Raw genomic sequence first — 72089 nt, 5'->3', positions numbered from 1 at the left:
TAGCTGGCATCCCAAGCGCCTGTATTCTCATCCGATTTTCCACCAGACTATAGCAGACCACGCTGGGCCTTGATGAAACAGGCACTCACTCCTTCTCCTGGTACTGGCTCAGAACCCCGTCATTTCAAACAACTACTATAGCAATGACCTGCTAACCTCAGCTTCTTGTTGTCCCAGTTCTTCACTCATGTATTTATCTCTTTGGTCAATAAATATTGACAGAATGATTTGCTTCCATGTCAATTTCCCCATCACAACACTTGTGATTTTGCAGGAAAAATCAACTGTTTATCTGAATGACTAGATACTACCAGAACATATGAATTCCTTGAGCCCAGTGACATTGCCCCATCTACATTTATTCACATTAATAAACTAGAGTCTAACACAGAGCTTATTATAGAGCAGTACTCTGAATATATGTTTGCTGAATGAATAAAGGACTGACTCTTGTCCAACTCTCTTGTCTCAAACCCGAATTATTTCATTTCCACAGATGTGATCTTATTCTTCGGCTTCGAATCTCTAATCCTCGTGTCCTCACTCTTCACCTGTAGGGTAATACTGAAGTACCTTGGCATGGAATGAAAATGTCTTCTCAGGTTGGCTTCTCATCAATCTGTAGACTCTTTCATTCTGATTCTATTCCCATGATTCACTTGATTCCCGTAAGGGGATACACAGAATTTCTGGCCTTGTGCTATTTCTCTCTGCATCTCTATCTCCTACTGTATTGCCTGCCACAGACCCATGATGAGAGCAAAAATGTTAGCAATAATAATAACAGTGGTCATTTCTTCAGTATGTGATCTCTTTCAGTCACTTCTTAGGAGTTTATATGTGACATCCCATAGCCATCAAAACAAACAGATGATTAATTACTACTCACATGTTATATATGATAAAGATGGTAAGTGAATCTTTAATTTTCCCAAGAAGAACACAAACCGAAAATGTCTGACTCCTAAACTCTTTGCTCTCAACTACTGAGCCTCCTTACTCATACTATGAGGAATGAGTGATTCTCTGATTCTTCAATTAACTTTCAAGTTTCACCCAATACCACTCTTTAAAGCATGTCTTTCAACTCAAATTATACTAGTCTCTCCATGCCCCAATTTTTTTCTCTGTCACTTTTTTTAGGTAATTTTTATTTCAATGGTTCGTATTTCAGCCCTTCTCTTGGTTATTACACACATAACTCACTCCCTGTATTCCACGGTCTTTGTAAACATTCTTTAGTTAGATCTCCTTTCTTTTTTTAAAGTTTATTTATTTATTTTGAGAGACAGCACAATAAGGGGAAGGACAAAGAGAGAGGAGAGAGAGGATCCCAAGCAGTCTCCACACTATAATAGTGTGGAACCTGACATGAGGCTTGAACCCATGAACTGTGAGATTGTGACCTGACCCAAAATCAAGAGCTCGACACTTAACTGACTGAGCCACCCAGGTACCCCAGGTAGATTTCCTTTCTTAATGTCTGTACTTACATTAGACAGGTTTCATGTAGCTTGTCTATTCCTGTACTTAATCAAGAAAGAAGTCTTGACATCACTAAATCTTCTCTCTGTGCTCCTATCAGAGCCAACTAGACTGACAAAGGGTCACTCATTCACCAACACCAAACAGAAGCTATGCCAAGTATGTACCAGGGCCAGTAATGGACCCTGGACATCCAAAACCAACATAGCTCAAGACCTCAAGAAGCTCAATGTCATAAATGAACCAAATGTTCATCTGAAAATTCTTCATGAGTCAGTTGAACTAATCTGTCTCTCATTTAAAATTTTTTCCCAATTGTGTAATTCCTCAAGTCATTTCACATTTCTGAAACATCGTTTTGCCTCCACTTACTTCTACAGAAACCCACTTCAACATCGTTCTTCTGGATACCTTGTCTGGTCCTTTAACCTCCTGCTTTTTCTCTCCACAGGCACTGTCTCAGGGTTTTTATCCCTCTGTAACCCTTGACAGTTACTGGCCCATCGGAGCTCTTTTGGCTTTTTTCAAGGAATATTTCTTCCCTATTGGGCTTGGAGTTGTCTGTATTTCCCCAGGCACAAAGACTGGCCTGAGAGGTGTCCATAAATTGAGGGCTCCTAAGGGGTATTCCCAGTTGGATCAGACCCAGCACATAACCATGTGCCCTTTAAGAGTACAGGCTCTTTGCCACCTGGATGTCTGGAGGTGCCGTAAGATGGTGAGTAATGATTTCCTTTTCCTCTGTTTCATGCCTTCCTCTTTCATACCCACACGGCAACCCATGTCTACAGGACTTTGCAAAGTAGGTGTTCAGTATGAGGGACCCTAGAAAGGTGAGAGCTGGAAAAATCCTCACCAGCCAGCCCTGCCACATCTTAATTACAGGAGGAAACTAAGATGCTGCCCTGGATCATATGACTGTGAGAAAGAATTGACAAGCCCACTAGCAAAGGTGCGATACTTCAGATTACTCTGATAGCATTAGATTAATGACTATACATTTGATTGTCAATGATTATATATTTGATGAACTAAAAATCCATATGCATGTACTAATAAGGATTTTTTTATACTTCTAGGTATGAGGGACAATCTGTAAGATTAATATTTGATGAGCAATGACTGCTCATTCTATGGTATCTATTGAGACAACCAGAAATGATCTTTTAAGTCAGAAGGGAATATATTCTGGAACATGTCACATTCTTCCTCATCCATCCCTTTCCCTTCATGATGCTGTTTAGGGTGGAGTTACAGTCACACAGTCAACTTCTCCTTTTCTTGCCATCTGTCCTGTAAGTCTCCTGCTGGGGACCCAGATAGCAGTCATCACTCAAGGCTGAAAACATCTGTCTACACACCCTAAGCCTCAGTGTGACTCAGCATGATTCAGCATGGCTGTCCTGGGGCCAGATCCTGTTCTAGAAGACTGTGCAGACCAAGAAGATAGGGACCAGAGCATTGACTCAGACTGGGGCCCTAGCAGAAATGTCTATGCTTGCACTATAGGAAGGCAGCAGTGGAGGCTTAGACAAAAAATGGAATATGAATTAATGGAGAATTGAAGCTTATTCAATCAGAGACAAGGAGGCTGAAGGGGATAGAGAAGGCTAGGCTTAGAGAAAGTACGGCCATCCAGTAAATGATTTGGGAGTGCCTATTATGTGCTAGACACTAATTTCAGTCCTTGAATCATAAATAACACATGCATCTTGCTTCTAGGAGTCTTAGACAAAAATAATAGCTAAATGCAATACAGTATTTTCTATACTTGATAGAGTTATATATGTGGGCATTATGACTCTCTAGGTGTGGTTCTTTTCGGGAAGTAAGCAATAGACTGAAAGATTTTATAGAATTAAGGAAATGTAAGATGGGTCTTGAGAGATGAACATGGGTTTTTCATGATGGTGAATACCTGTTCCCTATCTCCTTTCCGGCAGGGTGCATGGAATTGGCTAAAAGGTAGTGAGACAGAGTAATTTAGCCTGAGAGAGGAGCCCCCCTGGTGCTTCGTCTGGGAACGAGACTTCATCACTCATTTACAATAGTTCTCCCTTCCACCTCTCTTCTACATCACAGGTTTCATAAGCTTACTGGAGTCAGGAAATCACATAAAGGAATAGGGTGTCAGGTGGGGTGTGCATCCCTAATAAAATAAGGCAGTCGGTGTTTTAGCCAAAAGTTGCCATGCAGGATTGAGAAGAACTCAGTGACACCAATACCACCCACTTCTTAGGTAACTTTGGTCAATGTGCTTAATGTCTCCATGTCTCTGAACTATACATTGATAATATGACTTTGCTCATAAGGCTGTTATGAGGAGTAATTTAGTTTATGGTGTAGAGATAGGAACATAGTATATGCTCACTTAGTATTATCCGTTATTATAATGTTATAAGTATGTACATAAAACTATTAGGGTCACACCATACTTTCAAAAGATAATTGAAAATATAACTTTCTTCTCCTTTACTTTTGTTTTTTAAATAAAATTGTGTATACTTATTATCAAATTGTATATATATATATACATATATATATACACACATACATATATATGATGATTTGATATACAAATACATAGTGAAACAATTACTACAGTCAAGCTAATTAACATAACTTTTCCTCAGAGTTACCTTTTTTGTTTTGTTTTGTTTTGTTTGGTGTGTGATGAGAACACCTGAAATCTATTCTCTCAGCAAATGGCCAGTATTCAATACTGTATCACTAACTGTATACACCATGCTGCACATTAGATCTCCAGGCTTATTAATCCTATATAAATGCAACATCGTACCCTTTGACCAACATCTCCCCATTTCCCCAACCTCCCCAGCCCAGTAACCACTGTTCTACTCTGCTTCTACATACTCAACCTTTTTTAGATTCCATATACAAGTGAGATCATACAATTTTTCTCTTTGTGTCTGGAATTTCTTGATTTTCAATGTTGGCAGCAGATTCAGCTTATTTTGAAACCCTATTCAGACCTCCCCCAAACAATCCTATTAGAGTTATTTAGACAATTGGCCATCACGTTGCAACTTCTGGTCTACCTTCTCCCTCTCTGACCCTCACATTTGCCCATTCCCTTTACTTTCTGTCCTTGCCATATTTCCCTCCCCCTAGTCCTTGGACCAGTGAGTGTCTCCCCAGGCAATGTGAGACCTTATGTTCTGGCTTAGAAGAAAAAACCCTGATGGCTGATTTTTGAGACAGAAAAAGTAGGAGAACTTAGCCCAACACAGATGGCTACAGGGACTTCTAAAGGACTGATGCTGAGTTCTTCTGGTCTGCCTGCAGATGAAAAAGACACTGTGAAGCCAAAAATGATTTTGGAGAAGTTCATATATGAGCAGGGTCTGGCTCTGGTAACATTTGGGAGGACTCTTGTCATGTTCTGTAAAAGGACGTTCAGGGACCATGCAGAACTTCTTCTCATGTTTTGTATTCCCAACTCATCACTACAACACTACCCCTAGCACAGTCTAGTGTTCTCAGTGCTTGGCAGTAGTTAGAATGTCACACAGACTTATTTGGGGCAGTGAGGATCCAGGTTACTGCAGGATAAAGAGAGAGGCAGCGGGTTATGCCCAAGGAGTAATGGAAGAATATAATGCATGAACTCTGTCTTCCTTAACCACACTTGCAGATTGGCCAACAGCTCAAGGGGTCACTTTGGCAGTTATGGGTCTCCAGTGCTCTTGGGGACTTACCAGTAACCTGTAATCTGACAATCACTGTAATCCAAGCAAGGGCCTCTTTTTATTATGAACTTTTTTCCCCCAAATTTTCTTTCTTTCTCTCTCAAGTTTTCCTAAGGAGGTCCAACCATGTTGAGGAAGTATGGTATGCAACTGTGGTCTAACCCCTGATCTCCAATATCCTGGGTGTGTGAGTGGGAAGCAGGGGGAAGGAGGATTCATTTGTGTCTACTGGCTCCACAGGGCATAGTCATCTACAGCAGCAGAATGAACCTGCACCCTAGCCTCACCTCTTACTGGCTCTGTGAGCTAGGACAGCTTCTTTTACCGCTTTGACCATTAGGCCCCACGTCTAAAGAGAGGCAGTGTAATGTAGACAGTAGGAGAGCCCAGACCACCTGGGTTCAAATCACAAATTAGCTACTTATTAGCTAAGTACCTTCAAGACATACATTTTTTCTGTGCCTTTTAATTAAGGGATATTAATCCAATCCTGATATTCGTGTAAGGATAAACTAAGTTAATTCATGTCACAAACTTCAATTATATCTTAGTATACACTAAGTACTCAAGAAATATTATTTATCACTAGCATGAATTGTAATATGTTTAATAATATACACTTTGCAGAACTACTATATTGAATGAGATTATTTAAATTGAATATTATTGAATGGCACCTGACATACAGAACGATTTCAAGGAAGTGTTAATTCCCATTCTCTTTTCATTTTCCTCTAGTCTAAATGTTCTCCATTTCTTTCAGTGTCTCTCCTGTGGTTGCTGGTTCCTTAATAATCCCATGTACTGCTCACCTTCTGGTCAGATTCTTAGCGAACCTCTAATGCTTCAGAATTACATGCTCCCAGTGAAGTAAAGTTGTTGTCAGCTGAAGTAAAGTTGTTGCTCAATCCCTTAAAGCTAAGCTCTGGACTTTGTGGTATCTGGGAGGATGGTCTTATTGGGGAAGGGGTGAGCTTCTATTGCACAACATCTCAGGCCATTGCTAAAGTAAATATTGGGCCTTGAGGTCATCTCTACATCTTTAAGAGTGAGTGGTGTTATTTTCTAGAACTTCTCCTTTGCTTTGAGACATCTGGTCCCTAGGGAACCCATCTCTGTTACTGGTCCAGACTGTGTATATCTCTTTTGATCTTCATAATAACCTCGTAAGATAGATACAATTATTACACTTATGGTATAAATGTCAAAACTGAGCTCAGAAGAGTCAAAGCATTTGTCCCTAGTTGGAACAATGTTTCCTAGTTGGAAAGATGGGGAATCTCATGTGGTAGTAGAAAACAAAATGCTGCCATGCTGTGCCTCCCTACCCTTTCCATGCTCGACTGTGAACTCACGGTCTATCTCCCCTGAGAGTCCTGGGCTCCACCCAGAGGCGCCAACCTGAGCTAGCCACCTATCTAAACCCACAGACCTGTAGCCCTTTTGGTCCCTGATAGCTGGCTGCTAGCCCTGCCCTCTCTGCGACCTCTGATAGACACATCTTGCACACCACCTCGCCAAGTCCCTATGGGGATCTCGAGTTTGCTGAGTCAAAGTTCACTGAATTCTAAACCCTAAGAGACTCCTGCTCCCAAAGTTATAATCATTGACCTCTCCATCCTGCTCCTTCAGCCACAGGCCAGTTCCCTGCTTTCCTGGGGTCATCTGTCCACAGAACCCTCCTCAGCAGCGTGGCAAAGGTCTTATGAGCAGTGGGTTGAGTCTGACTTGGGTCCAAGAACCAGCATTGCCCATTACATGTCTGACCTCAGGCAAAATGCTTTGACTCTTTTGAGCTTAGTCTTGCAATCTAAAATCAGAGATAATAATTGTATTACCTTAGACAGTTGACATGAGGATGGAAGGAAATATGACACACTGTCTGCAAAGCAGTTACTTCATTGGTTAGACTTTAGAACATAAAGGATCTCAATAAATAATAGTGGATTTTATCTTCCGCTAATCCTGCCTTTCTTCTCCCATGACTCTCCTACCTACTCTCCATCTCCTAACTCATCTCCATTCCCCTTCACTCTGTTAATTATAGTCATTCCTTTTATTACTTACAGTGTTTCCAGATATTTAGAGTGAGACTTGGGGATAAGCAATTAGCAAAAGAGGGATTTCTTGGAGAGCCATGCTCACCAAATGGATTGTCTTAGTAGGTTTGAGGGAGGGGAGGGAGAGTCAAGGTCAATGACAGGAGCTGAGGAAGGAATACCAAACAACTGGATTCAGGACCTCCTGGATGCTGAGACTACGAAACTGCTGATGAGCCCCTAGGTCCTTGAGCTACAGGGGCACAGACTGTGGAAAACAGCCTTTGGATGGAGGTGAGGAGATTCTGACAGGACAGAGTGAAGAGAAGGTCTCTGGAGGTTGGGCCTGGGGGCTTGCTGTCACATGAATGTACCTTGCTTAGGGTGGACACTGGTCTCTTTCCTCTTCACATCCTTTAGGGCTCCTGATTTTAGACCAGGCTTCACAAAGCCATAAAGTCCCATCTGCCAGAGTCCTGAATGGGGAAGGAGCAGAGTGGTTTTCACTTCACTCAAAATTCCTTCTTGCTCTGCTTCTCCAGGTGCCTCAACACATACACTTGATCATTTGATTCATCCGATCATGAAGTATGGGGAGATTTTTCTTTCATGTGTGTTCATCACTGTATATGTGAGAGGGGAGTGGAGAATAAAATGTAATGGCATAGGCCTTCACAGGGCTATGTGAGTGTAGGAATTCATCAAGACCAACCTTCTGCTTAGGGTGGGAATCCACTCTGAAACACCTCTTTCACATCCATACAGTCACAGATGAAACACTTTCTGCCATGGGAAGAGCCCGTGGCTTTTCCACTGAGCCCTTGTTCTCCTTAGATGATTTAATATCTCTGAAGTTCTTACCTAGATAAAAATCCTTTAATCTGATGTCACATAGTATAACTCAAATCTGGGTTCCAAAAGGTAATTTTTTCCTACTAGAATGTTCATACATTTGTTAAGTTGGGAGGCATAACAGTGAACCAGAGAGCCACAGTCCTTGAATTCACAAAGCCAATAATTTAACTGAAGACAATCACCGTAAACACCACTTCTCCACTAAGTCTACTCATTCCTGACCTCAGGGAAATAAGCTAAAAGATATTCATGCCCCGTATCTACAATAGTGCCTGGCCCGTAAATAAGCCTTTCGCTAATGTCATTTTTTTTATCGTTCTATTGTTATAAATGAACTGATGTAAAGTGAAGAATAAAATGGTTTTTGGCTGTAGCAAGAATGATTATAGTTAGGGGCGCCTCGGTGGCTCAGTCGGTTCAGCGTCTGACTTCAGCTCAGGTCATGATCTCACAGTTCATGAGTTTGAGTCCTGCCTCGGGCTCTGTGCTGACAGCTCAGAGCCTGGAACCTGCTTTGGATTCTGTGTCTCCCACTCTCTCTGCCCCTTCCCCTCACTCTCTCTCTCTCTCTCTCTCTCTGTCCCTCAAAATAAATAAAGTAACACTTAAAAAAATAACAAACATTTGGAGTACTTAGCATATATAAGACACCACTTGGAACTCTTTGCATATATTTACCCAATGTCACAACAATCTTAAGAAGATGTTAAAACCCCATCTTACGTGGGACACCTGGGTGGCTCAGTTGGTTAAACGTCCCACTCGATTTCGGTTCATGTCATGATCTCACAGTTTGTGAGTTCAAGCCCTGAATCGGGCTCTGCACTGACAGTGTGCGGACTGCTTGGGATCCTCTCTCTCTCTGCCCCTCTCCTCTCTCTCTCTCTCTCTCTCTCTCAAAACAAATATATAAACTTATAAAAACCCATTTTACAGAAAGAGAACTGAGTCCCACAGCCAGTGCAAGGTGCTGAGTTGCCAGCCGCTCACAAATTCTGGCCCTGGAGTCTGTGCTCTCATCCTCTGCTCCCCACTGCCTAAGGCTTCCCTGCAGCAACGGGTCTGAATCTCTGAAATGAGGTCATGGGGAAGGCTATGTAGGAAGGGTGTCGCGTTCTTTTGGGGGGATGTAGACCAACAGAAAGAAGAGGAGCCTCCGCTCTTGTTCACACAGGAGCCAACACACACACACCCCTCGTACCCAGTGGGCCTGGTTAAAGAAGAGAATTTCACTGCTGAGTGAGAGGACCTGAGGCCGTCCTGCTAGGTGAACAGCATTGGGTTCAAGAACATACCTGGTTGAGAAGTTAAAGGAGCTTGTGAATTTAATCAACAAAAATTCTGAGTTATGAGAAAGGGTCATTACAGAGAAAACTGAAGTTCAGAGAAGGATGGAACTTTTCCACTGTGATTTAATTCATCATGGGTCTGCCCAGGCCAGGACTCAAAGCTCCTGACTTGCAGTACAGGGTGCTTGCATCTTTTGCTCACTCAGAGAGAAGGAATAAATGGAACCTAAAATATCCTAGATGGTTTCCATGCGAGAGCCAGGGCAGGGTGAGCTTCTGGTTGTTTCTTTAAAAATAAATATGTAATTGGGGTGCCTGGGTGGCTCAGTCAGTTAAGTGTCTGACTTCGGCTCAGGTCATGATTTCACGGTTTGTGGGTTCCAGCCCCACGTCGGGCCCTGTGCTGACAGCTCAGAGCCTGGAGCCTGCTTCAAATGCTGTATCTCCCTCTCTCTCTGCCCCTTCTCAGCTTACACTCTCTCTCTCTTTCTCTCTCAAAACTAAAACGTTAATTTTTTTAAATAAAAATAAATATGTAATTTAAATACACAAATAAGCAAACTGTACTTAGAGACTGGGAGGGAGAGGCAGCTCCTTCTGGGTCCTGGTCCTACAGATAGGGCTATCAGAGCCTTGGCAGGCCCCCTCCCATGGCTGGGCGTTGGAGCCAGTCAGCCCGGCACAGGGGAGAACAAGCCATGTCATTCTGACCTGGATGCTGAGCGGAGGAAAGGACAAAGGGCTCATAGTCCATCAAGTCAGGCTAAGACTGTTCTCCCCTGAGCAAAGAAGCAACCCTCAGAGATCTGTGTATACCCTGCATCCCCTTTTGTGTGCCTGAGCCCAAAGAGCCTTCTTGCTCTGAAGGTGATGGCAAGGTCATCGCACTGTATGCCATCCCATCCAAGCCTCAGGTTACGCCCACACAGCCATCTCATGTCCACATGGTGTGTTTGCCTGAAAGTCAGGACTCATGGAGAAATTTACACTTTCCATTTTTAACACTTTCTCTTGCTTCAATGGCTCAATTGGGGAAAATGTATATGTTGGTTTTTTTCCCCATAAAGTAGTGATGGGTTTAATTTCACAACTTTGCTGTGTTTGTGTAAATTCACAGTTGCTTTTAATTGTTTGTGTCTGGAAAATGACCTTATGGTGAATAAAAGAGAAAGCCACTACGAGTTTGGAAAATAAAAGCTATTATCTCTAAGCTTCAGCATTTTATCAATAAGAAAAAACATTATAAAACTAACAAAATATCATGATATATATGTGTGTATACACCCACAGATACACATATGTCATCTAGCCCTACACCTGACACATGGAAGAAAATCAAGGAAAGGCATTGCAGAGTATTTTCTTAAATTTAGTCATTGATTTTGAGAGATATAGAGAACACAAGCAGGTGAGGAGCAGAGAGAAGGAGAGACAGAATTCCAAGCAGGTTCCACACCATCAGCACAGAGCCCACTGCGGGCTGTGAACACGCGAACTGTGAGATCATGACCTGAGATGAGATCAAACTGAACACCTGAGCACCCACTGAACCACCCAGGTGCCCCAGCTTTGCTGAGTATTCTGATGAACAACTCCTGAGCCTGCCTGAGGGAGGTAGACAATAGACAATACATAGGTAATGTTCCAAAAGAGTGACGAGTGTAGGGTTGGGGTGGAGGTGAGAATTCAATTTTTTTTTATAACCAATTCTTTTTATAATCACAAACAGGGGCTTGGATCTTCCCAACAATGGGGACTGAGTTGAGAGAGCATAGTCAGAGGCTCTCTCATTCCTGGTTAGCTGTCCTCAGGTAGAAATCTCTGCAAAGAACTAGTGGTCCCAAAAGGGCACCGCCTGGAGGTAAATATTGCCTCCAAATGAACGTGCAGGCAAGTCCTCATCCTATTCCCTGAAGCTCTCACAGAAGTGACCCTTGCCTACCTTCAGGGTTAGTGAAGACGTGAGAAGTCTGGGGCAGTGTCTCTTGGGGTTGTCATAATTTTCTCCTTGGCCTACCAGTGCAGCTCTCCTGTCTCTTTGCCAGTAGAAATGGGTCTGAAAGGGTTGAGAAGCTGGGATCAGATTCAGGGAAAAGAGAAGATATTAGTGTCCATTCCCTATTAAAATGCTCCTGAAACTTTTTAGTCCACTCATCTAAGAAACATGAGTTGTGGGTCAGAAAATGATTTTTACCTCTTTTGACTGCTTTTGACATCAGTATCTAACCTATGCACTGAGCGATTAAACAAAGCCAGTTATCTCACCTGGGACATGTGCATTTCAAACAGCGTGCACAAACAATCATGAAGGGAAGCATTTACTTTATCTATTCATCTATTGATCGATCGATCTATTCATTCATTCATTCATTCATTCATAAATATAAGCTAAAAGGTTAGACTGTAGTAGTTTTTAAAAGCTCAGTTGTGTGTGTTTGTGTGTGTGTGTGCGTGTGTGTGAGAGAGAGAGAGAGAAAGAGAGAGAGACAGACAGAGAGAGAGAGAGAGAGGAAGTAAAGTGGAAGTACAGTTCTGACACTCCCTAAGGTCCCAAAACTAGCTTGTAAATCTCTGTCAGCTGCTTCACTAATTTTGAGACTGTTGGGGGAGAGTAGACCCTGCCTTCCCAGTGTTTCAATATCCTCACAATAACCAGAGAATAATAATGTTTAAATATAAGAATAGTGCCATGTGTAGGAAGATGGTATCTAAAATGAGGCTGTGGTATTTAAAATTAGACTGTGAGTTTAGTCTTTGGAAAATATATAGGACATTGGACAATTTCATTAACTTCTAGGAGTCTTGAGGTCTTGAGTGCAAAACTGAGATAGTAGAGTCTGCCTTCTAGTGTTTAAATTAGACTTCAATGATCTAATGCATTAATTGACTTACTATAGTGTGTAGCATAAAATAAGAGTCCTATAAATCTCACTTTAAAAAAAAGTTTATTTTGAAAGATAGAGAGTGCACATGGGGGAAAGGGCAAAGGGAGAGGGAGGAGGGAAGAGAGACAGAGAGAAAGAGAAAGAGAGAGAGAGAGAGAGAGAGAGAGAGAGAGAATCCCAAGCAGGCTTTGTGCTGTGAGTGCAGAGCCCAGTGATGTGGGGCTTGATCTCATGACTGCAAGATCATGACCTGAGGTGAATTCAAAAGTTGGATGCTTCCAAGAAGCATAAAATACCTAGGAATAAATCTAACCAAAGATGTAAAATATCTGCATGCTGAAAACTATAGAAAGCTTATGAAGGAAATTGAAGAAGATATAAAGAAATGGAAAAACATACTGTGCTAATGGATTGGAAGAATAAATATTGTCAAAATGTCAATACTACCCAAAGCTATCTACACATTCAATGCAATCCCAATCAAAATTGCACCAGCATTCTTCTCGAAACTAGAACAAGCAATCCTAAAATTCATATAGAACCACAAAAGGCCCCAAATAGCCAAAGTAATTTTGAACAAGACCAAAGCAGGAGGCATCGCAATCCCAGACTTTAGCCTCTACTACAAAGCTGTAATCAGCAAGACAACATGGTATTGGCACAAAAACAGACACATAGACCAATGGAATAGAATAGAAACCCCAGAACTAGACCCACAAACGTATGGCCAACTCATCTTTTGACAAAGCAGGAAAGAACATCCAATGGAAAAAAGACAGTCTCTTTAACAAATGGTGCTGGGAGAACTGGACAGCAACATGCAGAAGAATGAAACTAGACCACTTTCTAACACCACTCACAAAAATAAACTCAAAATGGATAAAGGACCTGAATGTGAGACAGGAAACCATCAAAACCCTGGAAGAGAAAGCAGGAAAAGACCTCTCTGACCTCAGCCATAGCAATTTCTTACTTGACATATCCCCAAAGGAAAGGGGATTAAAAGCAAAAATGAACTACTGGGACCTTATGAAGATAAAAGGCTTCTGCACAGCAAAGGAAACAACCAACAGAACTAAAAGGCAACCAACGGAATGGGAAAAAATATTTGCAAATGACATATCAGACAAAGAGCTAGTATCCAAAATCTATAAAGAGCTCACCAAACTCCACAACCGAAAAACAAATAATCCAGGGAAGAAATGGGCAGAAAACATGAATAGACACTTCTCTAAAGAAGACATCCAGATGGCCAACAGGCACATGAAAAGATGCTCAACGTCGCTCCTCATCAGGGAAATACAAATCAAAACCACACTGAGACATCACCTCATGCCAGTCAGAGTGGCCAAAATGAACAAATCAGGAGACTATAGATGCTGGCGAGGATGTGGAGAAACAGGAACTCTCTTGCACTGTTGGTGGGAATGCAAACTGGTGCAGCCACTCTGGAAAACAGTGTGGAGTTTCCTCAAAAAATTAAAAATAGACCTACCCTATGACCCAGCAATAGCACTGCTAGGAATTTACCCAAGGGATACAGAAGTACTGATGCATAGGGGCACTTGTACCCCAATGTTCATAGCAGCACTCTCAACAATAGCCAAATTATGGAAAGAACCTAAATGCCAATCAACTGATGAATGGATAAAGAAATTGTGGTTTATATACACAATGGAGTACTACGTGGCAATGAGAAGGAATGAAATATGGCCCTTTGCAGCAACGTGGATGGAACTGGAGAGTGTGATGCTAAGTGAAATAAGCCATACAGAGAAAGACAGATACCTTATGTTTTCACTCTTATGTGGATCCTGAGAAACCTAACAGAAACCCATGGAGGAGGGGAAGGAAAAAAAAAGAAGTTAGAGTGGGAGAGAGCCAAAGCATAAGAGACTTTTAAAAACTGAGAACAAACTGAGGGTTGATGGGGGGAGGGAGGGAGGAGAGGGTGGGGGATGGGTATTGAGGAGGGCACCTTTTGGGATGAGCACTGGGTGTTGTATGGAAACCAATTTGACAATAAATTTCATATATTGAAAAAAAAACAAAAGTTGGATGGTTAACCGACTGAGCCACCCAGACATCCCTTAAATGTCATTTTTTAATAAATATTTTTAAGCACTTCTGGGTGTCAGTCTGACACTGGGTTTTAAACACAGTATCTTATTTAATCATTAATACACTATACAGCAAGTATTTATCCCCCTTTTCCAGGTGAGTAAAGTATAAGTCATATGATATAAGGAAATATCTGAATATTATATAGCTAGAATATAATTTTATTTGTATTATAGAATACTCTAACAATACAAATACATATAAACTAAGAATTAAAAGGTCTCATGCAACCCTTTTTTCTTAATATCATTACTTTCCCCTAAAGGTAACCAGCTTTAGCTGTCTGGTGTGAATCCTTCCAGAAAATATTTCTGATATGGGGGAGGAAGGTGGTGGGTCGGAGGCAGGGAGTGAAGGAAAGGGAGAAGGGGTGGAGGGGTGGGGAAAGAGATTTAATATTTGTTTCTTTATCTCATGAAAAAGCTATTTCCATTACATTATTACTCTTTCTGCAATTTTAGGATAAAGACAGACAGACTAATATCTAAAATCATTTTGAAAGACTGTGACATTTTGAGAATCCAAGCTGATTTTACTATCCTTTGCTTTATTATTTGGTATGGGGAATGAAGTGTTGACATTTTTCTCAGGAGATACAACTGGGGAAAAGGGGAAGTGGGAGGGGTACCCAGATGTCCCATCTCTGCAAGGTGGGGGCTCCCACCTTCAATCAAGAGACCCCTTCAATACTTTCTCAAGTGATGCTCCACTCATCTTGGCATATTCACTTCATGGGTGTCTCCTTCCCTCTAGTGGTCAAAGTAACAGGTGCAGCCTTCTTTTCCACAGAGTTCTTCCAGATACGTTAGGGAATACGTTAGTACAAGAAAAACAATATTTTCATTGAAATTATCCCTTTTTTCTCATTGTGATTACCAGTGACATTCTCAATCTTCACAGTAATCACTCAGATTCTACGGCAAGTGTGGACCACCAGGCCGTGAGACATTAAATCCGAGAAGGTGCACTGGTGCTCACTGGGGTATGCTGAAATGGCTTTCAAAGAGTGAACTTGAAAGTTTACCGATATTTTCCACAGAGAGTGAAATGATTGGTTGCTTTTCCAGATCAGTGCATGGGAACAGATAATGGACAATGGGTCCCATATTACGATAAGCCACACTAGCATAAAGCCATACCAGTTATTAGTCCAGACAAAAGTACAGGTGCAGTAGGTCATGTCAGGCTGGAGGCAAGAAGGATGAGAGAAATGGTGGGGGCAAGACATGAAAAGTCATTCGATGAGAATGATATAAAGACATTCGGCACCCAACAACAAGTGGGGGTGATGCCAACACTGCTGACGACTCTGTGAATAAAGGCAGAGGCATAACACACATAGTAGGAGACAGCCACATGGCAGTCAGAGGACTGGACCATCAGTGGAGACGATTTCATAAAGACAATCTAAAGCGGAAGGATACTTGAACATAAGCTTAAAAGTTAAACTCTGAGGCATTGCAACACAGGCTCCCCATGACAGTGGGAAGGATGTAGGAAGGTAAAGACCATCTGAGCCAACATGGGGAGGAGCATGGGCTCATCAAGCAAGGGTTCTGTCCTGATGTTGGCCAGGATGGCAATGCTGCCCATGGGGACAGCGTGGAGATAACAGAAAGGATAGAGACCCTGGTGGGGAGGACTAGGGAGGCTGTGAGGATGAAGTAGAAGATTGTTGATGTTAGTCACCACAGGCATGCTGGCAGAGGCTATGTCATGTTAGCAGAGGCTAACATCTTTTGTCTTAAATCCACTTGGAAATATGGGTTATAGCTAAAATGACAGATGCATAATGATGCAATAATGGATTTAGGAAACATTTGGCGATTCTTTACAATTCATGAAAGATGATCAATCTAGGAGAACTTGAGGAAATGGGCAAATATGGGAGAGTGAACTATGAAAATATTTATCATTTTTGGAGGTCTGGAACTGATGGTCATTTTATCTCAGCCCATGAAGTGAGAATTTGAAATGGCATGTAACAGAAACTAGAAGCAAGTAAATAAGCCACAAGTACAAAGGTACATCAGAAATATGACTTGCCTCACTCATGTTAGGCAGTCTTTCATACAATTCAGGTTTATTTATGGCTCACATCACAGTCACATGTGAATTATCTGTTAGTTCTACTGGGTGCTCAGCTCCAAGCAGGGGCACAGAAATGCAAGCTCTTTCCAGCATTTGGATTCACCATCCCAGAATCCTTTTTGCCACATGGAAGAATGGAGAGCATGATGAGAAGACACCCCTGGCTTGGCCAGGAATGTATTACCATCTTCACATTCCAGGACCAGCCACATGACCAATAGCAAGGGCTGGTGGAAAAGACAGAGGAGCACATAGCTTCCAGTGATCTGTACTGTTTCCACCATTTCAGTCATAAGTGGACTCACACGTCCAAAAGCAATAGGAATATTGACGGTAAAATCAAAGGCATAAGAATGCACGTATGTATTATGCATAAACAGGGAGGATAAGACCTGGCATGCCAAAAGATCACCAAACTCCATAATATTGGCTAAATCTAGCTTCTCTCACCTCAAAGTGGATCTTATTCCAGAACAAATAACTGAGGCTTTGAAAAATGTTTTGCAGGAATTATTATTTTTATAATAGTTAAGAGCACATATTCTGGAGCCTAAGAACCTGAGTTGAATTTTCCCCTCTGCTATTCACTAGCTCCTTGACCTTGGGACAACACTTTGTGTCTCTGTGCATCAGTCTCCTCGTCTGTAGAAATGTGGTTACTACAGATCCTGACCCACAGAGTCATTGTGAATAGTGAATGAGTTAATGTAGGAGCAGTGCCTTGGGCGTCCTGTCAGCCACAATAATTGTATTGTTACTACTATGATCCACAGTGTTAAGTAGTATTACCTTTGAGTTATTCTTGTGTGTATGTTGAGGAGATGGGATCTGAAGCAAGGACATGAAGATCACATGTGGATGGGGGTGGGAATCAAAGAATGAGATTATATCGTCAAGGGCTAAACATGGGTGTTTTGCTGAAAAGGGAGAGAGATTAGTCCCTTCTAGAGAGCAACATGGCAGAAATAACACTTTCGTTCCAGAGAAGCCATTTGTCCTACATGTATTCAGTGACCAGTAGCATGCCAAGGAGAGCTCTGACTCAGAGCTTGTGGGAACCAGGAGCCATGGACAGACGCACTGCTCCTCTGGTTCCTTCATCTGTGGACATGAGACAAACCTCTCTCCTTCCCACAAATACTAAAATATAGTTAGTCTAAAAGTGCTTAGAAGACTAGGTCCTCATTTTCATGGATAAGTACTCTATATAATGATCACTTTGGAAAGGGATGTGATTTTTATCAGGTAGATCATAACCAGGGGCTATTTCCTAATAGAAGCAGCAAGAACATAATTATAAATGGGAAATTTTCAGTAATGTATAGAGATTTTTGACCAGAGTATGATGTAAGCCTTTGTATCAAAAATATTTAGAGGTAAGTTAGGTGATGAATAATTTGAGAGTGTTAGAATTCATAAAAAATTTAGAGGCTTTGTACAATCTTCTATATGGTGCCCAGATACGTAATATGGTAGTAAATATTTTCCAGCTTCTGCTGGGGCCTTCATAGTGGTGGGTAATATAAGACGTAACCTGTCCCATTATTATGCAACTCTGATTGTTAAAAATGTCTTTCCTATACTGATCTAAAAGTTTACCTCCTTATAATCTAACACAACACACTTTATTTTATATACAGAAACTGAATATAGAGATTTACTTTTTCCTCCCAAAAGCACTTTCATACCCATACGTTATCTACCTATCTCAGTTTTCCTAAACATGTTTTTTTAATCCCTTTTAAATTTCTATCTGTGATTATAAGGTCTTTGTCATCCTTATTCTCTTTTCTTCTTTACATTCTTCTTTGTGTATAGATTCCTACCTCAATTCATATTTAACAACGGGCTAACAGCTGCATCTCAGCATGCAAAGTCAGATTTCAGTTAAAACACTTAACATCACTATTACTTATTAGGTATGTATATTACTTATTAAAATTGATTTGTTGCATTCATCTCTTCCATCATGAGAACATCATGAAGACATATGGAAAAGGAATTCCTGGCACATTTTCTACTTTAAGGTAACTTCATATCAGTTAGCTCTCTCTTGTCTGCTCCTCGCCATGTGAGCTGATCATCTTTTCTGTGATCCCAAAGCCTCCTGGTAAATATGCTGCATTTCCTTAGAGCTCATTTCCACATATATAAATTCTGTGTTTGTGTGTCTTTCTCCCTAACAAGAGAGCTCCCTAACAAGCTCTTTAAATTAAGGATTATATTTGGGATGCCCAGGTGTCTCAGTGGGTTAAGTGTCCAACTCTTGATTTTGTCTCAGATCATGACCTCAGGATAGTGGGGTTGAGCCCCATTTCAAGCTCTGCTCTGAGCATGGATCCTCCTTGGGATTCTCTCTCCCTCTCTCTCTCTCTCTCTGCCCTCCCCTCCTCGCTCACTCTCTCTCTCTAAAAATAAATAAATACGACATTTTTGAAAATTAAAAAATGAATAAATTAAGGATTATATTTTATTCACCTTTATGTCTCTCGTACTCATTGTAAGACCTGGTACATATGAGGCACTTGATGATTTTTGGTGAATGGACAAATATCAAATGATTCCTCAGATATTTATTAGATATTTACTATGATACACACTTGTCATTGGGATTTAAGAAAGTAAAGAGATATCCAGGCATGGTGGGGAGGTAATAGATACCGACCAAGTCAAAGTTGTAGCACCTGTAGGCACACTGAAGCACTTACAAGCAAACAGCCCACTTTCTTACACATATTATTCATAAATATAGCCCATTGACACACAGAAGCATAATGTGGATTTTACATATACTTTTGTGAATGTACCTTTGCCAACCTTCTTCTCCTTTCTCTTAGGGTGACCCACCCTCATTCATCTCTCATGTGATAGCTTGAGTTCTCTACCCCTCTCCCAAGTCTTTAGCAGATATGCGAGTCCCATGTAAGGCATGACTGATGGGCTGAATATTCTATTTGTTTTCATCTGATGAGAACATGAAGGATGGAAACTTTTCCCTCACTTGGACCACCAAATCTGTTTGTATGGATATATCTGATTAAATTCCACATTGTGTGATTTTTGGATACTACACTCAACCTACATAGAGAATATGTCTATGTCTCAGTCTCTTCATTGGACAGTTAGGAGTTATAATGAAAAGTAACTCAAAGAATTCTCATAAGGAGTGTGAAGCTCTCACGGCATCAAGTAGCAATAATAATAAGATCTGAATACATAATTGATTTTATTATCTTCTTTGTATTCCTTGCAGCATCCCAGTTCTACATCTAAGCTCTCAAGCCACTTTAGAAAAAATACCTGCATCTCCCACTTATAGATATAGAGTTGAACCTTAATCTTAAATGTAGTACCTGTGATTATCCCTACTATAACTCATTTTGCTAGTTTCGTTCCCTGGCCCATCTGCCAACAATACTTTTTGGATCCAGCTGTTCAGTAGTGATAGCATTTGATAATGATGCTAAGAGGAGTGAGTGAACTATCAGAGGAGGGAGGGCCAATGAATGAAGCAAGGGGAATCAGCAAGAAGTCAGATAAAGGGACTGGTTGGGGAAGATGTCTCATGAGGGAACACTCACAACATGGACAGAGAATAAATAGAGAAAGGAGAATGACAGACATTATATGGAGATACCAAGGCATATGTGATTTCTATAGGTGCATGAGTAAGAGAGATGGCAAGATAGGGAGATCTGGCATTTAATCTTTAGATGTGATAGAGTTTTATGTGAGCAAAATGTCTTAGGAACGGACATGAGAAAGGATGGTCAGAGTGGAACATAACTGGAGGCTAATACCAACAACTGAAAATTATTAGCAAATGCCAGAAGAGCATCCAAGTAATGGAATATCCATATGAGAGCCACTGCTCAACGGTTAAAGAAAAAGGAACCGTTGACAACCACAATTTACATGAATGTCAAAGGCATTATGCTAAGCGAAGGAAACTAATCTCAAAAAGTTACACACACACTGTATGATTTCTGTTACATGACATTCTTGAAAAGACAAAACAGTGGTGATAGGAAACAGATTAGTGGTTGTGAGTGGGATGTATAACTCTACGAGGTAGTGTGAGAAAGTGACTTTTGGGGTGTTCACAGTTCTGCACCCTCAACAGCTCAATTTTTCAGTCTGCTAATTAAGACACCAAAAGAAAAACAGGTTCAATAATACCTGTGTTTTAAAAATGGAGCAAATAAGACTGAAGTGAGGCCTGGAGAGAATCACGTGGCTACAGAGTGTGTCTAGAGACCTCCCCCTTCCACCCTCCCACACCTGTGTGCAGGGTGATGCCTGCGCCCACAAACCACCCATGAAGGAAGGGGAAAAGGACAAGACCCAGAAAAAGGAGATTTTAGAGGTTTAGGAAAATGTTTTAAAATATCAGAGTGAAAAAATATTTTTCAGATTTCAGGCAAGAAAAAAGAGGTAAAGAAAGAAAACTACATCTTCATTATTATGTTAAATTAAGTGTCTAAAACCCTCACCTTCTATTCGTGGATCGAAATTGTTAAATAAGTGTTGAATTCTGTGTCCCTAAAGAGGATGTTTGGAAGCTGTGTGTTGCTTAGATTGCTTTGTCCCTTCATGAATATGCCACAAACTGATTCATGTAAAACTCTTAGAATGACACCTGAAACAGGGTATTTGCTGTGACTGACACACTGATGTCTGCAGTAGATTAAATACAGCAGCCCCAGCCACACCATGCAAATAAGACTGTTTATCATTTTCTGAAGAGCTGCATTAAGAGTTTTGGAGGTTTACAGAAGGGCAGGCAGTCATCCTCAGGAAGCTCACAAGCCGATGGGGAAACAGAATTACTGCCCTTGCTGAATACTGAATGTCACCCCAATATTCTTTCAATAAATTCCCTTTATTAACTGAAGAGAGTTGGGTCAATTTCTGTAACTTGCAATTTTTGTTTCTTATAAAGAATTATAAACAGTACAGTAAGTATAATGGTATTTTTCACATTGGATATCCTCTGGTTCTTCATTACTAAAAAATGCATCTCCAGATATACTGCATTTACGAAAAAGATGAGGAAAGTGTAAGAGTGGAGGCAATTGATACAGGCTTCTTCTAGTGAAAATGACAGACGAGGTTTTTCCATGTTGAATGAAGTTCCTGGAATATTCTTAGAGTGTTTACTCCTCTCCCTGGATATGGCATCAGTATAGAAAGTTTCTTAGGTGAGGCAGACAGAATCTAGACTGCACTGATTATTTCCTAGGTTCCTGGTACATAAAGTTTCAATAAGAAAATAGGGTGTTGGGAGGAGATCCAACTAGAAGAACCAACTTAAGAAAAACCAGAAGCCTTCAGAATGTATAAATATTTAGGTCACAAGTATTATTATTATTATTTTAATCTTTGTAAGGTTTATTTATTTTTGAAAAAGAGAGAGAGAGACAGAGACAGAGCACAAGTGAAGGAGGGGCAGAGAAAAAGAGGGAGACAGAATCCAAAGCAGGATCCGGGCTCTGAGCTGTTAGCACAGAGCTGATGTGGGGCTCAAACTCACAAGCTGTGAGATCACAACCTGATCTGAAGTCGGACGCTCAACCCACTGAGCCACCCAGGCACCCCTAGGTCACAAGCATTATTACCTATAAAATAAACAACAGACAGTACATGATGGCTCACCAAAATGAACAGCATAAAACCTTACAAGATTTTGAGAAATTGAAAGAAAAAACTTCTCCATCAGTGCTACCATTACTTTTGCCAGGCTTTCAGACTTGATTATCAACAGGAAAAGTTCATGAAGTGAAAAAGCCCTGAGTTCTTTTAAGCAAAGGGAGATGGAAACAGGAGATTCTTAAATCTATACTCAATTTTTATAGAAGAATATTAGTAAGTAAAGGATAAAGCCAAAAAGAAAAAAAAATAGTATGTTGGTGTTCAGCAGCCATGGGCAGAGAACACGGGGTGCTAGGGGATCTGGCTTCAGCTGGCTGATAGGATATTGGTTGTGATTAGACTTTTAATCTATATTAGTTTCCATTCAATAATAAAATCCACTGATATACTGAAGGAAACTGAGGGTTGAGGGTAAGCTTTCTAGAGTTCTGTACGTTTGCTAGTTTTCCTTACCCAAATGTGTTTACTTTCAGAGCAACATGATTTCCAGTAGAGTAGATTCAAAACACAGAGACGAGGAAATAATATATCGCTCTAATTATCTTTTATCTAACACACAAAATGTACTATCAGCTGCACGTCTTCATTCGGATGAACTGTCTTTGATCCAGGCTGTTTTTTCCCTCATCTGACATTTTCTGAAGTACTACTTATTCTTCCTTCACTTACAGGATCGGGAATGCCTCATCTCACCTGTTTCCTATAACCCTTTTCCCCCCAAATCACCAGAATTTTCTCTTCAATATATATTATATCTTCTAATAAAATATTCTATACATTCTATTCCAATATACATTCTAATACATATATTATATATATTCCAATAAAACATTCTATACATAGTCTAGTCTAAAATATATATTCTACTACAGGTGAAATAGTAGAATATATATCTACTCAAGTCAACTTGTAGCTTTATATGATAAGTAAAATCTCATCTAACTCTGAAAAAAAGAGATGGAGTATAAAATCAAACTTCTCTTCCAATAATGGGAGATGAAAAAAATCCCAGAGATCTCAAGATTCTGAAATACAAGCTCAAGCCCTTCTGTGCACAGAAAATAGGCGAATGATACTTCTCTGAATTTGCTTGGTCTTGATGCTATATATAATGGGGTTCATGAATGGGGGAAAGAGAAAGCAGACCTAGCTCATGGTAATGTGGATCACACGTGGTGCATGTTTCCCAAACCTGTGGATGAAGGTCAGGCCAATCACAGTAATATAAAAGACCAGAACACAGCTAATATGGGAGACACAGGTGTTAAGGGCCTTAGCTCGCTCTTCTCCAGAGGCGATGCCCATAACTGTCTTCAAGATTAAAATACAAGAGAAGAGAATAATCTGAACATCTAGGAAGAAAGTCAAAGCAACCAGAATAACTGGATATACACGATTAAATGTAATATCAGCACAAGCGAGTTTCATGACACCTTGGTGGAGGCAAAAGGCACGGGAAAGAACATGGGAACGGCAATATAGGAACCAATAGAGTGACACAATTGGGGGCACAATGGACACAAAGTCCCTCGTTGGTACTCCAAGTCCTATTTTCATCACCTGGGAATTGGTAAGAATGGAGTTATACCTCAGAGGGGTGCAGGTGGCAATGAATCGGTCATAGGCCATGGCAAACAAGACACCTGATTCCACAATGGACAGGGCGTGAATGAAGTAGGACTGAGTGAAACAGTCACCCTGGGAAATTTCCCTCTGGAAAATTGGACACCCAGGACTGTGGGCACTGTGGTTAGTGTCATCCCAAGGTCTGTACCTGCCAGCATAGCTAGGAAGTAGTACATGGGCTCATGAAGATTGGAGTCATTCCAAATGAGAAAGAGAAGTGTGCCATTGACCAAAAGGATGGAGAGGTAGATGATAAAGAAGGGAATAGAGATCCAGTGCTGAATTGCCTCTGAGCCCAGGAAGCCAGTCAGCAAGAAGGGAGCAGCACTGTTGTTGGACCACATGGTAGGGTTTTCAAGTGAAGAACCTTCTCAGGAGTTATGACCTCTAAAAAGGCAGTATTCTTTCTTTCTCTTCATCTTTCTGTAGCACAACATCAGTCCATTTTTCACCTCAAACCTTACAAGTTTTTGTGGATTTTCTCAGCCTTAATTAATTCACAAGACCTTTGCCTAGAACAGGAAATAACAATAATGCTGATCGTATTAAGAACATTAACAATTTACTCTTCAGAATCCAATTTGTATTCCTTGCATTACACTTTTTACTCTGAGTCCCCCAGATCATTCCCTTGGGCTCTATTTTTCTTCTCTTTGCTTTTTCATTCCTCCTTATATTTCTTTAATGTAGACGCTTCATGTATTTATTTCCAGTTTGGGCCAGTTCAGATTTTTTTCTCTTGAAACCAACTATCTGTTTGGCTCACTGATTAATCACTGAGAAAAACAGTTAATTAATGGAAATGAGTCTATTGCCATGGAATGTTTGGGAAACATAGTCATCAATATCACCGTCTCAAATGGACTGTGAACAAGATGACTCACGTAGGGGTCTAGAGAATCTGAACAAGTAGGCACAAGTGGTAAACTCAGCCTAGAAGAGTGGAATTACTCAGCGGATGGCACTCGGGAAATTTTCAGTGCTGCCAAGGATCTGATGCCTGCAACACCAGAGACAAACTTTAAAATAGGAAGAGACAGGAGCTGAGAATTCCCAAAGGAAGTGAGAAGACGGGGTCCTGGAACAAAGGCCTCTTCAGAAACCAGAAGCCTAATACTTTTACTGAGCCACAGATTAAAATAATAATAATAAAAAAAAAAAGCATGAGTATTCGAAAGGCAAAAGCAGTATCAGAAGTTAATGGTTGAATCCAACTTTACACAGCCAGTTCTAGGAGGAAGATAAGGGCTCTCAGAGGAAAGGGATGAGGACTATAATGCTGGTGAAGAAAATCAGATAGACCTGATATTTGTGAATCTAGAAAGCCATGTCTGGAAAAATTAAGAATGGGCTTCTATAGGGAACTTTGAAATATTTTTATAATTTATTTATAATTATACTCTTATCAAATCAAGTTAGATTTGTTTGCATAAAACCGAGAAATTATGTGACCAGTTGATTACTATAATGATTAAAGAAGGGGCACCTGGGTGGCTCAGTCAGTTAAGCATCTGACTTAGGCCCAGGTCATGATCTCACAGTTCATAAGTTCAGGCCCGGCTAACAGCACAGAGCCTGGTTCAGATCCTCTGTCCCCTTCTCTCTCTGCCCTGCTCATGCTCACTCTCTCTCTCTCAATCAATCAATCAATCAATAAACAAACAAACATTAAAAAAAAATGATTAAAGAGAACCACAAGAGAAACAAGTTTCTCCCAAATAAATTGAATCAGTATGTGTCCAGGATCTTTTAAAATATTGTTTTCTCTTATAAACATCATCACTGATAGGTCTAAAGAGGAATTGAGGAAGAATGAGGTGATAGTGATCTTTGGACTACCTCTATTTCACAAAAACCTATAAAAACAAGAACAGATTTTTTTTTTTTTTTTTTTTTTTTAGAATTTGGCACATGGTATTATCTGTGACTGGGGCACCTGGGTCGCTCAGTCGGTTGTTGAGCATCTGACTTCGCGGTTCATGAGTTGGAGTCCCACTTTGGGCTCTGTGCTCAGAGCCTGGAGCCTGCTTCACATTCTGTGTGTGTCTTTCTCTCTCTGCCCCTCCCTCACTCACACTCTGCCTCTCTCTCTCTCTCTCTCTCTCTCTCTCTCTCTGTCAAAAATAAATAAACATTAAAAAAAATAAAAAATAATATCTGTGATAATGAGCAGTGGATGGTGGAGGGAGATAAATAAAGAAAAGATGAATGTGCTATGGAAGTGACCATCCCATCTGGGGGATACTGTCAGTGACAGAAAGGTTAATCTGGGCACCAAAGTGGCAGGTACTCTGTTAATGTGAATACTGATAAGATTGCTTAATAACTTGATCCACTGAACTATAACCGATGTGGGGCTCACTTTGCACTTATCTACCTCCACACAGGATGAGTGTGTATATCATTATAAATCATAATTCCTACCAGCCATATAACCTTAACCTTCCAGCACTGCCTTTCTAATAATGGGGAGATAGAAACTAGATAAATGGTACAATTTATTGTATGGTATAGGGACAAACAACCTCTTTGGACCAGCTGTCACCTAGAAAGTGGACCAGAGGGAGGAAGCAGGAGAAAATTCAAAGTTGTTTAAAATGTATGGTGTTGTAAAAGTCTGAGTTTGGATTTTGAGCGGGTTTTGGGAATTTGGGCTCAGCAGGCTTTAGGTTCCAAAATTATGTGGTAATCCTTTTGTAAATAACTATTACAATTTACTAATATTTTTTATTAACCCAATTTAAAAGTGTACCTTATTCATTATCTGTACTCCCTAGTGTCAGCCACAATGACATTTAATTATGGCAAATTTTGCAGTGCCAGGAACCATCCACGTCTCCCAAATATTCCAGGAAGAGAGCTGTCCAGTTAAAGGATTCTCTTAATATGCGCTATATGACATTAGTGCCAGTGGTAACTTCAGTGGAAATTCTCATCACCATCAGGTGAGCCTACAAGCTCAATCAGGAATGCAGAGATGGCTGGGGTTCACTGTCTCCTCACCCCACTCTGACGGTCTTCTTTGGATTGTTGCTCTGAAAGCAGCTAATCCTGAGTCCTCAGAGTTTCCAAGTGTCACACAGATATATCACTCAGTGTCTTCAACTTGCCATACTGACAAGGGGCTGGGAACTGTTCCCAAAAACAACTATAAAGACCTTTTGAGAAGGGGAAGAAGAGAGCACATTAGGATCATATTGACAAAACAGGAAAATCTCTTTTCTTCTGGATAATCTGCAAGCACCCCATACAATCAGTGTCTCCTGATTCCATTTCTTCACACTTAACTATTGCCTGAGAATTTGTGTTATATATATATATATATATATATATATATATATATATGGCATACATATATGTCATGTGCTTATATATATGTATATGTGTCACATACACACACACACATATATATATAGTATATTATACACAGTGTATATAGTATATTACTATACTTATAATGGGAAGCCATGGGCTGGAGACAGCACTCAGAAAGGTTTTAGATTTTAAGTGATTATTTAAATCTTACCTGAGGTATGAATTACTATATGAAAATAGATATGGAGAGAAAAGTTGTGAACCTAGAAAAGCCTGCATTTTAGGATAAAATAAAAAAGATCTCAAAGGATAGGGACAAAGAAGTAAGCAGATATATAAGAGGACAATAAGGGTGATCTGTAATTATAAAAGCCAGTAACAAAGAAATTTTATAGAAGTAAGTAGTGCTGTAGTTTAATAGTGCAAAATGTCATAGAATTTCCAGGTAAGATAAAAATGGAAAATACCCATTGTTTTTGACAAATAGGCCCTTGATGTTCTTAACAATTTCAGTAGAATGGTAGGAATCAATGCCTAATGACTGTGAAATGGAAAGTAAATAACCAGGGGGCGCCTGGGTGGCGCAGTCCGTTAAGCGTCCGACTTCAGCCAGGTCACGATCTCGCGGTCCGTGAGTTCGAGCCCCGCGTCGGGCTCTGGGCTGATGCTCAGAGCCTGGAGCCTGTTTCCGATTCTGTGTCTCCCTCTCTCTCTGCCCCTCCCCCGTTCATGCTCTGCCTCTCTCTGTCCCAAAAATAAATAAACGTTGAAAAAAAAAAAAAAAGTAAATAACCAGAAAGTAAAAACATATATTTTTTACATTCTTCGGATGAGAACACCAGGCCTTCACGAGGTTAAATAATTTGTCTAAGGTCATACAATTAATATGTGACATATAGGAATTCAAACTCAGATTTATCTGACCTCCAACCTCAAGTCCTCAACTGACATCCGTTGACTATAAACGGTAGTTCTCCTGTCCAAGACTGTCTTTCCATAAGGTATCCCCTCTCGTTAATTTTTCATTTCATTAACAACAATGAAAACAATGAAAATTAAATGCTTTCTTGTTCTTTACAGAACTGCATAAGCCAGGTAGAAGAGATACTTTTAAAGCATCCCTGCTGTGTTTGAATCCCTGTGCTTCCTCACCTGAGCCACAGCTTTGACTTTATGGGTCCTGAGCACCATTGAGGAGGGGTTTGTGGCTGCTTCCTCAGTGTGTATTCAGAGTCCCAAGGAGAGATACATTTGTTGAAGAATCAACTCCCATGGGAGACATTCTAGCTCATTTCCATGTCCATTTGGGAATACCAAATGATCCTCTTTTCTTTACTACTCTGAGAAAGTTCTGGGCCACGGATGTTGTTCCCAGTGCACTCCATTTCCTCCCTGGATGGAAACTCTCTTAAGAGAATCACTGTCTCCAATGCCAGATGAAGCACAGCCTATCTAAGTCACTCTCAAGTGTTCTATGGGTCCCTGAATAGAAGGATCGGCCCCTGGTTCTTCTTAAATGTTGGCATTTGAGGAACAACATTCCATTCCTCTCTTTTTTAAACTGTTCATGAATTATATTGTCACACAGCATAATGTTTTTAGAAATAACAATCTGGGGGCGCCTGGGTGGCGCAGTCGGTTGAGCGTCCGACTTCAGCCAGGTCACGATCTCGCGGTCCGGGAGTTCGAGCCCCGCGTCGGGCTCTGGGCTGATGGCTGGGAGCCTGGAGCCTGTTTCCGATTCTGTGTCTCCCTCTCTCTCTGCCCCTCCCCCGTTCATGCACTGTCTCTCTCTGTCCCAAAAAATAAATAAATGTTGAAAAAAAAATTTTTTTTAAAAACAGAAATAACAATCTGAAAAGGCCATCCAATCCACCTTTTTACCAAACCCTTGAGCCAACGTCTAATAATTTCATTAGACATTTATTTGTTGTTTCCATGATTGTAATGGAAATAATTATATAAAAATAAATATATATATTTATTTATTATTATTTACTTATGTATTTTATATGATATATATTTATATATGAAATGTAAATCTACTTTTCTGAAATATCTACCCCTTATTTCTAGTCCTGATCTCCACAATCTGACTGATCAGATCTAAACAAACATATTCATATATTCTCTCTAAATGCTGTGAATACACCATAGGGGCCCAGGGCAGACTGCCCCCAAATGCACCATTTTGGCATTGCGATTATTTTAAATAAAGTTATTTAAGAAACAGCCAGTGCAAGGACACTCAGACCCTCCTCTGTGTCCCTGAGAGCAGAAAATGAAACTCCCCCGGGAAAAAATACTGTCCCTATACTAAGAAGAAAACACACATCCTTATCACTAGAGATAGAGATAGAACTCTAAGGTGGAGAAAACTGTAGAAACACAGTTACGTTTTTCTAATCTACTATTTCAGCCCAAATTCTGCTTATGATTCCATAGTTTAATTAAAGCATCTGTTTCCTTTATTCTATCAGTTTCTAACAATTTATTGTCTTTGTATAAAATGTATAAAAACTGCCTTTCCTCAGTCATTTCTTTAGGTTTAAATTTCATTATTGGGTCTCTGTGTGAATTTAATAAAGCTCTGGTTTTTTTCTATTAGCCTGTGGGATGTCAATTTAATTCTTAGTCTAGCTGGAAGAAGAAGGGTAAAGGAAGACTTTTTCCTTCCCTTCCACATCTACATTAGTATTTCTGAGACTTTTTTCTTGATGGCTAAACACCCACTAGTATGTTAACCATTTACCACATAATGGCTCCTAGTCCTGATTTATTTCCAATCATCCTGCTCCTAATTAGACATCATAATCCAGGTGTTGACACATAAACCTCATAACACATAACAGAATTCAGCCTTCCAGTTTTAAAAAAGTAATAAAATGCATATTCTATATAATATATATGTCCTTCCCACCAGGTTGTACTTTGTAACACCCTATAAACTACCACCTGCTTATATTAAGAGAGTAAAGAAAGACTAAATAACCTCTCATGTGTTCAGGTCAGATTTGACCACATTGTGATTTTAGGTCATATCAGATTTTGCCAATAAATACATTTCATAATTAATTTTCTAGAACCTTTTGGTTTCAGAATTATAGTTAAAGGGTTGTGACTTTTTAATAACTTTATCATCAAATCAATCCATATTGCACCCATAATAAACTAAAATCTCTGAAAGATATTTTTTAAGTTATTTATTTATTTTTGAGAGAGAGAAAGAATGCAGGAAGGGCAGAGATAGAGGGAGAGAGACAGAATCCCAAGCAGGTTCTGCACTCTCAGTGCAGAGCCTTATGTGGGGCTCAAACTCACAAACCATGAGATCACGATCTGTGTGTAAACCAAGTGTCAGACATTTAATGGACTAAACCATCGAGGTGCCCCATAAAATCTCTGAAATATTTTTAAAGGATTTGCATTTTCAGTGCATACCAGAGAGATGAGCACGGTTGGTGCTCAGTTAAGTATTAGTCTAGTGAATGAATGCAAAATCATGTTATCAAGCATTAAGTTTTATGGCCAAATTATAGAGTTTTTACTCTTATTTGAAATAAGATAAAGAGTTTTAGATTCAGTCCCTTACTCCAGCATGTCAAATCATGATATCTCCTTTCCTTTATTGGTTATCATTTATGTATCTTCAATTTTTATATCAACCAAACTACAGAAAAAAATGCATAACATGGCAGGATCAAGAAGTCTGTGTCTTTTTCCTTCTGAGCTCTTTGATCAGTGAAGCTTAAGGTAGGAATTTTCAACCACCTGTTCTAGAACTTGTATTTCCATCCTGACTGAAAGTCTGCTTTGAAAAATGTTATGTGTAAATACACTAAGTCTGTAAGCCTACCTATTCATATAATCTACACAATTAAGTGACCGGACCAATACCCATGAAAGAGAGTTTTAGTTTCAACAAAGCACTCTACCCAGCTGATACTATGCCACATATTAAACTTATTTCCTTTCTCTTTCTGTAATCTCTGTCACCGTCACCGTATAGGTATAGTCATAAAGCCATAATTGAAATCACAAGTAGAGCCTCACATATGGGCCAGGTAACTGAGCCTAATCGTTCAGGGCCAAGGCTGAAAAGAGACATATCAGTGAGCTGAGGATCTAGTGTGTGAAGGATTTGTAAAGGTGATTTTCCTCTGGAGACAATGGTGAAAGATGGGGTTACCGTAGGTCTGATCTGACTAGATTATGGAAGGTAGAATGAATAAACACTGCTCCTGCTGTTGGGATGATGTCCGGGAAACCTATCTCCATCATCTTATTTGTACCCAAGCTGAATAAGAATTTGTGTCAACTAAACACAATGCTAAGGAATTGTAATCTCAAAGAATCATTTTGAAAAAGTTCTTCTTCAGCACTAATCGTAGCACCTGAAACTAAGTACTCAATCTCCAACACAAAGTTTGGGGACAGCTTCACCAAAGAAATACACCTTCCTACAATCCTCTTCCTCCATCTTTCCCCTGTTTTGTCCAACAGTGAGAAGCCTTCTTTAACCTCTTCAGCAGCAAATACTGTCAGATAAACACAAGCCACTGTGTGCCCAACAAGCATACTAATGATGCTGGTCCACTATAGCTTGAGTCTTCCATTTTTCTCAGACATAAGTTATAGGTGATGGAATAAATTTTAAGTTGAAAGTCCATGCCAGGTGGCTGAGATCTTTCTCACATAGCATGAGGGAACTAATAGTGTTTTAACTTGAAGGGCCTTGGCCAGTTTTACTGGGGTTCCTTCTATCAAATGTAACATTCTAAAAGAGGTAGCCCATTCCTAAAATTTAACTATCAGAGTGGGGTACAATATCACAGTAACTGGCTCACAGGAGCCATAGATTTCCCACAGTTTCTGTGCTTCAAACAGACTTGCAAAGCCAGCCTTTGCTCAGCCATAAAAACCTCTGCACCAAGGTCATCAAGTCAAGATGGGAACAATCTGGAGTGGGGTTTTCTAGTAAGACACTTATAAATGCTACACGAGATTTAGGAGTTTGGTTTACATTCAACATACATAAATGGCTCAAGCAAGGCACTCAGGGGCACACGACTCATGGAAACTGCGGAGGAATAATTCAGTTTCATAATTAAATAAGAAAACAGTTTTCTTACATAGCCATACAGAAAACTTCTTCCCCAAACTATTTCTTACATGTTTCAAGGATTGGATTCTACTCCTCTCCACATTTTCCTATCTTCTCAAGATAGAGTTTTACCCAGAGTAGGCCAGAGCCAATATTGGTTGCATAGAAATCACCAGTTGTAACCTTTCTTCCTGACGATGTGCCTATAAAATGTGGAGGTATTATATTTCTAGTTCTGGAATAGTTGTATTTTCTTTTTTCTATGTTGCCTTGCCACACCATTCTCAGTCAAGTGAAAAGTGTATTTAAATAATCTGAAATGCAAACATCTTTCTTCCAGGAAGCTTGTCTAGTTTTCTCAGTCAAGGGATGAGTTTGGACAGTATAATATTCAAAGTGAGAGGAGGTGGAGATGCACGTTTAGGTAAGTTTAGGGTGTAAGTAAGGGAAAGCATGAGTAATTTACTAATGATTTTATGAAATAATCTTTGAGGGATTTATGTCTTCTTCAGGAAAACATGAAATGCAAAGTAGGGGTTCAAGGAGTCTCTAGACTCAGACTAGAGAAGTATTTGAAAGAACATTTGGAAAATCTGATTTAAAAATAATTCAGTAGACATTTCTCCAAAAAAGATACACAGGTGGTCAATACGCTTATAAAAAGATGTTAAATATGATTAGTCATTAGGAAAAAAGCAAATCAAAACTACAATGAGATACCATATCATACCTCTAAGACAGCTATAATCAAGATAACAGAAAACAACAAGTATTGGTGAGGATGTGAGAATCGGAGCCCTTGTGCATCGCTGCTGGGAATGTAAAACGGTGCCAGTGCCGAGGACAACAGTTTGACAGTTCCTCAAAAAATTAAATCTAAAGTGATAATATGGCCTTAGCAATTCCATTCCTAGCTATAAATCCAAAATCAGTACAAGCAAATATTCAAACTGATTCTTACAGTCCAATATCCATTGCAGCTTTATTTGTAGTAGCCGAAAGATAGAAAGGATCCACGCCTTTCCTGCCCCAGGCGTTCTCGGCTATAGAGCTGATCTTAACTGCCCGGGCTCCTGGGGCGCATCCTCCCGTCTCTGCACCCGGTCCTCTCTGCCCGCTCCTTCCAGGCGCCCCTGCCCTCTCCTCCCTCCCTGCCTCCATCTTGTCCACTACCTGGTTGGACTCTCACACTGCTCGCGGGGTCAAGTGAGTACCCATGCCCCTTACCCTTCCCATCCTCCTCCAACCTCGGTCACTTCTCCCCTTGGCCTTCCTTGTGGCCCACCATCAGGAAGATGGTGGAGCCCACAGGGGTTTCTGAGCCAGGGGGTGGTGGAGGGGTCTATGGGTTTCCCAGGTAGTGAGCTACTCAGTGTGTCCAACAGGGGACTGGGCTGCCCCTGGACTGCCCTGGTGGGGTGTTTAGGAAGGAAGCTGTTGGGGTGGAATACACAACGCTGTAGGTCTGCCAGAATTTTTTTTTAAATACAGAAATAATCCAGCGTCCCTCAGCAGGTGAATAAACATAATGTACTATATTAATATATGTAGAACAGAATATCATTCAGCCATAAAATAAATGAATTTCTGGTACCTGCCATGACATGGGCAAACCTTGAAAACATTGTGCTAAGTGAAAGAAGCCAGACACAGAAGGGCAAATATTATATAGCATTGAACTCTATGTGATAGGTATATTCATAGAGACATAAAGTAGATTAGACGTTATCGGGGGCTAGAAGGATGGTAGAATGGGGAGTTATCAACGAATGGATGAGGAGTTTCTGTTGGGATAATGAAAAATTTTGGAAATAGTGGTGTTGGCTGCGCAACATTGTGAATGTAATTAATTTCACAGAACTGTATACTTAAAAATGGTAAAATGGCGAATTTTCATAAGATAGATGTATCATAATACATGTAAGCCATATATAAACCACAAAAAAATAATTCAATACACTTACTTTACTTCATTAAATTTATTGAGACAATTACAACAGGCAAGTTTTGAGGTCAGAAATAATAATATAAAACACTAAAAGATTTATCATTGTTTTATACGCATGTTCACACACACGTACACAAGTTCACAGCTGTAGAAAGTCTCCCATCCTAGAGATGACTTGAGTTCACCAAAAAGAGGCGGAGCTAACATAAAACAAGCATTTGTGTGGGGTCTCAGAATTGCAGTTCAAGGAGCACAGATCTGGGCAGCAACCCAGTGTCCCTCCAGGGGAACAAAAGTCAAGGATTTTTAAAGACAAAAGAGAATGCTTGTAAATGTTGTTTAGAAAGAAATCTGATTGTTGATGGTGGCAGAAAACTAATCTTGGCTGAACATAATTGGTTGTCAAGGCTATCTCGTACCGTAGCAAGTTACAGGTATTCAGGCTGAGTCCTTGGAATACTTTGGTTTGGCCCAGTTCAGAAGTGCTTGGTTCCACCTGGTGAGGACCTTTCACAGTTAACTTTGCTTTTATACATTGAAAAGGGTGATTCAGTTAACAAGTTCATTTGAGAGAAAGAATTAAGTGTAGCCTTTTTAAAACTGTACATGTTTCTTCTCAGAGACTGGTGGCTGGGAATCTGTGAAGCTATGGTGTAACTGTGCAGTAATTTACATAAACCATTATGGAAGAACTTTATTTTCTAATATATCATTATTTGCTCAGAGAGTAATCCAGGTTTCAGTTCTCCATGCCATCTTCACATTTAAAGTTGTATCAGACCTTCTGTCTCTAACCCATTGTATCACCTCATAATATATGTACATCTCATATCTGGAAGTATGTTTTCACTGCTTTGTTAGAATTGGCTCCACTCCAGTAAAAATCCCCATGAAAGTTCTGGTCTGTCCTGTTTTCTCCCTGGATAGGAACCAGGTCTTCATTTGGCATCATTAGCTTCAGTCTGTTTCTCGCATATTCTCACACATGCCTGGCTTTCACCATGACTCTTAATGATTGGGCAAAATGAACAGTGTACTAAATGTGACATCAGTGAATGACTATTTAATTAATGTTTTGTTTTAAAAAGTCCAGTCCTACAGCCTGGCGTATTTCCTTTGGTCATTTTATTGAATCACAACCTCATCATTTGGGTTCATTCCCCAAATCCCAGATTTTTAAAAAACATATTACTATTCTTATTTATAAACTGTAACAGAACCAAAACTTGCTTTCCCATTGGTACTGCCATTCTTCAGATAGCATAAGACAGAACTTAAGGTTATCTTTGCTTGCTCCCAAGCCTTCCTTCTTTCTGCTTTTCTAAAAAACCTATTAATCTTATTAAATGTAGATTACAAATATGTCTCATATCATTCCATTACCTTACATCTCCACTTTCTTAAAATGAACTATTATCTCTTCCTCAAACTCCTCCAATATCCTCCTGTTGGTTCTTCTGTTTGTCTCCTGCTACTTCAAATCCATTTCATGCATAATGCTGCAATGATGACTTTAAAACCTCAATGAAATCATGCTACTTCCTTAAGTAGATTTCCACATCTCTTTGAGTAGCTACTCAAACCCTCACTATGGGCAACAGGTGCTTTGAGATCTGGCCTCCTCTTCTATCTTCAACTTTCCTTCAAAGTAATCACCCTCTTCAAATAGCCATGCTATCAATCTGGTTTATTCCATAATCTATCCCACCAGAAGTCTCCACACATACTATCATCTTCTTAGAATATTCTCACTCCTGTTTTCACTAGTCATTTTCTAACTTTTTTTTTTTTTTTGAGACCTCAACTGATGGCTACTTTCCCAGGGAAACTTACTTTGACCTCAAGCCTGAATGTGGTCTCTTTTGAGACCCACAGTTTCAAAGCACTTTCTTATTAGTCACAAAATTTATTTCCAATTTGGGTTTATTTGAATTTTGACTCTCCAATTGTTTAAAAATTCTAGGAGTGAAAGCGTTTTATATGTCTATTTTGTTGCTATTACATTAGTTTTGCTTAGCAAAGTTCCTGTCCCATACTCATGCCTTTAAAAAATCAGCCAAATAAGTAATTCAATATTACCGTTACTCCCATGAAAACAGACAAATGAGGACTGATTTAAATTCTGTACCCTCCTCCAAACACAAATCTTTCATATAAGATCTGTGAAAATAAATTATGTAAAAGTATAAGAACAGATATAAGTAAACCTGGAAACAGGAAGACTTCTGGAGGTATGGCCCTTATATTTCAAGAGATAAAGTAAGTTATAGAATTATTTACACATAAGCTTTTAAATTATGTACCTGAAAGACAAACAAAACTGGAAAAAATATTTATACTATAAATAAAACATTGGGGGATAATACACAATGAACTCCTACAAATCAATGAGAAAAAGTGAAAATTAGCCAAAAAAAAATTTGGATCTGACAAGTCTAAAATGAGACTAGCAAATGGCTGCAGCAAACCAAAAATTTTTGTGTTTTATAACAATAAAAAAACTAATTGAAAACACAAAATCTGTAATACCAGACTATATTAAGATTATCAGACTGATCAAAAGTGTTTTCATTTATCCAGTATTTAGAGAAAACACTAGATAAAAAGAAAACAGATCATTTCATGAAATTAATTAATGGTGAATTCATGAACTCAGGGAGAGTCTAGGGCAAAGCTTCATAAATGACACATTATCACTGGAAAAGCAAATCATGTTCTGCAATATAGTAATTATGAGGTATAGTAGAGTTCTATGGTCCTCAATCCATATGTCCAGTTTATTTTTGTGTCAGGCCACAAAATGGAGCTCCAAATGAAGACCTTCCTTGTATAGGCTATGGTTGATCCAGGCTGGACATTTAATTTGACCTTGCCTGAAATACAACTTGTACTTGTTATTGGTATAGAATTGGAGTTACCCTATATTCTCTGCTTATTAGAGTATTTGTCTAAATTTTTACTTACAAATTATACTACCTTATATTCTTTCTCCATATCTATACCTGTAGAGATATAGATATATAGATTAGATATATAGATATAGATGTAGATATACAGATATATAAATATATAGATATATATAGGTATACGTATATATGTATACGTATATGCTTTTATTACTCTCTGTATATAGATATTCATTGTATTCCTGCTCAACTAAGTTTGTAGCTTTATGTAATAATTAAAATTTCATCTAACACCGATAAAAGAAGATTAGGTATAAAATTCAGGTCCCTTCTAATTATGAAAAGGTCCAGGAGTCCTGGAGTTCCCAAGATTCTGAAATAAAACCTCAAACTCTCCTATGCATAGAAAATAGGCAAATGATGTTTCTCTGAATTTGCTTGGTCTTGATGCTATATATAATGGGGTTCATGAATGGAGGAAAGAGAAAGTAGACATAGCTCATGGTAATGTGGATCACACGTGGTGCATGTTTCCCAAACCTGTGGATGAAGGTCAGGCCAATCACAGTAATATAAAAGACCAGAACACAGCTAATATGAGAGACACAGGTGTTAAGGGCCTTAGCTCGCTCTTCTCCAGAGGCGATGCCCATAACTGTCTTCAAGATTAAAATATAAGAGAAGAGAATAATCAGAGCATCTAGGAAGAAAGTCAAAGCAACCAGAATAACTGGATATACACGATTAAATGTAATATCAGCACAAGCAAGTTTCATGACATCTTGGTGGAGGCAAAAGGCATGGGAAAGAACATGGGAACGGCAATATGGGAACCAATAGAGCGGCACGATTGGGGGCACAAGGGATAAAAAGCCCCTCATTAGTACCCCCAGGCCTACCTTCATCACCCGGGAATTGGTAAGAATGGAGTTATACCTCAGAGGGGTGCGGATGGCGATGAATCGGTCATAGGCCATGGCAAGCAAGACACCAGATTCCACAATGGAAAGGGAGTGAATGAAGTAGGCCTGCAAGAAGCAGGCTCCATGGCTCATCTGCCGGTGGTTCATCCACAAGACACCCATCACAGTTGGCATCGTGGTCAATGTCACCATCAGATCTGTGCCTGCCAGCATGGCAAGGAAATAATACATGGGTTCATGGAGGCTGTGGTCACCCTTGATGAGGCAGAGGAGAGTACCATTGCCAAGAAGCACAGAGACGTAGACAGCAAAGAAGGGGATGGAGATCCAGGGATGAGCAGCTTCCAGACCTGGGAAGCCAGTCAGCAAAAAGGGGGCAGCACTAATATTGGGCCACATAGTATGTCCACAGTTAGAGAGCAAATTTATGGAAGCTGTGAACCCAGAATTCCAGATTTTTTAGTTTTCACTACCTCCTCATGGGAATATATTACAGCAGCCTCAATCACAATCTTTACACTTAGGATAATTAATTTGTATATATATGTTTTTACAATGATTTTCTCTTAGCAGAGCACTAAAGATTTCTAGGCTATACTAAAGGAGAAGAATCTACTTTTTTCTTAACTTATGTATAATAGTAGGTTAATGCTTAACATTTTCTCAATTAAAAAATGTTTAAAACATTAGGCCACACCATATGTATATGCTAGAAAATGTTTGAAGCAATAAAGGTTAAAAAAAAGGAAGAAGAAACAGAAGGCAAATGTATACACACGGATAATCACATTGCTTAGTTACACTACCTCTTGGTTTGATTGTAAATACATTGATATACTTGATATATTTAAACTTGATTTAATTTTATATTTGCAATTATGATAGAGTCTTTTTTTTGTTATTAGAAAACTTTGTCCTGTTTTGAAATTGAAATTCAGCATTCTATGGAATTCTTATAGAAGTCAGAAGCCCTTGTTGGAAAAAAATGGCCAAGAGCAGACAATGTCACACTTTGTCTAAATACATTCAGTTTCCTGCAGCCCATCCATGGGTCCCCCATTAAAAACTTCAAACCTGCTGTGATACATTTGTCCAAAGGGAGTCTCTGCTATTCTGTTGCTCAGCCCAGGTGGGATATGTCCTCGATGCAGGCCCCTGCAAATTCTTTCTGTCTTCTCTGGACCGCATCTAACATCAGAAGGGCAAGAATTCATTCCATATTTCTGTTCCTGGCACTCACGCACTACACACTCTAATTGCTGGAATGGTTACTTCTTTCTGTCTTATTTGAGGACTTATTCCAGACCTACCTTCTCAAAAAACCTTTGAAGAGTCCAGGTTAAAGACTTTCTGTTTGTAGAAATCACCTCCCCAGAGTTTCACCTTTTCAGCCCCTTGGGAGATTCTTTGATTTTTTCCTTGTTCCTTTCTTCTTTTTTTTTTTTTTTTTTTTTTTTTTTTGATAGTAGCTGGGCCATTCTACTTGTCCCCAGCCAGGCTTTTCATGCATTTCCCTAAGGGTGTGTTAGGAAAACTGGAAACTTAAATACTGCCCTTGTGGGGATGCCAGGGCTTGGTTATATGACCCCAACATCCCCAACACCAGCATTTATGCATGTCCTCCTATTGTCTATCTCAAAGGTCAAAGGAGTCATAAGTGCCTTTGTTACTCCTAGAATTTGTGAATTCCAATTGCATTTTTCTCTTTTTTTTTTTTTTTTTTTTGTCTCTTTGGAGAAATCAGTTCTAATTCACAGGAATCTCAACAGATTTGGGAACAGCAAGGTGAATGAAAGATGTTTTATATTGTATTTTAAAATTACTTCACTTACCATTGCTCATTTTGTGATGGGGCTAAGGTGACGAACATGTTCTTTTCATTAACAGAACTTAAAAATCTAACGGGGACAAGAAAGAAAATATGTGCCACAAATTTACAAAACACTATCATTACCATATCAATGTAACTGTGCTAGGGAGAGGACATAGAAGGTTATCTTAAGGATCTGGGGAAAGTTCTTAGAGTGGTATTTACGCTGAGAATTGAGTAATAGAAGAGTAAGAAATATAGTATTTTTTATAAGATAGGACACTAATTCCATGCAGAGAAAAAAACAAAAACCAAACCAACCAAAGAAAAACATGAGCACTAGTCAGGGGCTAAGAAAAAATATGATGAATTTAAGCAAAAAAATTATATTAAATTTATACTAAGAATTATAGCATCTCTGGAACAATTCATGAAAGAAAGCTAAACACAAAATGAATCTGTGGTAGCAGGTTCTGATCACATAGGGTCTTACAATTCATGTAAGGAGTTTCGACTTTACCCAAATGACATGAGTATGAAATAAGTGATAGGGCCACACGTATAATCAGGTAATCTGGTTAAAGGTATGAGGAGCACATTAGAAAAGAGGTAGAACAAGTAAGGAGAATCAAGCTACAGTAATCCATGTGATAAGTGTGTTGGTGTGGATGTTATGGGGTGTTATCAGTAGAGTTGGATAAAAGTGGATGAAAGAGAGATTCTGTGACTTAGAAGGAATAGAGGGGTACCTGGATGACTCAGTTGACGGTCCAACTTTGGCTCTGGTCATGATCTTGCGGTTCATGGGTTTGAGCCCCCCATCAGGCTTGGTGCTGACAGTTCAGAGCCTGGAGCCTGCTTCACAATCTGTGCTTCCCTCTCCCTCTCCCTCTGCCCCTCCCCTGCTCATGCTCTATCTCTCTTTCAAAAATAAATAAACATTAAAAAAAAAAAAGACTAGAACTTAGTGATCAGTTGTATGTGTTATACTGTATGTGGTAGATTAAGGAGAAAGAATAGTGAATAATGACCTCTGCATTTCTGATTTTAGCTGATAAAGGGTGATTTCATTTACTAACAGGGATCACAGAAATAGAATGATTCTGTTCATTAATCAACAGTTGTTTTTTGATTGATTCTTTTGTGCTAAACAATGTTTTACACACTAGATTTGGAAAAGGGATAAAAGGAACCCATCCAGTTTAGGGCATTCTGTGTCTGTAAGCAGTGAGGCAGAGATGTCTCCTAGGCAGTTATATATGTCTCTACTCAGGACCTTAGCTTCCTCACTGTAGAATGAGGATGATAGGTCTGTGAAAAGAATTGTTGTGAAAATTTAATAAATACACCTAAGAATGATATTAAATGAGTTACTTTACATTGATGTTTAGCACAAATCATGGCAAATATTAAGACCTTGATAAAAGGTAGTTTTATTTTTTTTCCCTTTCCAGAAGGGTGAAGAGCCTTGCATGGATTGAAAATGAGGCAAAAGAATATACAATATTGACGAGAGAGTCTCTGAAGAGCCAGACCATAGACTCAAGCTAAGGTACGAAGTAAATGAAAATAGAAGGTATGGGAAAAGAAAAGATAATGTTCTGGAGGTCTCAATTTTTTCAAGGGAATGCTATATTGGGAATAATCAAAGGAGAAAGCTGGAAGGAGTGTCATCATTTTCAAAGGTATTTCACATTCTTTGTAATAATCTCCTTATTAGCTACATACTGCATCACATAACAGAATCATATTTGATAACCTCCCACTTTCTGATTATTCTTCTTCCTAAATTTTGAATAATAATTGTCCAAATATTGTTATTCATTTTTGTTAATGTCAATAATGTTAATAGTAATAAAACTGTCTTATATTTATTATATATGATAAAATTAAAATACATATACATATGCATGCCAGTAGCATGATATACTCTCTGAAATCCTTGGAGAAAAACTCTTAGGAGGTGCATTTTGTTATTCCTAATGGCTAAATGACGTAACCATGGCTCAGAGATTCAGTGATCAGCTCAAGGTCACAAACATTGTCAAAGAAGGAGACAGGAGTAAAGCTGCTGTTTTATCAGAGGCCATGCTATCTACCACAGCATACCATTTTTTTAATAAGTTTTCTCTATTCTTTCTGTTTGTTTATTTTTGAGAGAGAGACAGAGACAGAGAGATAGAGGTTGAGCAGGGGAGAGGAAGAGAGAGAGGGAGACACAGAATCCAAAGCAAGCTCCAGGCTCTGAGCTGTCAGCACAGAGCCCGACACTGGGCTCAAACTCTTGAACTGTGAGATCATGATCCGAGCTGAAGTTGAACGCTTAACCGACTGAGCCACCCAGATGCCCCGTTTTCTTTATTCTTAAAGATAAATTGGCATAAGTAAAATGACGGTATCAAAAAGAATGATAATGGTTAAACTATTAGCCTTTTTTAAAAAAGTTTTTTTAACGTTTATTTATTTTTGAAAGAGAGGGAGAGAGAGAGAGAGAGAGAGAGAGAGACAGAGAAAGTGAACAGGGGGAGGGGCAGAGACAGGGGCATCTGAAGAGACAGAGAATCTGAAGCAGGTTCTGCACTGACAGCAGACAGCCTGATGCAAGGCTTGAACTCAGGAACCATGAGACTATGACCTGAGCCAAAGTCAGACGCTCAAACTGGTTTATATATACACAGTGGAATATTATTCAGCCATTAAAAAAGAATAAAATCTTTCCATTTGCAACAACACGGATGGATCTAGAAAGTATAAAGCTAAGTGCAATAAGCCAGTAGGATAAAGACAAATACCCTATCATCTCATTCATATATGGAATTTAAGAAACTAAACAAATAAGCAAAGGGGAAAAAAAGAGAGAAATGAAGAAACGGGCTCTTAACTATAGGGAACAAAGTGATGGTTACCAGAGGGGAGGTGGGTGGGAAGATGAGGGTAATAGGGGATGGGGATTAAAGAGTACACTTTTCATGATGAAAAAAATAATAGGGCACCTGCGTGGTCCATTCAGTTGAGCTTCCAATGCTTGATTTCGGCTCAGGTCATAGTCTCACGGACTCATGGTTTGTGGGATTGAGCCCCACCTCAAGCCCTGTGCTGACTGCTTGGGATTCAACCTCTCTCTCTCTCTTTCTCTCTGCTCCTCCCTTGCTCGTGCTCTGCCTCTCTTAAAATAAACTTAAAAAAAGGAAAAAAATAATGAAATGATAAAAAATTTAAAAATAAAGTTAGAAAAAAATTATTTTTTGCACTTGTTCTTAAAATCTAACTCGAGGAGCTAATCTCCAGGTGCATTTAAGTATCAACATTTTCAGTTCCAGTGGTCCCCTAAAGAAATCTGTGGCCAGAAATATGAGAAACTATGCCCCAGCCCTATGGTAACTTATTTAAGCCCTTGTAAAAACAAAACCAAACAAACAAACTTTTCATTTTCTAATGTATCCTTGCTGTTTGTTCCCAGAGGTATCAATTCTTGATTTTTATGTTTGTATCTGCATCTGATTCTCCATCTCTAACCCACTGTTTCCTATCGTAACTTATGTATTACTTCATCTTGATTATTTTGTCTGGGCTACTGATTTGGAAATGGCTTGTATTTTTCTTCTTGGGCACACTCCAGTGAACATCACTGGGTAGAAATGCTGATCTATCATTTTTTTTCTCCCTGGGTGAGAATGCAAAGACCCATGTGTTCTATGAGCTTCTTCTATTTGTGTCAACTGCTTCGGTTTGTTTTTATTGTCCTGTATCTTCTTACCTTTCAGCAAATGCTCATACAGGCCTACCTTTTAGTGTGATAATTTGCAATTAGGCAAAAAGATACACATATTAAGAATTGTTTTTGGGCACCTGGGTGGCTCAGTCGGTTGAGTGTCCGACTTCGGCTCAGGTCATGATCTCACAGTTTATGGGTTTGAGCCCCTTGTGGGGCTCTGTGCTGACAGCTCAGAGCCTGGAGCCTGTTTCAGGTTCTGTGTCTCCCTCTCTCTCTGTGTGTGTCTCCTACTGTCCTCTCTTAAAAGCTCAGTGCTACAACATAGAATATTTCCTTTGGTTGTTTTAATAGGTCAAACTTCATTATTTGGATTCCTACTCATCTTCAAATTCCCACAATATTTTTCAAAGATGGATTTTATGCAGAATCAGCAATCATTTTGGGAGTTAATGACACTCACAGATTTTATATTTGTTTCTTCCCAAACTTTTCTTTCATATGTTTTTCTAAAATTCTACTAATTTTAGATCCTAAATATATCTTATATTTATCCACTAAATTTATCTTCACTTTAATAATTTTAACTGCTGGTATCTCTCCCTCTCTGAAATTGTCACAGTATCTTTTTTATTTTCTTGTGCGCCTCTTGCCTTACTGAAATCTACATCATACCTGAGTATATAAGTTGCAAACATCACTAAAATCATGTCACACTCTCACTTAGATATATTCAGTAGCTTCTTGTAACTCTCTGAGTAGACACCCAAATCCTAGCCATTGCCAACAGGATGCTACTGATTTGACCTTTTCTCTTTCTGCCCTCTCACTAGAGCTATTGCTCTCTTCGAGTCAGCCACATTCCCAGAAGGTTCCATGATCCATTCCAATGACAGCCTCCTCACATACTATTTCTTGTCTATTTTCACAAGCTAATTTCTAACCCACCCTCAAGTCTCAGTTGAAGACACACTCCTCAGGGAACCTTTCCTTTAGCTCAGTCTGGATGTGATCCTTTTTGGGGCACACACTCTCAAAATAATTCTTCCTTTACATGTTCTCACTAGTCACAGAGATAATCTTAAATTTAGGTTTCTTTGACTTTTGACCCCCCCCCCCCAGTGGGTTGGATCTAGATCAGGCAATGTTTTGTATTGATTTCCTTGCAGTTAAAGCATTTTTGTTTAGCATCATTCCTGTCTCATGCCTTAAAATATCAGCCAAACAAATGACTGAATATTACTGTTACCACCTTGAAAACAGAATCAATGAGGACTGATTTAAACTTCTTAATTTTCTCCAAATATTAACCTATTATAAAACAGAATATACAAAAAAAAAAACCTATGCAAAAAATGAGAAAACATATTTAAAAATCTGGAATCAAAGAGGTCTTTATCATATGGCCCCGAAATCTCAATAAAGTGAATAAAAATGAAGTTATTTGTGTATATAAAATTTTAAATTCTATACATAAAAGACAAATAGAAACTGGGATATATATTTAATATAAATGGCTCACTAGGTTCATTTATAATTAGTTCCCACAAATAAATTACAAAATTATGAACTCCCTAATAGGAAAATGACAAAAGAAATGATCAGAGAAGTCCAAAGTAAGCCATGCAAATGGCTACCACAAATTGTTGATGCTTTTTAACATGAAAATTAATTGCATGTACAAAAACCACAATATCAGAACTGTACTTAATTTTCCAGACAGATTAAAACTTTTTCTATCCTCTACTTAGAACTTAAAGAGAAGAACACAGAATGACAAGGAAACAAATCAACTCCTAAACTTAACAAGTGGCAAATCTATAAATTCAAGGGCTGATAAGCTTCCTAAATGGCATTGTATCTTTAAAGAAATAGAGGCTTTTAAGACTTAGTGGAATTCCACAGCGCTCTGTTCAGAGAAACGTCAGATCCCTACCATCTGCTCTGGGCAATCACCCACCTCAGAGTTTAACTTCCAAATCTATGTTTGGATAGAAGACAGAAAAAACCATATTAAATTTGCTTGGTCTTGATGCTATAGATGACAGGATTCGTTAAAGGAGGGAAGAGGAAGTAGAAATAGCTTATTATTACGTGGACCACTGGTGGCACATTCTTCCCAAACCTGTGGATGAATGACGGACCAACCACAGTGACATAGAAGATGAGAACACAGCCAATGTGGGAGATACAAGTATTGAGGGCCTTGGTTCTCTCTTAACCAGAGGCTATGCCCATGACAGTCTTAAGAATTAGGATATAGGAAAAAAGGGTGATCAGAGAATCTAGGAAGATTGTTAAAAGAACCAAAACTACAGAGTAAAGTCTATTGGAAATTATGTCAGCACAGGCCAGTTTCATGACTTCTTGATGAAGACAGAAAGCATGGGAGAGAACATGAGAGTGGCAATATGGAAATGAGAAAAAGCTGCAGGATTACAGGGATGATGGATATGAAACCCCTCATAAAAGCTCCCGTCCCTAAAGTTACAACATAAGTATTGGTGAGAATGGAAGTGTATTTCAAAGGATTGTGGTCATAGGCCATGGCAAGTAAGATACCCGATTCCATGATGGAAGGGGAGTGAATGAAGTAGGCCTGCAGGAAGCAGGCTCCGTGGCTCCTCTTCTGGTGATTCATCCACAAGACACCCATCACAGTTGGCATCTTGGTCAATGTCACCATCAGATCTGTGCCTGCCAGCATGGCAAGGAAATAATACATGGGTTCATGGAGGCTGTGGTCACCCTTGATGAGGTAGAGGAGAGTACCATTGCCAAGAAGCACAGAGACGTAGACAGCAAAGAAGGGGATGGAGATCCAGGGATGAGCAGCTTCCAGACCTGGGAAGCCAGTCAGCAAAAAGGGGGCAGCACTAATATTGGGCCACATAGTATGTCCACAGATGGAGAGCAACTTTCTAGAAACCTTTAAACCAGGAACCTGGACATTTTAGTGGTATTTTATTACAGAAGCCTCAGTCACAATCTTCATACTTGGAAGTAATTAATCGGTGTGATAAATGTAACTCCACAGGTATTTTCCTTTTCCTCCACATGAATAGTGGAGGTTTGCAGGTTATAGTCAGATAAGGAATGTTAGTCTGTCTCTAATTAGAAAAAAAATTAGGTTAATAGTTAAAATTTTCTCAAATTAAAAGAAACATTTTCATTCATTTTTCTTATAATATCAGGTCCTACTATTGTGTGTATGCTCAATATTTTCCTCCAGTAACAGTGTATAACAACACCAAAAAGATAAGTAAGTACAAGTGGCGAAAAATCTTAGTTGCTTTCTTGCTATGTTTGCTAAGTTTCTGGACACATTTAACTTTGATTTTGCATTTATCTTTCAAAGTCATGATAAATACATACTTTTTTTTTTCCAGAAAATCTTGACTTTGTTTGTTTTTGAAATTGAATGTTCACACATTTCATTCACACACAGTCACCACCATCACTTCTGATTGCTTTCTTGCTTGAACAGATAGCCCTTTTTGGAGGTTGACTACCAGAAGCTTGGTCCACAGACCAGCCACAACTAACAAGCACAGGGACTTGTTAGACACGTGGCTTTAGACTGACTGTACCTCCAACCCACTGAACCAAAATTTGCATTTGATCACCATCCCTAAGTGATTCAGGTGCACTGTAATATCTGAGAATCGCTGCTCTCAACATTTCATATTTATTCCATCTTTGGAGACATGTGCTTTTGGATTCTTCTACCTGGCTGGTTTCTTTGTTCCTTCCAAATATCCTCATACATTTTTTTCATAGCTCCTTAATTCACTGGTTCTATTGTTTTTCCAAAATATTTTGACATAATTGAATGTTCATATTCTTTCTCTATGTCTCCTCTTACCTCTTAGCTCCTGTTTCATTGACGCTTAATATCTGATGAGCTGTTGCTCATGGGACTGGTCACATTACAATGTTCCTACAGCCTAAAGGTGTCAGTCATTTCTACTACACCCACTTTCTTGGTGGACACAGCCCCAGATAAAGCACCTATTACATTTTATCCTGCAGTCTTCCTTTACCAAAAATTCAGAAGTGGAATACTTCCTCATAAAATGTCCTTAGTATCAAAAATAAATCAGAATCAGGACAATTCACAAAGAACATAACTCTTGTATAAAAAAATGCTCTGAAGTTACATTTGTGTGGGCATGGTACTCATTGAGATAGAAATCACCAATCCTAGGTGTTCCCTAAAATTAAAGCACATAAAGTCATACAGAGGTTTATATTACTATTATTGTACCAATGTTCTACTCCTGAAAATTTGCTGAGGTTTAAAAACAGGGATGAGAGGGGCGCCTGGGTGGCGCAGTCGGTTAAGCGTCCGACTTCAGCCAGGTCACGATCTCGCGGTCCGGGAGTTCGAGCCCCGCGTCAGGCCCTGGGCTGATGGCTCAGAGCCTGGAGCCTGTTTCCGATTCTGTGTCTCCCTCTCTCTCTGCCCCTCCCCCGTTCATGCTCTGTCTCTCTCTGTCCTAAAAATAAATAAACGTTGGAAAAAAAAATTAAAAAAAAAAATAAATAAAAACAGGGATGAGAAACCAATACATAAGAGGCAGAGAAAGGTAGTTGTGAGAGGTAGTAAATTAGAGATACCTGTTCTACAGGGAAAAAAAAAAACAACAAAAACAAAAACAAAAACCCATGAAGTCCTGAATTTATTTAAGGAAAGGAATTCAGAATGATTAAACTGTATTTCCAGACTGCAAGCTTCTCCTTGAAAATTAATTAGGTCTTCTCAAAGATGGATAATGAAATGTCCAAGACCAACAAGGACATAAGTTCTTACTATTTTTATGATCAGAAAAATGTTTGAGAAACAAGGAGACTGTATTTCTCTCAATAGCTAGGCTTGGGTCAGAAAAATAACAAGATATAGAGAAATCTGTGATAGCTCCAAGAACTTAAAAATCAGGACATGTTTCTGAGCCTTTGGAATAAAGAGAAAATCTGCCCAGGATGAAAAGAGGACTCTGATACTTATCCAGGAGCAGGTTGGGGGGAGGGTTCTAGGAGCACAAGATATAGTCATCAAACTGAAGCCACTATAGACAGTTTCCTCAGGGCTGGCACCGTACTGCATGCACCTTCCCAAGCCTACATTATGTAGCAAAATTTCCAAAATCATGGCTTGGCTGCATATGGGTTTATTTATTGACAAATGTTGAGATAATTGCATCAGATGCAGAAGAACTGGATAGAGATAGGAAAGCTATGGTCTTGAAATTGAGCAGCAGTTCCCAACTCAGAACATGTATTTTCTTTAGTGACTTCCTAAGGTTCTGGAGGACCTGTCTTATCAATATCTGATGAATTGTCACTCAAAGGGCACCATACATATGAAGGTATAGACAGCCAGTAGAAGCACCATTCCTTAGCATCATCTGGGATGAGTGGAAAGATGAGTATTTTGAATGTGCACAGAATTAGTAATCACACACCACATGATCATTGACTGTACCTATGTTGAATGCTGAGAAAATCATTAAATAAGTGCAGTCTCTGTCCTGAAGAATCTAACAATACACACCACCAGAGTGTATAACTGGACTTGATCTCTGTGCGGTGTTATGCAAAGTATTGCCAATTAATGTTTTAACAGGGTCCATAATGATGAAAAGATATAGATAATCTACCAACCTGATTTTCAGGTTATGATGTTTTTCTAGGTAAATAGGATTCCTAGACTTGTAACAACACACACACACACACACACACACACACACACACATCCATAGAAACAGCCCAAAGTGCTCAGTCTGAGAGCATAACTTGATTCTAAGTGGATATAGGGGAGGGAAAGAAGCAGAGAGGGCTCAGGTACAGGAGAAAACAATGGAGAGGAAAGATATGTGGGCCTCAAAAGGAAATAATGAAGGGAGAATCCATCACAAAGTCCAAAGGCACAGGTAAACAGAGAGGACAGTGTTATTCCTCCTCCCCTTGGTCCGCTCTTCCCATCTATGACCTTCCTCCTGAATGGGATGAGGAATAGGCCCCAATAGGCACAAGGCCAGGTTCTCAGGTTTTTTATTCTCCCTAGTGAGTCTTACCTGCCATTTCTAAGACAGCAGTTCCCACAGTGTGAACACACACACACACACACACACACACACACGCATGTGCTATTAGGATCTAATCAAAAACTATAAAATTGTACCCAGAAAAATGGGTAAGAGCACAATACAATGTCACATTTAATTTAGGGCATTCATGGCTATGGTGATATGAACCCGAGGGTTCCAGACTAGAAAAGCCAAATCTACCATAGTTCTTTTAATACACTTATTGAAAAAAAAAAAAAAGGAAAGAATCTATGAAGTAGATGTTTCCTACCTCAGCTAGGATGTTCCCTCTATGAAAGCCTCTGGAAAACATTCTTAAGTGTTTTTCTAGACTGCATATAACATCAGAAAGGAGAGGAGTCATTCCATATTTCTGTTCCTGGCACTCACCCACTCGTCTTATTGCTGTAATGGGGACCTGCTCCTGCCCTATTTGAAGACCAGGTTTAGATGACTCCTCACATCGCTTCCTCAGGAGGCCCCATCAGAATGCTTATAAATATAGAAATCACTTCCCCAGAGTTAGCTTTACAGCCACTGGGAGACCCCTTGATCTCTCTTCCCTCTCTCCTCTCTGAGAGTGGCACAGCTACTTTGATCTTATTTGCTTAACCTGTGCCACTTAATCAACGTCCCCAGGTCATTCATGCTCCCAAAGGATGTGGGAGGAAGACGGGAAACTCAGATACGAGCAAAGGTGGAATATCAGGACTTGGCTACATAGCCCCTTCCCCCCCAGATCCTCAGCTTCAGGGTTTAAGAAATCCATGCATGTCCTTCTTACTGTCCACCTCAACTGCCATAAGTACCCCAGTTTCTCTCAGGGGTCATAGGTACCATTGTTGATCGTAGAGCTTATGAATTCCAGTTGCATTTTTGTCTTTTCTGTGTCTTTGGGGAAATAAGTTCTGATTCAGAAGAACATGAGTGAATTTCTTAATATCCATGTTTATGGGGCCAGCCAACTTTGTCTTAAAAAATTACCTTATTTTTAGACCATTAGCCTTTTTATGTCAGCTTAACAACGAACAGAGTATAACATTATAGTGGGTGCCAGAAAGAAAATATTCACTGCAAATCTTCATCACTACTGCATAGATGATAGTATGCTAAAGGGAGCACATAGAGAATATCTTTTGGATCAGGGAAAACTTCCCAGAGGAAATGTGATTTCAGCTGAGAACCGAACAATGAGGATGGTAAGGAACATAGTAGTTCCAAGTATAAAACATAGTAGTTGCAAGGATAGAGTTTAGTGCCAAAGAGAGAGAAAAAACGTGCACAAGCCTAAGGTAGTAAAGAAATATGATGAATTCATGGGCACCTGGGTGGCTCAGTCACTTCAGCAACTGACTCCTGATTTTGGCTCAGGTCATGATCATGCGGTTCATGGGATTGAGCCCCACATGGGGCTCTGTACTTACATTGCATCAGGTTCTAATCATGTAGGGTCTTACAAATCATGTAAGGAGTTGTGACTTCACCATGAGAGCAATGAATGTGAAATAAAGGGGCAGGGGTCAAGATCAGATAATCTTTCTTGTAATTGTACTTTGGTTAAAGTATGAAGGACACATTGAAAAGGAGAAAGAGTGAGTGAGGAGAGTGTAGGATACAACTACAATAATCCAGGAGAGAAACAGTGTTGGTGTGGATGTGATGAGGTATTCTCAGTAGGGCTGCATAGAAGTGGAAGGGAGAAGGATTGTATGGCTTAGAAAGAGGAAATGTTGGTGGGGTGCCAGGGTGGCTCAGTAGGGTAAGCGCCTGACTTTGGCTCAGGTCATGATCTCATGGTTTGTGAGTTTGAGTTCTGCATTGGGTTTTGTGCTAACAGCTCAAAGCCTGGAGCCTGCTTCAGATTCTGTCTCCCTCTCTCTCTGCCGCTCCCCTGTTCATACTCTGTCTCTCTCGCTCTCTCAAAAATAAATAAACATTAAAAGAATTTTTTTTTTTTAAAGAAAGAGGAGAGGTTGGTGACTGAAGACAGTAGATTAAGGAGAGAGAATTGTTAAAGATGGTATCTGCATTTCTGATTTTATCTGGGTGGAGATATTAAAATAGGGATCACAGAAGAGACCGACTTTATTTAGTAATCAACAGTTATTTGTTATTTGACTCTTTTGCACTAAGCACTGTTTTACATACTGGATTTGGAGAAAGAATGAAGAGAATCATTCAGTTAAGGGCTTTGTGTGTCTATAAGCAGTCAGGTAAAAATGTCTCCTAAGCAGTTATACATGTGCATCTTGAGTTTAAAAAACAAATATGAGAGTAGGAGGAAGGACCTTAGAATGATCAATAACCAGATCAGATTGGAAACTGTTTCTTTTTTTTTTTTTTTCCAACGTTTATTTATTTTTGGGACAGAGAGAGACAGAGCATGAACGGGGGAGGGGCAGAGAGAGAGGGAGACACAGAATCAAAAACAGGCACCAGGCTCTGAGCTGTCAGCACAGAGCCCGACGCGGGGCTCGAACTCACGGAGCGCGAGATCGTGACCTGGCTGAAGTCGGACGCTTAACCGACTGCGCCACCCAGGCGCCCCTGGAAACTGTTTCAAGTTACTAGAAGTAGTGATTAAGAGCATGGGCCCTGAAGTATGAGCGTAGGTATGAGCCCAAAGCTACTTCTTACAAGTTCTGTGTCTTTAACACTGGAGCTTCCTCATCTGTAAAATGGGGATGGTGGACGTAGTTGAAACAATTTTCGTGAATGTTAGTAAAGAATGATGGTCAAAACTGTGTAAGTTAACTTATATATATATTGGCACAAGTCCTGGAAAGTGTTCAGATCTACATAAGGGGTAATTCTGCTTTGTTAAGTTTTCTCAGAAGAGTATAAAAGAATGAAATGTCTAGGATCAATTTAAAATAAATCCAAACAGGGACACCTATGTGGCTCAGTAAGTTAAGCTTCTGACTTTAGTTCAGGTCACGATCTCACAGTTCATGAGTTCAAGCCCCAAGTCAGACTCTGTGCTGACAGCTCAGAGCCTGGAGCCTGCTTCAGATTCTGTGTCTCCCTCTCTCTCTGCCCCTCCCCTGCTCATGCTCTGTCTCTCTCTGTCTCTCAAAAATAGATAAACATTAAAAACATAGATTAATTAAATTAAATTAAATAAACCCAAGCAAACAAACAAACAAAACATATAGGATAGTGATATAAGAGCCTCCAAAGAACTGAAAATAAAACCATCTAGGTTGTCAAGGCAAATGAAGACAAGAAGGAATCAGAAATAAAAGTGTCAGTGGACTGGATACCCTGTGTCGTCCCAGGAGAAAATGACATTGGGAGTGACCCAGGGAGAAGCTTGAAGGAGCATCATTTCCAAAAGCTATTTAAAACATATAATTATTATTCTTATTAGCTATGTATTTCATCATATGAAAGAATCATTATATATTTAATGATTTCCTACTCAGTGAAGTGTTCTTCCCTCCTATTTGAGTGTTGACAGGTCAAAATTTTCAGATGTTTGGCTTCGGCAAACTAATATAATTAATACTAACATAATTAATTATTGATACTAATACTAAGATAATACTAATAAAATTAATAGGACATATGAGTGCCAATAGCCTGCATTTTGTTATTCTTAACTGACAGATAATGAGGCTCAGAGATTAAATGACTTGTTTAAGATCACAAAGGTTGTAAGTGAAGGAGGCAAGAGGAGAGGTGCTTTTTTCTTCAAAGACCACATTCTTTCTGTCATACTGTGCTTTTTTAATTTCAACAAATTTTCCATACTTCCTAAGAATAAACTGATGCAAATAAATAAACTTACTAAATTCAAAGATATTACATGATTACAGTTTTAGCATTTTTAAATGTAATAGTGTGTTCCATACCTCTAGATATACCCCATCCATGTTATCTGAGCAAGTTTGAGAACAAGTATATATTGTAAAAGTTAGAATATAATTTTATACATAATAATAAGGTGAAGTAAAATTGGTAACTATTTCTATGAAATGTTAAATTTTTAAGACGCTTTTGCTTAGATAGATGATAAAAATAAAGATCATGCTTATTACATCTTGTTTACATAGAGTATAAATATGGAATTACTTTGTCTATTTCATTGTTTTTATTTGAATTCATTTCTAGGCATCACTCTATTAGAGATACTTATTATGTTAGACTTACTTATGTCACCATTGTCTTGATTTTTTAAAATGTATCTTTTCCCTTGCTTTTAAATTCTTGTTTTATATTTTTATTTTTAATTTTTGAACTGCTTGGACTACACAGACTTATTATTCTTTTCTCTTTCATAGAATTAATGGGAAAAACCTAGTTAAAATGAAGAAAAAAGCTAGGTGAATTAAGAATGAGAGCAAACTGGGATGCTTGGGTGGCTCAGTCAGCTAAGCATCCGACTTCAGCTCAGGTCATGATCTCACAGCTTGTGAGTTCAAGCCCCATGTCGGGCTCTGTGCTGACAGCTCGGAGCCTGGAGCCTCCTTCAGATTCTGGGTCTCCCTCTCTCTACTCCTCCCCCACTCACACTCTATCCTGTTTCCCACAAGAATAAATAAACATTAAAGACATTTTAAAAAGGAGAGCAAACAATGATAGAAGATCTAAATCAATGATTTTCTTTTCTGTTGTTTATTTATTTATTTATTTAAAGAGAGAGCACACACAGAGAAGGGGCAGAGAGAGAGGGAGAGAGAGAATCCCAAGCAGGCTCTGCCATGGTCAACACAAAGCCCAAGGCAAGGCTTGATCCCATGACTGTGAGATGATGACCTGAGCTGAAATCAAGAGTTGGACACTAGAGGCACCTGGGTGGCTCAGTCGGTTAAGCGTCCGACTTCGGCTCAGGTCATGATCTCACGGTCCGTGAGTTCGAGCCCCGCGTCAGGCTCTGTGCTGACTGCTCAGAGCCTGGAGCCTGTTTCAGATTCTGTGTCTCCCTCTCTCTATGCCCCTCCCCTGTTCATGCTCTGTCTCTCTCTGTCTCAAAAATAAGTAAACATTAAAAAAATAAAAAAATTAAAAAAAAGAGTTGGACACTTAAGTGACTGAACCACCCAAGTGACCCTAAGTCAATGATTTTTCAAAGGTTATTTTATAAATAGCCATCTTCAAAGGAGAAATAAATTATTTTACAAGAGAATCTGTTGGTTATAGGAAATTACTCTGGGGATCCTGACAATTCCTTTTCCAGTAAATAAATAAATAAATAAATAAATAAATAAATAAATAAATGTATGTCATGGACTAATTATTGATTGAACACATTAGCATTTTATTTGCCAACACAATTTTCTATAATTTTGCTGAATGTACACCATTCTCCCTAGCCCTCTTTACCTCATGATGAACTAATAAAATATAGCTTCTCTTCCTGTATTGCTCATGGACAGATTCTCATCATGTTTACCCCTGTATGGAATAAAATGCCTGGGAAGCCCTGGGAGAGCTTTCCTTAAATATCTTAAGTGTTTTAAGTCTGGAAAATTACAATATTTCCTGAAAATAGTTCATTTCACTATCATCCCCTCAATCCAGAAAAAAAAAAGACAAAATGTTGCCCCTGCATACATATTGGAATGCTTCCTTGACTAGTATCCCTTTTCCATTAGGCATATGTTGACGTTCTGAAGTGCATATCACAGAAAAAAAAACTTCAGGTGTCCAAGAAATGGAACTTTATTTTATTGCAGTGGTTTGAATTCCTCAGCCCATAAGTTTGAAGACACCACATATTATCAACTCAGAGCTTTCTCATTAATCCATGGTGGGCATCTAGCTATGCTGACACTGCTGGAATCCAAGCGCTTGTTTGGCCATGGGTTGTTTTGGTGGCAAGACCTCTCTTGGTCTGAATATCTTATTCTCATTTCCTTCCAATCCACTTTAGTGACATGCAGTACCGTTAGGGTTTTCTAAGACCCTCTGTCATCTCTGATGCACTCTCAAGCACACAAGAAATTTTTAACTATTTTCCACAAAGTGTTGGGAAACTCTTTCAAGCTATTTTATTCCCCTGTCATCGTATAGACTCTGCAGCCATTTCAAATATCATTGACCTCAGTTAACCATGAAGACAAATAATTCTGACAGACTAAAAAATGACAGTATACAGCAAACCAACCTACCAAAACCAGGACTAAGGTCAATGTCCCTGGGAGTATGATGGGGGCAAGGGGTGAAGAATCAGCATGATGAGTCTGTGTCATTTAAATGACAGGAATGCTGGTCCCTTTGACTGTGAGCCACATTGGCTTTCTATAGTCCATGCTCCCAAGAAACACATCCCACAGTGGGGACAGACTCCAAGGTAAATAGATCAGAATCAAATGTTATGCAAAGAGAGAAGGCGATTGATGCCATTCCTTATCTGCTTGGTCTTAATACTATAGATGATTGGATTCATAAATGGGGGGAAGAGGAAGTAAATATAGCTCATGATAATATGAACTACATGTGGCACATATTTCCCAAATCGATGAATAAGGGTCAACCCAGTAACAGTAACATAAAAAACCAGAACACAGCTAATATGGGAGACACAAGTGTTTAGAGCCTTAGCCTGCTCCTTACCTGAGGCAATCCCCATGACAGTATTAAGGATTAGAATATAAGAGATCAGGATAAGCACAGAGTCCAAGAAGCCAGTAAATGAGACCAGCACTATAGGATAGAGTCTATTGAAGGTGGTGTCAGCACAGGCCAGTTTGATCACATCCTGGTGTAGGCAGAAAGCATGAGAGAGAACATGGGATCCACAGTAGGGAAATCCAGAGAGGGTGATGATTATGGGCACAATAAGTATAAATCCCCTCATTAGAACCCCCAGACCTATCTTCGCCACCCTAGCATTGGTGAGGATGGAGGTGTATCTCAGGGGACTGTGGATGGCAATGAAACGATCATAGGCCATAACAAGCAAGACTCCAGACTCCACAATAGAGAGTGAATGGATTAGATAGGCCTGAAAGTAGCAGGCTCCTTGGCTGATTGCCCTGTGACCAAGCCACAGAACACCAAGCACGGTGGGCATTGTTGTCAAAGTCACTCCAAGGTCTGTGGCTGCCAACAGAGCCACAAAGTAGTACATCGGCTGGTGGAGAGTGTGGTCTTCTCCGATAAGGTAGAGGATGGTGCCATTGCCAAGGAGTATGGACACATAAATGACAAAGAAAGAGATGGAAATCCAAGGATGAAATATCCCCAGACCTGGAAAGCCAGTCAGTAGAAAAGGGGCAGCACTGATGTTGGACCACATGGTGGATCCCTGAGAAGAAACAAAAAAGCTCTCTCTAGACCAACCCTGTGCAGTAGGAATATAATTTGAGCCATATGTGTGATTTTACATATTCTAGTAGCCACATTAAAAAGAATAATAAAAGGGGCGCCTGGGTGGCTCGGTCGGTTAAGCGTCTGACTTCAGCTCAGGTCATGATCTCGCGGTCCATGAGTTTGAGCCCCGCGTCGGGCTCTGTGCTGACAGCTCAGAGCCTGGAGCCTGTTTCAGATTCTGTGTCTCTCTGTCTCTGGCCCTCCCCTGTTCATGCTCGGTCTCTCTCTGTCTCAAAAAAATTTGTTTCAAATTTGTTTCAAAAAAAATTTGAAAAGAATGAAAAGGAAAAAGTCAAAAGTAATTTTAATACTACATTGTATTTAAACCACCATCTCTAAAATACAGTCCATCTATATCTGTATCTTTGTCCATCTCTGTTTCTGTCATCTAGTTTATTCTCCTCTCTACGGTGAACATATTTTATACTGTAGGAAAGAAGTCAGTCTTTTCATTTTGGATCCACCATTCACAATATGTGTCCACTGATTCTCCAAATAGGAATTGGTGATACCTACCTATATGAGGGACTTGACTTGGCATTAAGGACACAAACCTCATGGTCTTGTCACAAAAATAAGCTCTCTTTCGATGATACCATATATACTTGAATTATAGCTCACACTATAATAATTTGTGTGGGTAAGTATATTATGCAACCACACAGGGCCAACTCGCCCAGGAAACCCCTGAGAGGGGTGCCTGAACCTTGTCCAGGTACCTCCTAACCCCATGGGACTGTTATATTACTAGACTTTTTGCTTCAAGGAAGCATTGCTTTTGGTGCTGAAGACAACAGATGGAAACTTAGAAGTGACTATTTCTTTTCAATTCCTAAATTCTACCTGAGGTAATCATGTTTAGCTCATTAAAATGAAATAAGCTATTATTAAAAGAAGATGCAGGGTGGAGGTAATCATATTTAGCTCATTAAAATGAAATAAGCTATTATTTTTTTTAATCTTTTTTTTCAACGTTTATTTATTTTGGGGGGACAGAGAGAAACAGAGCATGAACGGAGGAGGGGCAGAAAGAGAGGGAGACACAGAATCGGAAACAGGCTCCAGGCTCTGAGCCATCAGCCCAGAGCCCGACGCGGGGCTCGAACTCACAGACCGCGAGATCGTGACCTGGCTGAAGTCGGACGCTCAACCGACTGCGCCACCCAGGCGCCCCTGAAATAAGCTATTATTAAAAGAAGATGCAGGGTGGACCTAATCTAATCATACCCTTAAAAGCAAAGATTTATCACAGACTAGTGACGGAATGAAAACCCAAGTATTTCAAAGTTTGAGAAGAATGTGACAGATAGTTGCTAGTTGGAAGATGTAAGGGAACCACATAGGGAGGAATTCAGGCAGCTTCTAGGAGCAGAGAGAGATCCCAGCTGACAGCCTGTAAAAAATTAGGGACATCAGACTTAGCGCCATAAGGAAATATATTCTGCCCACAACATGAATTAGTTTGGAAGTGGATTCTTCCCTAGAACCTTCATACAAGACCCCAGCCCGGCCACTGCCTTGACTATAGCTTCAGGACACCCTAACAGAGACCCAGGCAAGCCTACCGGACTGTGACCTACAGGACTGTGGTATTATAAACAAGTCTTGTGCTAAGCAGCTGTTTGTGGGAATTTGCTGCACAGCGATCGAAAATGAAAACAGTAGCATTAAATATTAAACTAATATATAAAATCTATGAAAGTTAATGTGTCAATTAGACAATCTAAAACAAATTGCCCCGTGGCAAAGTCCTATAAAGCCTCAGTGGCTAACATTACGCAGTTACTTTTCCACTCATATACGTGGTTCAGTTCATTTCATTTGGCTGTGGTTGGGCACATCTGGCGATTTCTGCCTTCTTGCACTTGCACCTAACATTCAGCTGGATGTAATCTCCATCCTGTCATCTTCCTATTCCCTCCTTCTTATGTCCATTACAGTTTGTGCGTGTGTGTGTTTAAATCTTATTCCTCACTTTGCTCTCTCCCTGTAGCGAAGTCCCATATGTCTCTTCTGCATCACCCAGGCTCCTGCAAAAAACTTAATGCAAAATATTTTGTCTTTTACATCATATTACTAGCGTCTCAGACCTAGGGGCTCTAATTAACTCACCCAATTGAAACATGGATGTATTTTCAATCCAGTGCTAACATTGCTTTCTTTATTGACTGCTATGGGAATGCATCAGCCTTCCTGGAAGCAAAGACACATTTTGACATAGATTATCTGGTCATTAATGAAATTTTAGTAGTCTTATTTGTAACACAGTGATGCAACAACTGGATGGTAAGCTGACATGAAATTGAGTTATGTATTGACATTGACTTCCAAATACTACTTACTGATATACTAATTGGCTAATGTGTAAGCTGATTGACCGAAGCACAGCCTTTACCAAACAAATGTCCAATTAAGAGTGACCAATAACTCACCAACACCCTGCATATGTGGTCACCCTCAGGCCCTCCAAACTCTAATATTTTCTCAAAGGTGGATATTCCTGACCAGTCCTGACTGGGTCTTACCCCCAGTGGAGCTCTTACACTGTGACCACCCCAAATCTTAAAGGAATGGCAACTCTTAAGGTTAGGCATAGAGGTAAGAACACACACACAGAGTTTTGTCCTATAACTGAGACTTCATCAAATTACTGAAGGCAAAAAGCACAAAGAAGAGGAAGGGGAGGACAGAAAGGCAACATAGGGAGATATGAGAGAAAGAAAACTGAACATAGAGAATAGCATGAAGAGGAGGAAAAGATGTGATGTCAGAACCTGTATATGTCATGATGGCCCTGCCCTGCACCTGTACTCCCAACAGCAGCCTCTTCCTCTTCCCACCTCTTCCAAAGAATATTCCTGTTGTAGGAAAAATAATATTGATAGCCCTGGGCTACCAAAAAGGTCTAGGTAGCAACCTGGATCTCTCGATTATGTGTATATGCACCCATGATTTAAAAATAAAACAAAACAAAAGAAAAAAAGCACTGCATATCTCAGAAAGTCAGTGTTTCCTAGGGATTTTTCTTTTTAGGGAACATTTCTGTTAGAATCTTTACGCTGGACACAATCCATGGATACACATAGCTTTCCTCAGTTCTCTATTCACCATCTTGTAACATCTACGTGAAGGAAGAGTATTCCAAGAAGAGCAATCTTTATTTTCTTCCCTATTCTCTCCCTGTCATTCTCTCATGGTCACCCCAGCCTTACCTGGGGCACCAGGAATTAAGGGCAGAGGCAACTGTTGTCTTGATATAGAACCTGATGCAAATGTTATCTTTGAAGAGTGCTATTAGGACTAATTGGTAAAGTTATTTGTATAGGAAAACGCTTCCCCAGGGTCCCTTTGGCTGCTGAATAATTAGGCTTCTGAGATATCTTCTCCTGGCCTCCTCTGGGGAAGTAGGAGGACCCACAGAGCTGTGTCCTGTAACCCCACATTTTTGCTACAGACAGAAAGCAGGATTATAGCTTCTTCTATTATAGCTTCTTCTTCAGATGGAAGTCGTGCTGTCAAATCACTTTTGTCCTTTCTGATCTCTACCTGAACAGAGACGATACCAACAAAACTTCATTTGCCTTTGTCATTCCTGAATCCAGGAACAAGGAATCTCATGAAATTTAAGTGAAGTTTGATAATTCCCTGACAATTACCTCCCCTTGGTTTCAAATGAGATGACTTATTATACAGTATTTCACACATGTATTCTTTTTTTATGTTTATTATTTTTTTTCTTTTAGAGAGAGAGGGGAGAGTGAGCATAAGTGGGGAAGAGACAGAGAGAGAAAGGCAGACACAGAATCCGAAGCAGGCTGTAGGCTCTGGGCTGTCAGCACAGAGTGGGATGTGGGGCTCGAACTGACCAACTGCGAGATCATGACCTGAGCCAAAGTTGGATGCTTAACCAATTGAGCCACTTAGGCGCCCTTCACACGTGCATTCTTAAAGTGATATCATTTCACAAATGAGTGCAGTTACTGATGAATTCTTTGAAACAGTAGGCTTTTTATCTTTCTCTTAGTAAGTCTTATCCAGAGATAATAGTTCTTGCCTTCGGAATATAAGTCAAATAAAAAAAAATCTTCTTTTACTTTAAGTAATAAGGAATTTTACTTAAAATAAATTTTACTTTAAGTAATAATGAATAGTAATAATAATAAATAATAATGAACTGAAGTAGTGGAGATGGAGAAGGTGTTCTTTCCATCCTTAACTTCCTCTGATAATTTGTACTTGAGTAGAAAGGGCTGTAGTCACATTCTGGCATGGATAAGGATCTGATGAGCTCTCTTGTCTTGTCTTAGCCTCGCCTCCTAAATTTGTCCTGGAGTCTAGCCCAACTGTGAGAAATTAAAATGAGAACGGGTGCAATGTAGTGAACCATACGAGTCACAATTTAGCTTCTGACATTTCAGATTCAGTTAAGTTCCTCTTGAACTCTCCTCAGCCCATAAGTCTTTCTCAAAGTCAGTAGGATCTGAGAAGTCACAATTAGTAGGAGTCAGTCTCTGAGAATGATTTGAGTCTGAATTCCCTTTCCCTGAAAACTCTTTGCCAAGTGCAAACTTAAAGGTGACTTGATTTGCAAAATCATATTTTGAGCTGAAAATGAGGTAAAATAATGAGAACATAAGACAAACAACAAGAATTCCAGCATTCTCTCTGTTTCATCAGTAGGAAGATTTACCCTCTCATCCACAGAACTTCACATCGCTTGTGTATAACTATCTCTGGAAGCACCACTTTCTCTAGAACAGATGGAAGTCGTTTGCTGCAAGACACCCCAGTCAGGATAACTTCCAACATGAGGCATAGGACAAGTCATTGGAGAATGGGAGCAGCTGTTAGCCTTTATCAACCAACACTCCAAACAGCCAGGTTTGAGGGCACTGGGAGGAAGTGGGTGGGGCACCATTTCCTTAAGTGGCCATTATAGCTCTGCTCTGCATGGGTTTTCCAAACCTTATTCATTCCTTTCATATTCCCTGCAATACTGCCTGTGAAGTACAGAATCCCAGAGGCGTAATCTCTCTGATTTGGGAAGACTTCCCATTTCAGGTAGTGAAAGCCTTTCTTTGACGTAGTGTTTCCCGACAAAGGTCACACCATCAGTGCCTGTCTCTTGTGGGTCACAGAGCTCAATCTTCATGAGACTACGTGTTTTGAAGATATTGAGACAGCTTCATTAGTAAAAATATCTAACTTTCTGAGTTAAAATATTTTCCTCTGGCCTTACCTGGCAATGGATCTCAGCTCTGGCGTCATGCAGTTTTTAAGTCCTATTCCTACCCCATAATATTCACGATATATATGAAGGTAACATTCAGGCATTCTAGGTACCTTCACTACAGATTCAGAGAAGTCTTTTTCTTGGGAATTTTTTACTATTTGTTGATCAAGGAGAAAGAGAAAATAAAAGGGTAGGCATGGCAAGAAGATAATCAAAGACATAGTTCCAGCTGGAGTTTAGCTTTAGAAAGGAAAGAGTTGGTATTTGCCTGTGGTCTGCTTCCTGGGGAGCAGGGGCCATAATCTTGGTGAAGCAGTTCCAATTGACTTGAGAATAATAACCTGAATTAAGCAGCAAATGTGAGTGATGAGTAGCTAACACTCATAAGGGGCAAAGAGTAGGTACACAGTTCTATAAAGTGATATGGACAAAGCAGCAATCACATCAATAGCATCTTCTGTATATTCTTTCTCCTGACTCATCTACTTCCTTCTTTGCCCCATTTGTAATGTAATGTAATGTAATGTAATGTAATGTAGACACAGCGTCCACCCTGGGAGGATATTTTGACTTGAGTCACATTCTCTTCCCAACTCATCAGAAAATCTCAACCAAAATGTGCAAATCTGTTCCTTCAATCCCTCAAGTTTTGTTCATAATAAAAGGATGGAGGAAAAAAAAAAAACATTTCTTCCATTCAGACAGACCAGTTAGCCATTGGTAGATGTTCTGGATATGGTACCAACATCAGAGCTAACAGTGGAATAGTAGGATATGAATGAGGGCAAAGATGGAAGGGAACACTGACTATGTCTATTTCCTCTTTTTTATCCATTGTTCCTCTTATCACAAACTAGTTTTTCATAAGTTAGCAGTGTCTTGGGAAATAAATACACCTTATTTTTTAAATATTTTTTAAAATATTTATTTTTGAGAGACAGAACACAAGCGGGGAGGGGCAGAGAGAGAGGGAGACAGAATTCAAAGCAGGCTCCAGGCTATGGGCTGTCAGCACACAGCCTGACATGGGGCTCGAACCCACAAACTGTGAGATCATGGCCTGAGCCAAAGTCAGACACTTAACTGACTGAGCCACCCAGGTTCCCCAAGCTTATAATTCTTGAGACAAATTCATGGTCATTTGATGGAGAGGGGAGGAATCAATGATATGGTGGGGATGATAAGTGATTACAACACTGAGTGAGGAAGAATTCATACTTCTTTACTGGAAAGTTACAGAACATCAGTGGTCAGACATACAGGTTCCCACAATTTGTGTGAATTCTGTGGAGCAATTCATGGGAATGACATTGTATATAAACAGACCAAACTTTATTTCATGCAAACCAACTCATTATTTTATATCCTTATAACTCTGTTCCTATCTGCCACCTTTCTAAAACCCTAAAGATACGTATTATAAATACACTATAGACACAACTATAAACACCCATGGTGTTGTTATTACAAAAATTGAGTGGCAAACAGATATTAAATATACAATAATTTTCTTTAAGAAGAATTGCACAAACTAGATTAGACCAAAGACCTGAGCTTACAGAGATAATATAGGGAAATTTTTAGCTCTACTTTGACAATTATTTTACCAAGAGATTTGATCATGGGTGTTTGATATGAGATTTCTTTGCTCCACTGCCAAAACCCAGATTTCTTACATTCTGTGCGAGGGACTAGGATGGTTAGTAAAAAGGCGAAGAAAGCCACTCCGGATCTGCTTGGTCTTGACACTATAGATTATAGGATTCATTAGTGGAGGGAAAAGAAAATATACATAGCTCATAGTGAGGTGGACAATATGTGGAACCTGCTTCCCAAACCGATGAATCAGAGACAATCCAATGACTGTGACATAGAAAACCAGGACACAGCAGATATGGGAGACACAGGTGTTGAAGGCCTTGGCCCTCTCTTCTTTGGAGGCAATTCTCAGGACACTCTTGAGTATCAATACATAGGAGATGAGGATGATCAGAGAATCCAGCACAAATATAAAGACTACAAGCACAACTGGATACAGCCGATTGAAGGTGGTATCAGCACAGGCCAGTTTGATGACATCCTGGTGAAGGCAGAATGCATGAGAGAGGACATGGGAATGGCAATAGGGAAAAAAATAAAGGGGTACAAGTGGAGGGATAACAGATACAAACCCCCTCAGCAGAACTCCCAGTCCAATTTTCAGCACTTGAGTATAAGTGAGTATGGAGGTATATCTAAGGGGGTTGCGAATGGCAATAAAACGATCATAAGCCATAGCAAGCAAAACACCAGACTCTACAAAGGCAAGTGAGTGTATAAAGTAGGCTTGAGAAAAACAGGCTACTTTCCCAATCTCCCTGTGATCCAACCAGAGGACTCTGAGCACCGTAGGCATCGTGGTCAAGGTCAGCCCTAAGTCTGTGGCTGCTAGCATGGCCAGGAAATAGTACATAGGTTCATGAAGATTGTGATCTTCCTTAATGAGAAGGAGGAGGGTGCTGTTGCCTAAAAGGACAGAGATGTAGATGAAAAAGAAGGGTGTGGAAATCCAGTGGTGAGCTGCCTCCAAGCCTGGGAAACCAGTCAACAGGAAGGAACTGGAATTGCCGTTCGGCCTCTCGTCGGGTTTATCCAAAGACATGTCTTTTTTTTCTGTTATTACCACAGAAATACAGCTCCACTTTCAAGGTATCCCTCCAACTATATCGTCTCAGAATTCTTTCTAAAGGTAATAATGACATCAATATAAGCTATTGTTTCTCAAAACATATTCTCAAAACAAGTTGTATCTTCTGTGTTCTTAACTGCATATTCCTGGGACCATCCCTTAACTACTTAATTAAATCCTTGGTGTTTCATATGGTCATCTGCATTTTAACAGTCTCCCCAGGAAATGTTTAATCCATACTACATTTAGAAACCATCTATATCAACTATTCAGACTTCACAGAAAAAGCCCTATTTTGTGGATTTCAAGGAACCCAACCTTGACCTAACTATACTCGTCTTCATGGTGATTCCTAACTCACATTATCCTGTATATGTGTGACTTTGAATTCTCAACAAAAGTTCCAGGGGTCTAAGAGAAAAAAAAAAGGCATGGAAAGAAAAACTGTACCACTACCACTGTTGCTAAGGAGCAGACAGATATGAGGAAGAGGTGCTGTGCCTTCCCAATTCATGGATCTGTGTTGGAAAAACAAACATTACATTTTAATTAGCCTCCCCCTGGATACTACATAACTTTTAAATATCACTACAATAGCCTAATTTTAAGTCAGATAATTATAGACCCTGGAGCTGGAATAAATACTTAAGCAAGCCAAGGACATGGCTCATTGACTTTATCCTTCAGTTTGAAAAAAAAAAAAAATTATCTTATTTCCATGTAATTTCCTTCTCCCTCCCCATTATTTTTCTGTAGACCCACCCTAGTAACTCCCTAAAACCTGATTTCTCCCCTTTCAAGCTCTCCATTTGTGTGAAACATCCACCTTCTTGATCTCCTTCCTTCTATATCCAGCTGTGGGCTTCTGAACCTGTCCTACCCGTAATAAATGAGAGCCCTTCTGCTGCTTAAACAGAGTTGCCTGTTAGTGGAAGGAAGAGTTATGTCCCTTAAGAAGGTTTCATTGTCTCTTCTGCTACTAGATTATGGACTACTTGAATATAGAAACTATGTTTTATTTGCCTTACTCAACACCTAGTGAAGTACCAAACATGTTGTGTATACATACACACATATTACATGCATACATCAATTATATGTAAATACATGTATACATACATACACATATACATGCATACACATACACTTATACAATTATGCATATATACATTAATTCACCCAATATGTTTTCAGCATCCACTATGTGATAGGGATGGCATATTAAGTACTGGGATTAAATGCTAATAAGACAAAGTCATGGATTTTATAAGCCATAAATTAGGTTAGAAAATAAATAAGAAATATTTAGATAAATATAAGTGCAATTTTAAAATAAAACAGCACTATTTAATAGAGATTGATTGGGATGATATTGCATACAGTTTATTAATTTGGATGATCTGTCTCTGAGGAGGTGACATTTGAGCTAAAACCTGAATAACAATGAAGGTTGGCCATATGAAGATCTGGAGGAAGACTCTTCCATTTAAAAGGGAAAATTAGCATGTCTGTAGCTTGGTGAGCAAACAAGACAGAGACAATAGGTACTTTCAGAGACCCAGGTGGTGGTCAAGGGTCTTATAGATAACATAGGGCCTTATAGACAACACTGGAACTCTATTTTACTACAAATGTGATGAAAACACATTGGACAATGTAAAAATCACAGTGGAGGAGGGCATAGTGACATACTGAAATCTGCATTCTTAAATTATCAGTTGGAATGCTTTGTGAGGAATGGATAATCAAGCAAGATCCAAGAAAGGATAGTAGTTAGAACACTATCAAAATAATCCAAGCTGGGGATGGTGATTATGACTAGGAAAGCAGTGGAAATAAAGAAAATTTAAACAGATATAGATACATTTTTTAGGTGGTACCAAGATTTGCTGATATATTGGAAATGGGAATGAGGGAGAAACAAAATAAGACTGGCTCATTTCTTTGTGTGTGTGATTTATGGCTTGAGCAAATGGAAGGATGGTGAGGTCATTTCCTCAATGGAGTAAGTCTGAAAGACACATATTTACTCACAAGGAAATCAAGAGTTATCAGTAAATATGGTTGAATTGGAGCAAATGGATGTCCTTTTTTTTTTTCTTTTTACATACCAGAACAGTTTATTCAAGCTTTTTTCCTAACTTAAAAACAGATATTCTCATTCAAGTATGCTTCTTTGAAGTTATTTTGCCAGTGGAAACCACCACCCTTAAGATGTTCTCAAAGAAAACCATCCTCTTACCTTGTACCTGTACAGATGAGATTGAACTGCAAGCTTCTAGCAATGAAGTGGTGCCAGACAACTGGGCATAAGATGTGGATTTAGCCCTTTGGGGCTGACACTAAGCAACATAAAATTGGAAGAATCATTTCTCATTCTCCACACTCTGTCTTCAGGATTAAGATACATAAATTTAGAGTTTATTGAAAATATAATGAGTATTGTTAATTTTTCAGTCACTGGATACAAAGATAATCCCACATAGGTGTTCCTCTTCTTAGGTATTCTAAATACAACCTCATTCCCCTTACTTCTCTGACTCTTAAGCAATGATCTTAACCCAATGTCTTAAGGCAATTTTGTGAAGAATTCTCATTGTAAAAGAATATGTAACACAGTAATATAAATCACAGTAAAGCTACTCAAAATGGAGGAGAACCATTCTATTTTTCCAATAACCTTCAATTCAGTTTCCTCTTCTCTATTTCCAAGAATTCCATTCAGATCTAACTTGTACTTGGTGCTATGAGAAATTCACATGTGTTCAGCTAGGAGCTTCTCTTAGTTTCTGAGAAGTACATTGAGGAATGATTCAAAAGCTGTGTAAAGACCATAGGGGAGGAAAGAGGTTATGAAAATTTGGAATAGCACTAAGAAGAAGAATATATAGTTGACTAAATTCAGGCAATCTTCTACCATTTACAGCTATAACCATTCTCTACCTCATTTCCATATAGTGTGGGATTAGAGGTGCCTCTGTGATCATCCCCTAGAAAGGACAGGAGACATGTGAGAGGGCCAACCATATTCATACCATGGAGCACGGCAGGTGTCTCATATGCCCAGATACCTTTCCAAGTGCTACCAAATTCACTGAGATCTGTGTACTCATAGAGAGCCATGAGCTATAAAAATCCTTTCTTTCTTCTTCCCTCTGTTTTCTCTCTAGATGAGCTTATAGAGGAGTGCCCTAGTACCCTTTCCTATATATGCTGGGTGTTTGCCCATACTCACATGCTGCCTCGCTTGGATGTTAGGGATAAAGAACGGTGTTCTTGGGTCCTGCCTGGGGACTCAGATCACATGGCTCCTTTTCAAAGTCAGTTAAGAGATGCAGTCAGTTGAGGCTATTAATGAAGAAAGCACCTCCCCAGAGTTTTCCCTCTTCCAGCCACTGTAGCTCTTAAAAAGTATTTTCTCTATCTTAACCCTTCCTGCGAAGGAGATGGAACATTTAATCTCTCCAAGGTCTTAAAGCATCTTCTTCCAATCAGGTAAGGGGTTAACAGAGCCTCAGGTGGCAGCTTTATGTGTGAGAAATCAGAGTGCTTGTCTTTGTGGCCCCAGCAGACCTTGGTATCACCTATGGGAGACCATTTATCCTCCACATCTACTTCAAAGGTCAAATCTCTCCCAGTTGATCTCAGGAGAAAACTTAATGCATCTTATTAGCCTAAGGCTTTTGAATTAATTATATTTTCTGCTTGGTTTATCTCAAAGCTAGCTTGAAAGTGGAAAATTAGGTAGACTGGAGTCAATATATAAAAGTCAGTCAGTCTCCTCTAGTAACTAACATGAATCTTCAGTCCTCATTTTTCCCTGATTGGCTTCACATCGCCAGAATTTTTGTTTGCTGAAAATGACATGAACATACCTATAACACAGTGCATGCCTCATCACTTTAGCCCCAAGGATGATAATATCTGTGGTTTCTCCTTTGACTATGCATGGCAGGAACCATCTTTCCTGTTACTGGTTTTAGAGGAAAAGAAACATATAGTACTCATGAACAAATTTCCTGTCCCTAAAGATCTGTTTGGGATTCTACCATGTTTTGTTAGGATTAAAGCAATGTTTAATGCAAATCTGAGATGCAAATGACTACTCTTAGAATCATCAGCTGGCTACTAACTGTGATAGGCTGAATTGTGTCAACTTGAAAATATTCGTATGTTGAAGTCGTAACTCTCAGTACCTCAGAATGTGACTGCATTTGGAGCTATGCCTTTAGGGAGGTTATTAAGTTAAAATGAGACTGTTAGACTGGGCCCTAATGCAATCTGACTTGTGTCCTCAGAGGAAGAGGAAATTTGGGCATGGAGACAGACAACAGAGTGCACAGAGGAAAAGCCTTGTGAAGACACGGGGAGAAGATGGTCATCTACAAGGCAAGAGAGGCCTCAGATGAAATCAACCCTGCCAATGCCTTGATCCAGGACATCGAGCTTCCAGAACTCTGAGACAATAAATTTTTGTTGTCTAAGCCATGCAGTCTGTAGTACTTGGATATTGCAGCTCCAGAAAACCAGGACACCAGTAATGTAAACATGGACAAATTACACAACCAACCTGTTTAATACTGAATGTATATTTAGGTATAAACTTAATAAAAATTATACAAGACTGGATGCTAAAAGTTACAAAATTCCAATCAACAATATCAAAGAAGACCTGTGTGAATGGAGAGATGTACTTCATGGATCAGAAAACTCAATATAGTAAGCAGGTCAATTTTCCCTGCTTACCAATTTCCCTGCTTTCCAATTGATCCATAGGTTTAGTACAATTCCTGGCAGTCACAGCAAAATTTTTTTTGTTTTTTACAGACATAGACAGGCTTATTTTAAAATATATATGGGAGACAAGAGATATAAATAGCTAAAACAATTTTGAAAAATAATAAATGAGAAGAATAATTCTGTTCAATGTTAAGGCCTAGTATATAGCTCTTGTAATCAAGGTGGTAATGGTATTGATGGAGGGACAGCTATATAGAAATATGGAACAGAATAGGAAACCCAGAAATCAACTGACCTAGATATACCCAAATGATTTTTTAATTTTCTTTTAGTTTTTATTTGTAAAAAATTTCCCCAGCTTTATGGGAATATAACTGACATAACAACATTGTGTGAGTTTTAAGATATACAATGTGATAAATTATATGCGTATATATTGTACAATGATTAACACAATAATGGTAATAAACACCTCCATCACCTCACATAATTACCACTTGTGTGTGTGTGTGTGTGTGTGTGTGAGATGGGAACATTTAAGATTTACTCTATCAGCAACTTTCAAGTACATAATACAGTATTGTTAACTATAGTCATTGTGCTGTGCATTGATCCCCCAAATTTACTCATCTTAAAACTTCAAGTTAGGTCCTTGTGGTCAACATCAGCCCATTCCTGACCCTCAACTCCCAGCCCCTATCAACCACCATTTTACTCTTTTTCTGAGTTTGATTTTTTTAGATTCCACATATAAGTGAGATCATCCAATATTTTTCTTTCTCTATTTGACCTTATCATAATTTCACTTAGCAGAATGCCTTCAAAGTTCATCCATGTTGCCAGGATATCTTTTAATGACTAAATAATATTCCATAATATGTGTATTTATACACATAAATGTATGTGTATACAGTAGCTGTTAAGCAACTGACTCTTGATTTCAGCTCAGATAATGATCTCATGGTTTGTGTGTTGGAACCCCATGTCAGGCTCTACACCAACAGTATGGAGCCTGCTTTGCATTCTCTCTCTCTCCCTCTCTCTCTTGTCCCTCCCCTGAACATGCTATCTCTTTCAAAATTAATTAATTAATTAATTAACTTAAAAAAAATAAAACCTGATATATATTTTTTTCTTTATCCATTCATCTGTTGATAGTCACTTTGGTTGTTTCCATGTCTTGGTTACTGCATATAATGTTACAGTGAACTTGGAGGTTTAGATATCTCTTGAGATAGTGATTTCATTTCCTTCAGCTATATACCCAGAAGTTAAATGCTGGATAATATGTCAGGTCTATTTTTAATTTTTTTAAAGTAACCTCCATTGTGTTTTCCATAGTGGCTGTACCAATTGACATTTCCATCAACAGCACACAAGGGTTCCCTTTTCTCCACATCCTTACCAACATTTGTTATCTCTTGTCTTCTTGATAAAAGCCATTCTAACAGGTGTAGGGAGATATCTCATTGTGGTTTTCATTTGAATTGCCCAGATGATGAGGGATGCTGGGCATATTTTCATGTACCAGTTGGCCACTTATATGTCTTCTTTGGGAAAGTGTCTATGTAGGTCTTCTGCCCATTTATTAATTGAACTGTTTGGTTTTTTGTGTTGTTTTGCTTTGCAAAAAACTGCTTTTTTTTTTTTGCTTTGTTTGCTACTGAGTTGTATGAGTTCCTAAAATATTTTAGATATTAAGATCTTATCAGATGTATGGTTTGCAGATATTTTCTCCCATTCCATAGGTTGCCTTTTCATTCTGTTGGTTGTTTTTTGTTTTGTTTTGCTGTACAGAAGCTTTTTAGTTTGATGTAGTCTCATCTCACTTGTTTAATTTTGCTTTTGTTACTTGATCTTTTGGTGTCATATCCAAAATATGGTCACTGAGAACAATGTCAAGGAGCTTTTCTCCCATGTTCTCTTTTAGCAGTTTTATGCTTTTAGGTCTTACATTTAAGTCTAATTCATTTTGAGTTACTTTGTGTGAGTGTGTAAGATGGGGATTTAACTTCATTATTTTGCATGTGATTATCAAGTAGTCCTATCACCACTTCTTGAAGAGACTTTCCACTCTCTCCATTGAATATTCTTGCCTTTCTTGTCAAATACTAGTTGGCCATATATGTGTGAGTTTATTTCTGGGCTGTTGATTCTGTTCTATTGGTCTATATGTCTGTTTTCATGCCAGTAAAACTTTTTTGATTGCCCTAGCTTTGTAATAAAGTTTGAAATCATAAAGTGTGATGCTTTAGGTTTTATTCTTCTTTCTCAAGATTTCTTTTGGTTATCTGGGAATTTTAGTGGTGCCACATGAGCAGTTAGGCAAGAAAAGTGTTTAAAAGTCATCCAAATTAGAAAGATAAAAATAAAATGATCTCTGTTTGCAGATGATATGATCATATATAGAGAAAATCCTAAATACTCCATTACATAAACTATTAGAAATAATAAGCAAATTCAATCAGGTTTCAGGGTACAAAATCAACATAATAAACTGAGTTTCATTTCTCCATACTAACAATGAACTATCTGAAAAAAATCCAAGAGAGAAAAAAAATACCATTTACA

At 39.3% G+C, this 72089-nt stretch overlaps 5 protein-coding genes across 5 annotated transcripts; all 5 read right to left on the bottom strand.

Moving 5' to 3' along the window:
• Positions 1-23165: 23165 nt before the first annotated feature.
• On the bottom strand, positions 23166-24106 carry LOC121021187 (olfactory receptor 51B4-like). Its single transcript, XM_040461418.1, is given in 2 exon segments — positions 23166-23851; positions 23854-24106. Coding segments are annotated over 2 exon segments (930 nt in total). The 5' UTR covers positions 24098-24106.
• Positions 24107-37412: 13306 nt separating this feature from the next.
• On the bottom strand, positions 37413-38348 carry LOC121021184 (olfactory receptor 51B2-like). The gene has a single exon (XM_040461415.1). The coding sequence runs from the start codon at positions 38346-38348 to the stop codon at positions 37413-37415; it is 936 nt and encodes a 311-aa protein (XP_040317349.1).
• A 7136-nt stretch (positions 38349-45484) lies between these two features.
• Positions 45485-46364, bottom strand: LOC121021185 (olfactory receptor 51B2-like). Its single transcript, XM_040461416.1, is given in 2 exon segments — positions 45485-45889; positions 45891-46364. Coding segments are annotated over 2 exon segments (879 nt in total).
• Positions 46365-55870: 9506 nt separating this feature from the next.
• Positions 55871-56803, bottom strand: LOC121021189 (olfactory receptor 51B2-like). Its single transcript, XM_040461419.1, has one exon. It carries the CDS (start codon positions 56801-56803, stop codon positions 55871-55873), a length of 933 nt encoding a protein of 310 aa, XP_040317353.1.
• Positions 56804-63782: 6979 nt separating this feature from the next.
• Positions 63783-64751, bottom strand: LOC121021171 (olfactory receptor 51B5-like). Its single transcript, XM_040461396.1, has one exon. It carries the CDS (start codon positions 64749-64751, stop codon positions 63783-63785), a length of 969 nt encoding a protein of 322 aa, XP_040317330.1.
• Positions 64752-72089: the final 7338 nt, after the last annotated feature.

Source organism: Herpailurus yagouaroundi, unplaced genomic scaffold, assembly GCF_014898765.1.
Source record: "Herpailurus yagouaroundi ecotype Mexico unplaced genomic scaffold, PumYag 255, whole genome shotgun sequence".
Taxonomy (NCBI): Eukaryota; Metazoa; Chordata; class Mammalia; order Carnivora; family Felidae; genus Herpailurus; species Herpailurus yagouaroundi.
Note: the sequence above shows the minus strand (reverse complement) of the source record. Positions and strands in the feature narration are given on the sequence as shown.

Coding starts and splice junctions, on each gene's coding strand:
- LOC121021184 (XM_040461415.1), bottom strand. CDS start 38,348: ATGTGGCCCAATATTAGTGCTGCCCCCTTTTTGCTGACTGGCTTCCCA.
- LOC121021189 (XM_040461419.1), bottom strand. CDS start 56,803: ATGTGGTCCAACATCAGTGCTGCCCCTTTTCTACTGACTGGCTTTCCA.
- LOC121021171 (XM_040461396.1), bottom strand. CDS start 64,751: ATGTCTTTGGATAAACCCGACGAGAGGCCGAACGGCAATTCCAGTTCC.